Source organism: Nicotiana tabacum, chromosome 5 (assembly GCF_000715075.1).
Source record: "Nicotiana tabacum cultivar K326 chromosome 5, ASM71507v2, whole genome shotgun sequence".
Classification (NCBI taxonomy): Eukaryota; Viridiplantae; Streptophyta; class Magnoliopsida; order Solanales; family Solanaceae; genus Nicotiana; species Nicotiana tabacum.
The window spans coordinates 51,860,914-51,933,002 of NC_134084.1; the positions used below are offsets into that span (position 1 = coordinate 51,860,914).

At 40.5% G+C, this 72,089-nt stretch overlaps 1 long non-coding RNA gene across 1 annotated transcript; it reads left to right on the forward strand.

Moving 5' to 3' along the window:
* Window positions 1-20,855: 20,855 nt before the first annotated feature.
* LOC107777424 (uncharacterized) lies at window positions 20,856-29,332 on the forward strand. Its single transcript, XR_012709519.1, has 4 exons — window positions 20,856-21,298; window positions 23,036-23,120; window positions 28,434-28,492; window positions 29,133-29,332. It is a non-coding gene; the product is annotated as an uncharacterized LOC107777424 (long non-coding RNA).
* The last annotated feature ends 42,757 nt before the right edge of the window (window positions 29,333-72,089 follow it).

Sequence of the window (72,089 nt, forward strand, 5' to 3'; positions counted from 1 at the left end):
AATCAAGGAGTTTTTATCTAAACCGCCCGTGTTAGTCCCACCAGAACTAGGATGACCTCTGCTGCTTTATTTGTTTGTGTTAGATGGGGATTTTGGTTACGTTCTGGGACAACATGATGAAACTGGAAGAAAGAAGAAGGCAATATATTATTTGAGCAAGAAATTCACGCCTTATGAAACCCGGTACTCTTTGCTGGAATGCACTTGCTGTGCTTTGACATGGATAGCTCAGAAGTTGAGGCATTATTTCTGTGCATACACTACATATCTCATATCAAGGATGTATCCGCTAAAATACATCTTTCAGAAACCCATGCCTACGGGTAAAGTTAGCAAAGTGGCAAATATTGTTGAGTGGGTTCGACATCGTCTATGTAACTCAGAAGGCAGTCAAAGGGCAAGCATTAGTGGATCAATTGGTCGAAAATCCCGTAGGCGGAGAATATGAACCATTGAAAACATATTTTCCCAATAAAGAGGTATAATTTGTAGGAGAAGATATCACCGGGGCGTATGATGGTTAGAGGATGTTCTTCGATAGAGCAGGAAATTTCAAAGGAGTAGGCATCAGAGCTGTCTTAGTATCAGAAACCCATCAACACTATTCGGTATCCGAAAAATTTAGGTTTCCATGCACCAAAAATATGGCGGAATATGAGGCCTGCATCCTGGGACTCAGATTGGTTATTGACATGAACATTCAGGAACTGTTGGTAATCGGAGATTCAGATCTTTTGGTGTACCATGTTCTAGGAGAATGGGCTACAAAGAACACCATAATATTTCCATATTTGACTGTGTACAAGAGTTGATCAAGAGGTTCACAAAGATATAATTCAAACATGTTCCGAGGATTCAGAATGAGTTTGCAGATGCATTAGCCACTTTAACTTCCATGATACAATACCTAGACAAGAATTTCATCGATCCTATCCCAACAGGAATTCATAAACATCCAGCTTATTGTGCTTATGTTGAAGAAGAGATTGACAGAAACACGTGGTTCCACGACATTAAGAAGTACTTGGAAAAAGGAGAACACCCAAGAGCGCTACCCACACACAGAAGCGCACACTCCGAAGATTGGCCAACCATTTCTTTCAAAGTGGAGGAATTCTGTATAGAAGGACTCCTGACTTAGGGTTACTGCGGTGTGTTGATGCCAAGGAGGCATCCAGATTGCTCGAGGAAATGCATGCCGGAACCTGCAGACCGCACATGAATGGTTTCATTTTAGCCAAGAAAATACTAAGAGTAGGATATTTCTAGATGACTATGGAAACAGACTGCATCAAGTATGTTCAGAAGTGTCACCAATGCTAGATACATGCTAACATGATGCGAGTACCACCCAATGAACTTAACGCAACAAGTTCACCCTAGCTTTTCTCCGCTTGACGTATGGATGTCATTGGACCAATCAAATCTGCTGCTTCAAATGGGCATAGGTTCATTCTGGTGGCCATAGACTACTTCACAATATGGGTTGAAGCTGCATCTTATAAAGCTATAACTAAGACGGTTGTAGCAGATTTTGTTCGGGACTGCATTGTTTATCGATTTGGAATACCAGAGTTAATCATTACTAACAATGCCACTAATCTCAACAACGATTTGATGAAATCCATGTGTGAAAAATTCAATATCAAGCATAGGAACTCCACATCATACATGCCGCAAATGAACGGAGCCGTAGAAGCCGCCAGCAAGAATATGAAGAAGATATTGAGAAAAATGGTGGACAATCACAAACAATGTCACGAGAAGCTAACATTTGCTTTACTTAGGTATCGTACCACAGTTCGAACATCAATTGGGGCAACTCCCTACCTACTAGTTTATGGTACTAAATCCGTTATCCCTACCGAAGTAGAAATTCCTTCTTTAAAAAATCATACAAGAAGCTGAGCTCAGCGATGCGGAATGGGTATGAAGCCAGTATGAACAATTAGCTCTCATTGATGGAAAAGGAATGAATGCGGTATGTCACGGTCAACTCTACCAGAATAGAATGGCAAGAGGTTTCTGTCACGACCCGAAATTCCCACCGCCAGGACCATAATGACACCTAACATTTCACTTACTAGGTAAGCCAACATTAGAGAATCATTAAGCCAATTCTTATAAATTTTAGTAATTAACAGCAAATAAGCCATAACGAGTTAAAATGAATGCGGAAATTTATAAAAACCTCAATATATGTACTACTACCCGGATTTAGAGTCACAATTCACGATCATTCTAGGATTTACTACAAGTAAAAGTCTGAAAGAAATACAACTGTTTGAATGAAAGAAAACAGTAAAACAGAAGAGATAGACGGGGACTTAAAGGTCTATGAACGCCGACAAATCTACCTTGAGTCTCTGGTGACCCGGTACGAGCTGTTATGCCTCTCAATCAACTGGGACCAATAGCAAAATCTGCACAGAAGTGTAGTGCAGTATCAGTACAACCGACCCCATGTACTGGTAAGTGTCGAGCTTAACCTTGGCAAAATAGTGACGAGGCTAAGACAAGACACCCATAAATAAACCTGTGTAATTTAATAGTATATGTACACAGATAACGGCAAGTAAAAGCTAGGCAAGAAATATCGGGAGGGGGACATGCTGAGGGATCTCAAGATAAAGGATCACAGAAGTAATAAGAACTTAATCAACCAATATGCCTTGAACAGATAGGATCAAGTAAACGCAATAAAGGAAAATGCATGGCATTACCCTTCGTTCTTTTACTCTCAACCTCACCATATGATTCAATAGAAACGGCACGACATCACCCTTCGTGCATTAACTCTCTCATAACATGGCACGACATCACCCTTCGTGCATTAACACTCACAATATGGCACGAAATCATCTTTCATGCATTAACACTCACAAAACATGGCACGACATCACCCTTCGTGCATTAACACTCCCCTTCACCAAATCAATGAACAATAACAACGGGGAGATGGAAATAGCAAGAACAAGTCTTACTTCAACCTCTGCTTCCACAATACCAACCTCAATTTTGAATAAATACTCAATCAATACCAAAGCCTGTAAACATGAAAAGAACAATCAACATAATGATTAACTAATCTAAGCATGGATAATATGATCACAGAAAGCAATAATTACAAGAATAAGACCCCCTTGCATGCTATGACCCGACAACAATGCATAGGTACTCGTGACCTCACCTATACATTGTACCCAACATTTAAACATGTAGCAAGGCAAATAAGACTTATTCCCTCAAGCAAGGTTAACCACGGCACTTACCTTGCTCCAACGACCAAAGCTCAACCACGACTTTTCCTCTCAAACGAGCCTCCGAATCAGTAGAATCTAGCATATTACCAACCAAATGATTCAAATTAAGTCTTAGGAACTACCCACGATCGCAAAGAATTTAATTTAGGCCATTATTGAAAAAGTCAACAAAAGCCAACACCCAGGACCGCTTGGTCCGAACTCAAAATTCAGACCAAAACCCGATCCATTCACCCCCGAGCCCGGATATATAATTGGTTTTGGAATCTGACCTCAATTTGAGGTCTAAATCCCCAATTTTCCAAATCCCTAATTTCTACCCAAAAACCCACAATTCCACCATGAAAACTTTAGATTTTAGGTTGAATCTTAGGAAAAAGTAGTGGAAGATTGAAATAAATTAGTTTAAAACCACTTGCCAATGATTTGGGGAAGAGAGGTCCTTTGAAAAATCGCTCCTTGTGCTTCTAGGTTTGAAAATTTGAAGAATGAATAAAAAATCTTGTATAAGTCATATTTACCCAGCTACAGATGTCGCATTTGCGACCTGGGTTTCACAAAATGCGAAGCCCGCAAATGTGAGAAAACTTTCGCAAATGCGAACTCCCAACACTTCTACAGCCTTCGCAAATGCGAACTTTAATGGGACCGCAAACGCGACACAATCGTCGTAAATGCAAAGAATGCCTCCCCCAGATCCATATCGCAAATGCGAACTTGTGTGGGCCAACTTCTTTTCGCATTTGCGATGAGAAGTTTGCTTACAGACAAGTCATAAATATGTATTAGACCTATACCGGGTTCCGGAACCAAAATACGGACTCCAAAAAGTCAAATTTTGGATATTTCCATTTCATTAAACCTTTAATTTTCAAATTTTGACAAAGTCCAATATCTCAGGCTATAGATTTCCGATTTTGATTTCGGGCATACACCTAAGTCCCAAATCACGATATCAACCCACCAGGACCGTCAAACCATGAATTCGGGTCCGTTTACCAAAAATGTTGACCAAAGTCAACTCAAATGACGTTTTAGGCAAAATTTCTTATTTTTATCAACTTTTAACATAAAAGCTTCTCGGAAACACGCCCGGACTGTGCACACAAATCGAGAATGGTAAAAAATGAGAGTTTTAAGGCTTAAAAGCACAAAATTAAGTTCTCAAACATAAGATGACCTTTCGGCTCATCACACTTTCAATAAAAAGGTCAGGTCAAGGCAACTCACACCGGGGAAATTGGTGCTAAAGAGAATCTTCCTACATCAGTATGAAGCAAAACGAAAATTCTCACCCAACTGGCAGGGTAATTACATGGTTCACAAGGTATTGATAGGAGGAGAACTTATACTCACAGAGATGGATGGAGAAATTTGGCCAAAACCTATCAACTCAGACACAGTCAAGAGATACTACGTTTAAGATTATGTTTGCACCTTTCTATTTGATGTAACTGAACTACGCTTGACCTGATTTCCGTTTAAAAGGGGATACGTAGGCAACCCTATAGGTTCGGTCACATCATAATAAAATCTACATTTCATCACGTTTAGAACCGCCAAGGAATGTGTTGCCAGAAGTATGCATTTAAATTGGGGCAGAATTTTGAGGAGGACCCTCAAAATTCTAAAGCAAGGAGGTTGCAACATCTCAAGATGCATCACAGTCACCAGTTCATCTAAATTATTTGATTTCGTGCATTATCAAATATTTCAAACAACTATATTTCTGAAAATAATTTGTCAAATACATGCATGTTTTTTCGAAAAATTTGTTTCTATGGAAGCCATACGTCACCCAAGGTAACTCAAGCAGGGTCTCAAGGCAAAAGGCAAAGCAAGGAAATCGAGAGCACGAACCAATCGTCCCCCGCAAAACTCGTGATTTTTCTTTGGATGCAGGCACAATGAACATAACAGGAACATTCACAAATATATACATACATAAAAATCACTATCTTCATAACGACAAAGTTGCAAATGTAAACACATCAAGCTAAGAAATACTTTACTCTCTCACAACTATTATTGCTTTTCTTTCATAGGGCTAAGCACTACCCTCATCATTGCATAAGGTTAAACACTGCCTTCTTTGCATGAGACTAAGCATTCTCTCCATACCTTGCATGAGGCTAAGCATTGCCTCCATCTTCACATAAGGCTAAATACTACCTTCTTTGCATGAGACTAAGCACTGTCTCCATTCTTTGCATGAGGCTAAGCATTGCCTCCATGATCTCATAAGGCTAAACACTACATTTCTTTGCATGAGTCTAAGCACTATCTCCTTTCCTTGCATGAGGCTAAGCATTGCCTCCATTATCGCATAAGGCATAACACTGCATTTCTTTGCATAAGACTAAGCATTGTCTCCATTCCTTACATGAGACTAAGCATTGCCTCCATTATCGCATAAGGTTAAACACTGTCTTTCTTTGCACGAGACTAAGCACTGTCTCCATTCCTTGGATGAGGCTAAGCATTGCATCCATTATCGCATAAGGCTAAACACTTCCTTCTTTACATGGAACTAAGCACTGTCTTCATTCCTTACATGAGGCTAAGCATCGCCTCCATTATCGTATAAGGCTAAACATTGCCTTTCTTTTCATGAGACTAAACACTATCTCCACTACACTGCATAAGGCTAAGAACTATCTCCTTTCTTCGTATAGGGCTAAGCACTGCCCTCATCTCATACAAGACTAAGCCTTGTCTTGTCTCGTTCCCGCATATGACTAAGAATCACCTATTTCCTCTATCAAACGATCGATATCACCATATCTTTGCATTTTCATGGGCTAAAGCATCGCTACATTGTCTGAAGGCATCATCATCCAAAGGCACCATCCTCATAGCTTGAAGACACCATTCCATGGCCTGAGGATCTCTCAAAACTGCACATTATTATTCAAAGGCATCGTAGTCTAGAGGCATCATCCTCATAGCCTAAGGACACCATTTCATGGCCTGCAAATCTCTTATCATACACTTCATGGCCTATGGCATTATAGTCTAAGGACATCATCCTCATTATCCGAATACAACCCTCATAGTCCAAAAGGAATTTGAATCATATTTAAATTATTGCAATAATCCATATATATTCGCATGCACCGTGTTTTAAGTTTTGCAGGTAACTTGGGAGGTAACTGTTCTATAAATTGGAGCAATCCTCGCTCCGGTTTCCATTCACAATGAACACATCCTTTTAAAACCTCAAACATAACTGAAAATAGTAATTACTACCCTTACTCTATAACCGTTCAAATATCCGCCTTGTGACGCACCCGTAACATCTGAATTCACATTCATGACCCCACCTAAATATTCGTTACCAACGACACTATCCTGCACAAAAAGAACCTTTTCGAAACATACAACCACTCTTGTAATAACTCAATCGGTTTCATTCGCCGTTGGATCCAGAACTACGCATAGTCTGATCCCGTAAAATCAGGGATATGTAGGCAACTCAAGAACCAGGGTTCGGCCCCCATTTTTTCAAAATATATCATTCCTCACTCAGTTCGGACAAAATTGGTCATCATTTTCTTTACCGATAACTCTTTCATCATTCCCGGGTAAAGATGAGCAGTTACTGATACTCAATTTTGTCCTAATAGTTTTTTAAATTGTATATATATTTTGAAAATGTCATTTTTCATAATTACTTAATTTACAAGAGTTATACAAGTATTTTCAATAATTTTTCATAATTTTTAAAGCTTTAAAACTGATTTTCTTGCATTTAATTACTTGAATATATATTAATTACCCCTTGAATTATTTTGTGATGGTTTAATCATCCAACTATATTATTTTCATCCAAATATATATTTTATAATATTTTACTTTGTTTTATATAATTACATTTGTACTTTTTATGCCAAATACGTAATTTTGCAATAATAGCCTATATGTTTACAATTAATTGCATTTGCCTTTTTATTTAAGGTCAAAATAATTTTTTGCATTTTTATAATCTTCAACTATTTTTTTAAAGTATTAATTTGCATAAATAGCATTTTTAATATGTTTATTTAACTACGTTATTAAATTATTTCTCCTTTTCTTTATGTATTTGTTATTTACACTTAGTCACTTAACCTAGATCGGTGATCATTAAGATTTGTACTAATTCTCGTATGTTTTAATAAGAATCTTCAACTTCTAATCTCTCTTTATTTATTTGATCATTTAGCCTAATTAGATAATCCATATAGCTTAAAGTTCAGTCGGGACCCATAGTTGTGGACCTCAAAGAGTGCCTAACATCTTCTCTTTGAGGTAATTTGAGCCCTTACCCGATATTTGGTGACACAGACTAGTCAAACAGAGTTATTTACAAATAGGTACCCTAATGCACCTTAATAATCGTTAGGTGGTGACTCTTTTCTTTTAAAACCTTACTTAAAAGAGTTGTCACGTCGAAGCCCGCTTTTGCGAGAAAAAGGGGCGCGACACATATCTTCTCTATATGCTAGATCTGGAATGTATAAATGCCTCGTTGTGCATATCTTCTCTATATGTTGTTTGTTCAATTAGCAAAAACACGGTACATATCTTCTCAATATGTCTACCTGTGCACCGAGACTTGATCATATCTGCATATCTTCTCTATATGCTAGGTGTACACATGTGATTTTTGACCCTCCACAAGATTTTTTATATTTTAGTATGTAAATATTTAATTTAAGCCTAATATAGCTATTTCAATTATTTTTGACTTCTTTACTTTATTTTCGTCATAAAAATGGAAAATTACAAAAAAAAATATTTTTAGCTTACGTATCTTTCATAAATTTAAATAAAAAATATACAAAAATAGTACCTTTATTTTATCTTTACATAATCTTGAAAATACAAAAATACATAATAGTTTCATGTTAGCTTTTGCATTGTGTAGTATTTTTATCTTATTTTAAAAGAAGTCAATTAAGGTGTTGGATCACAATTTTAAGAGTTTTAAAGCTCAATTCTTGGCCCAATTCGGATTAGTCCATTAAGCCTAGGGACCCTTCTAGACTCTTCTATGGAACCAAAAACAAATAAAAAAAGAACCTAAGGACTTAACACAAAAAGACCTAGGGACTAATTGGAAGGACACAAAAATACACCTAAACCTAGACTCTACATATAGGTAATGCCTAAAAATCTGAGGGAGGAGCGCAACTTTACATCAGGAATGACCCTCCCCTCTGGATCTTGTCTCCTTCATACATCCCCCACCGACGGAGCTCCTTTTTCAAAGAAGAAGAGCCATTTCAATGGCTTCTCCTTGACCAAACCAACGACTCCTGCTCTCTTCTTCCATCCTCACACCTTCCTGCTCTCATTCCTTCACTCACGTTTTTAGCACACACACGCGCCTGAAACAATACAAGCACTCAAAATTGCTAGATTTCGAAAATCTGGAAAAATAAAATCCAGAGAGCTTCAAACGAAAGTTGAAAACTAAAATTAAAAGGATTGCTTTCAATTTCTTCCAGTTTGGAGTCGATTTCTGGGTCTGTTGAAGGAACTTTGTTGGTGTTTGTTCGCTGCCGGGAGCTCGAAATTCATCTTCTATTTTAGACCCTTGCTTGTTGTAATTAGTTTATTTTCGTCTATTTAGGTATGTATACATCTACCCGAAATCCTCTTTTGAATGTGAATGAGTATTGGGATTTTTGACTCTATGAATATGTTCGATTTTTCTGTGTCCTTTCTGTTCGACTACCAGATCTGTCTTGCTTCTATCTGTCGACAATTGATTAATATTGATGAACTAATATTAGTAATGATATGCTTCCCCTTAGATGCCACGCCTTTTACTTCTAGAAAAATGAAACATTTTCTGCTAAGATGGATTTGAGGAGATTCCAGTACTTTAATAGTGTGTCATACGTGTGAGTTCTAGACCATAGGATTACATATTTGGTCTTACAAACATTTGTTTTATCTGAAGAGTCATCATGGAGCCTTGAACACAGTATGGATATACCAAAGTGTATAGATCATAGATGTGTGAATATATGCAATTTGTTTGTAAATGTTTTCTTAGAAACTTAATCATATATTGGCGTCTTTAGAATTCTGTGTTGACTCTCTAAAATATGAAACATTGGACTATACAAATTAGGAGTCTGTTAATCTTGATACAGTTAGTTGTCCAACAACACCACAGAAGTCACTACATTTCTCTTTCTAACACTAATGTCTAAATGTACGGTGATTTAAAATTTGTTTATTTTACAAATCGTTAAAGATGATCCAAGATATTGGAAAGTCAGTGAACTTATTAATTTAGTGTTATGCATACCTAACATTCAATGCTCTTGAGGAACCTTATAATTGCAGATGCCTCTAGGTAAGCTTTTAATCAAATTATCGTGATTAAGCACACGTTCGCGTGACATAATTATAATCCTAAAAACAAATTCGGAGTATGCGTTCGCGCAACTTCGATCAAGCTTTCTTAGCAATAAAATTGTTTCTAATTGGCCGCTAATTAAATTTAGTTCATATAGTCTGAGGTGTGCCATCTACATTTTAATCGTATTAATTTCATAACCTAGTTATAAAAAATGAATTTCGTAGCTTGCTTTAGGCGCATAATTTAAAATTACCTTCCTAAACTCGGGTGTGCATTTCATGTGACCCAAATCCAAAATTTAACAACGTTAAATAAAATGTGTCTCAGACTACGGGTGCATTTAATGTGGCATGGTTCAAAGACGTATTTTAGATGACATTGAAATCTTTCTTAAAATATTTAAAAGCAGTTTAAAGCTGAGATGCACATAGGTTCAAAATATTTATAAATCAGATAACAGGCCAATTGTAACATTTGAGCGACCGTGCTAGAACCACGGAACCCGGGAATGCGTAACACCTTCTCCCAGGTTAACAGAATTCCTTACCCAGATTTTCTGTGTTCGCGGATTGTAATATAGAGTCAATCTTTTCCTCGACTAGGGATTTGAACCGGTGACTTGGGACACCATAAATTATCCCAAGTGGCGACTCTGATTTTAAATAAAATAATCCCATTTCGATTGTCCTTTAATTGGAAAAAACTCTCTTATACCCTTTCCGGGAGGTGTAGGTAAAAAAGAGGTGTGACAGCTCTGGCGACTCTGCTGGGGACCGAACCCAGAATCTCTTGTTCAGGGTTCAGAATTCGAGCTTAGATGAATTGTTATAGTTGGCTTTATTAATTATCTGATTTTGTTACATGTTTGGGCCTAATGTGCTAAGTGTTGCTTTTACCGCTTTGATATTCTGTGAACTATATATAAACTGCTACGAAACCCTTCTTCTCTCTGAGTCTTCTAAATCATGGAGGAGTGTGAACTTCGTGTGACTTCTCTTCTGTTAGAGTCATATCCCAATTTTAGAACGAGGTTCGGACAAGTTGCAAAGCCGGCGAAGCTTCTATATTCCCGGTACGCTGCACCCCGACTCGAGTTGTCCGCTCGGGTAAGCCAGGTCTAGAACAATAAACCCAGGTTTTAAACCTAGTATAACAAAGCCTCATGCCGGATCCCTAGTAGGAACGCTTATCTGCATCATGTGCATCTAACTTTGGAGACTCAACACAGGGGTTGGGTCTGTCTAGGATAGGTGTACCAAAATAAAAAGACCATCCTGATGTATCTTACTTGCTACTTGTGCATTTATTTGATTTGGATTTGCATGCTAACCGGCTTTTGAATAATGGGAGAAAGTGGGAAAAAAGAAAATAGCAATGTGAGGGTTAAGTGAGTTAAATCACCTGTTTTAGGAAAATCAATGTCTAAATGGTACTGAAACTCTGCCGAATTTTTCGAGAAAAATGAAATGAAAAAGAAAAAGTTTTGTTTTGAAAATAGTTGGTTTTATTTTATTTGCCCGAACTACGCTAGTTTGATTCTCACGGGGTGTGAGATACGTAGGCAACCCCCACCGGGTCCAACTTTCTTTTTGCAAAAATAGCCCAAAAGAACAAAAATTTTAATTTTATTGCAAATAAGTAAGGTGATGCCATTCTTGTCTAAAATAGCTGAATGTCCCTAAAAGGGCGCCGGAAGGCCGTTTTTGCAAGAATAGCCACCTTTGGTCATTTTTCAAGGTTTTTGCCGGTTAGCGAACACATCCTTAAAATCTTCGTTTTCGAAGTGCTGAAAGGCCATATTGGTAAAGCCAGATATTTTTCTGAAAATTTTGAAAAACAATGGTCATGTTTCTTGAGTCAAAATGAGTCATAGTTTTCTTTTAATTAAAAGCATCTTAATAAATGTGCAGGATGAGCACAATTCAAAATGAACCTTTCTTAGTCCGTGAGGAGATCCCGTTGGAGTTACATATGTGGTGGCATGATTTGGGGGACAATAGCAGAAAAGTTGTGACAAAAGCGTTGGATGGTCTTGTCAGGCTTTTGAAGGTTAAGCTGAGAAAGGACATAATTGAGGCCTTGATACCATTTTGGGATCCATCACATAATGTATTTCACTTTGCTGATTTCGAGTTAACTCCTACATTGGAAGAGATAGCAGGCTACGCCAGTTTCGAGGGGAATCTTAGAAATCAATACCCGGTAGCACCGAGAACAGTAACCCCTCACAAATTTTTGGACTTGTTAAGCATCAGTCGAGACATCCGAGATGGAAATTTGGCCAAAGGATTCTGTACCTTCTACTTTTTGTACCGATGTTACGGGAATCCTCGTGGCTTCGAGACACCAAATACCGGTCTTACTCATGCGGGAAACCAAGACAAGTGGGAAGCTCGGAGAGGATTAGCTTTTATAATGGCGTTCCTGGGTACTTTGATTTGCCCCAGAAAAGATGAGAACATAGAGTTGGGACTCATGGGGATAGTTGACTTTATGATGAAAAAGGCAAATGGGGCCATAGTGCCGATGATTTTGGCAGATATTTTCCGAGCTCTGACCCTTTGTCGAGAAGGGGAAAGTTCTTTGAAAGGTGCAATATGCTGTTACAATTATGGATGGAGGAACACCTTTGCTACCGTCCTGGATACTTGAATTATGGTATGACTGGCCTCGAGTGCATTGAAAAACATGAAAAACGGGTAGAGGGTTATGAGTTCCCGGATGGTACGGAAGTATGGAATGCTCATTTGAGACCTTTGACTGCAAATAAGATCGAATGGACATTCGGGTGGCTCTCGGTCAGTGAGGTAATTTATATGTCGGCTGAGGTATGCTTTCTGCTGTTAATGGGTCTTTGGAGTATCCAGCCTTATGCTAAGCACCGAGTTCTATATCAGTTAGGCCGATACCAGACCATACCACACGATGAGGATTTGAGTCGGCAGGTTATTGAGTTGGAACCAAAAACCGCTTTTCCATAAGAAAGAGTGCGTCAGATTTGGCATCAGTGCAGATTCTTAGAGCCTAGAACTCAATACGAGATCTATCCAGAGGCGTGGTGGAGCCTAGTTACACTGCTTGGTATGGTAAAAGATCCCGAGCTCATCATGAGCCCGAAAGGCCCGCAAAGAAACCCCATGTCCAACAATTTATCGACGGAGCACAGGTGCAATGGGACTGGTTGACCAAAGAAAACGAGTACAGGGCTACCATAACCAAGTTGGAAAGGCAAGTCATGGACCTTTAGTTTGAAAATGGTTTGCAAGCCGCCGCAGATGAGGGAGAGAATAAAACACTAACCCAAGAAAATGAAACCCTCAAAGCTCAAATCTGGAAGATGAAAATAGCTGCTAGAAACCCGGAAAGAAGCCGAGTGGATGAAAGGCTTATAAGCAGTCTGAAAAAGAAAGCCCTTGAGTGTCGAGATGACCTAGAAAAGTCTGAGGCCAGTTTGGCGAAAGTCCTGGCTCAATTGGCGGAGAATGCAAAAGGGCGGGCACAGTTTGTGAGGCAAATTAAAAGAAAGTATGAAGGAACAATCACCGGCCTGAAAAGAAAAGTAACTACTCTTGAGAATGAGGCAGCCAAGCAGGCCAAGGACTTTAAAGCTGATAGGGAACACTGTTATGATTTGATGGCTCAGATGGAGGAAGAAATACAACAGTTTCCAAATCAGCATCTCCATGACACTCAGGTGTTAGAAGTCCGGAATCAACAGGTCGGACGTTTGCTTCAAGAAAAGGGTAGAATCCGAGAGAGGATCAGAACCATTGCCGACTACATTGTTGTGAAAATGCCAAGCATGTGAGGATATGACTCGCACCACCTTCTTCACGGCAGTGATGACATTTGTCCGGAAGATAATGAGTGACTTGGAGAGGCTTCAAAGGGATCTTGCATATAGGCCTGTGGCGAGACCGAATGATGTACCACGGGCCCCAGGAGCATTTGAGGCATTAATATATTCATGATTTTCATTGGAGTCTGTTAGTCTGTTTGCAAGTCTGTATTTTCTTTTATTGGAATCTGTTAGTTGGTTTTGAGTCTGTTGTTTTCACCTTTCAATCAGAGTCTGTTGGTCTTGTTTTGAGTCAGAGTTTGTTAATTTCCCTTTTTCGAGTCTGTTAATTTTATAATTTGGTAGAATGAGTGGTTGTAATCAAAACTGTTTTATTTTATGGAAAAAATTTGAAAATCCCAAAATATTTTGTTATTTATTTTATGCACTTATCTCTAAGAACTACGCAAAGGTCTGATTCATGCGAGGTCATGATACGTAGGCAGTCTTCATAGGATTCGACCATAACCAAAAAAAAGAAAAAAAAAGAGAGAGGAAAAACAAGAAAGGAAAAGAGAAAAAAATAAGAAACCATGGGGAGGAAACAACGGTAAAACAAGAGATAGAAATGAGAGGATAAAAACAAAAAGAAATCAAGCATAGAAAGACACGAGTGAAAAGAAAGGAGAAGAATTTGCAAATGGAAATAAGGAAAAGCCGGGATGACGCAAACAACCGATCAAATACATAATAGAAACGATTAACTGCTTAGGTGCATTCATTCCCCAAATGTGCAGTTGCCTAATCTGTTAAGCTCGAATCACTAACAAGTTTGTTGTTGACAATTCAGCACAGAAGGTTGGTTGGTTTGTGGTTCTTGAAGTAGTAACTCCTCTCTATAACATAAAGTTAAAAGGCAATGGCAGACAATAACAGAATTGGGTTGGTTGATACCGGTGCCCGAAAGCAGTCGGTTGAACATGACAATGGGTTGGTTGAAGAGGTAAAGATATTAAGACAACACATGACAGACATGTATCAGGCTTGGATGACTGGTAAGGCACCACCCCCGCCACCACCTAGCTTCCTAAATGCTACCCTTACCCAAACACCAGTCACAGTGCCAGATGATCCCCCATACTCTCCAGATCCACCCGCTTATCATGGATTTCCCAACCACCCTAGTAGCTCCATCACTCATCTTTCAATTACCTTTCCCAAAAATTGCCCTCCTATCTTATCCACCATCCCCAACAATGAAAATCCACTCAAAGCTCACGATGCCCAATATTACCCCTAAGAGGTTGTCCACAAGGTTCCCAACTTATACAAGTAGGGCCCGCGGGATGAGCCTCATGTTGAAAATGAAAAGTTCATAGGAAGAAAAGGGCGAGATGGGATACCTAGGAGGCTGAAAGGCATAGAACAGTCCTTAAAGAATAAGCAAGGAATGGGAGATCAGGGTAGCATGGCTTACAAAGAACTGTCTGTGTCCCCTGACGTTAGTCTGCCTACGGGGTTTAAAGTGCCAAAGTTTAACTTGTATGGTAGGTGTGGAGATCCGGTAGCCCATTTGAGAGATTATTGCAGTGAAATGAGAAGTGTTGGCGAGAAAGATGATTTGTTGATGGCGTATTTCAGTGAGAGCCTAACTGGGGCAACTTTGGAATAGCATAATCGTCAAGATGTTGGTAAGTGTCCTACATTGGGTGACATGGCTCAAGATTTTGTTCGATGCTTACAATACAGATCAGGTGTTACCCCAGACCGCTCCTCCCTATCTAAAATGTAAAAGAATCAGGAGGAAAGCTTTAGGGAGTTTGGGCTCAGATGGAGGGAGCAAGCTACTCGAGTCAGCCCCCCGATTGGTGAAGAAAAAATGGTTGAGCTTTTCCTACAAGCCCAGGGGCCCACCTACTTTAGTCATTTGATTCCGACCTTGGGTAAACCTTTCAATGATATGGTAAAAATGGGGGAGATGGTAGAATATGGAATCAAGTCCGGCAAAATCATGAGTTGTTAGGCATTGAAAAATACTACGAAAGACATTCAGAACATCCCAGTAAGTTTGGGTGGAAGAAAGAGAAATAGAAAAGATGATCCGCTGGGCATTCTTGCTAAACACTTTCAGCCTCAATGTCGACCCCGTGGATATCCATGACCCTCCCCAATGCTACTTCTCTCCACAGAACCCCCAAAGTCGTACATCACTTTCCCAGTACCCAGCTCCACAAAATGCCTATCCACCCCCACGAGCCTACCGAAACCCCCTGGATCAGGTTTCCGGCCTAATCAAGCATTTAAGAATGAGAGGTTGCGGAAGAAGAAAACCTTCACTCCATTGAGAGAGTCATATGCCAGTCTGTTCCAGAGGCTAAGGAAATTGGACATGTTGAAGCCGATCCAGATAAAAATGCCAAACCCTCTTCCAAAGAAGTTTGATTTTTCTCAAAGGTGCGCATATTGCTCAGATGCCCCGGGGTATGATATAGAGAAGTGTTGGAATCTGAAGAACGCGATTCAAAAGCTTATTGATGCAGGTGACATGGTCGTGCAAAATCCAGATGCAGCAGACAATAGCCAAAGTCCGTCACCTGTACATAATGAGACACATATGGTGGGTATGATTTATTTTGAAAAGGAATGTGAGAATTCTTCTAGGATCCTAGGAGGTACACGTGCTATGAAGCTTTCAGCGCTATCAGAGGTTGATCCTAAGAACGAGCAGGCAAAAGGCACCCAAAGGCAATCTGTTAAGAACAATGTGATGGAGACTTGTGAAGGTCCTAGTATTGTTGATGCAGAAGTCAGTGGCTAAGATGTTGAGTTTGATGATTGGAAAGACGCTCTTTTCTTGGCTAGCCGGGGAGGAGTTTTGGTAGTTTATTTTGTTGTTATTTCTGCTGTCCGGGTTATTTCAGGGTTGTAATCTGGATATTGTCTTGTGACTCAAACCCTTCTATCCTTTTATTTTGCCTAGTTTGTTTAGTCATAGTAGCCTGTTTAGTGTTGTCTAGGTTTGTTCTAGGTTTGTAACCCCAGTTTAGTTTGTTTGTTTCGTTGTCCAAACCCTTTCACCATCTGTCTAATACAATTTTCTATTTTCTGTGATTTCTAGTCATTTTTGTTTAGTTCTCTTTTCTTTTATAGTTCTTTTCCTGTTGACTCTAATAACATGACATGCATGCATAATTCTCAGCCTGGTCTTAAAAAGTCAGTTTAGTCATGAAGCAATGAATGAAACAATTTTGAAGATGATAGGGATATTTGAGGGAAATAAGTAAAGGCATTTTGAGATCACTTCAAGCCCGAATTGTGTGAAACTGGGGCAGATAGAACATAAAGAAAATCTATTGAAATGCATCATGCTGCATCGGTTTGAAGCTAAAGGCAAGTGTGCCTAAATTGACAGGGGTCATTCATGGTAATGAGAGTGAGAGTGTTGTCCAATGGTGCTTTGTATTTAACAGATGTAGAAGGCGAATGTGTGGATATGGTTATCAAGTCTGGTACAATCAAAAGATGTTACGAATGTTTTCCTTGGTTTGTTTAATTGTGTTGTTTGTACTTGGCATGTTTTGAATATTGGAATGACGAAGGCATTTTGTTCTGCTATCTAAACACTTTATCCTTTGTTACCCCTTTGAGCCTCATTTATTTTCTTTCATACCCCTTTTTTTATAATCAGTAGCAAAGTTCAGAAACGCAAGCGCAAAAGATAAGTAAAGTAAGAAAAAAAAAGAGAAAGAAAAAGAAGAAAAAGAGAAGAAAAAGAAAAAGAAAGAAAAAAACAACAACAAAACAACAAAACAACAAAAAGAGAAAAAAAAGAAAATGAAAGAAAAAGAGAGAAAGAAAAGAAAGAGATAACAGAAAATCACAACAACAAAGCAATTTCTATAACATGAACTATGTTCGACCTGATTCCTTTTAAGGATGCGTAGGCAGCCTCACGGTTCGGTCCCATCAAAAATAAAAATCCAAAAGTCCCCAAGCAAGAAACTGGGGTAGAAATTGTGGTTCTTGTAAGAAATCTGATTCCGAAAGTTGTAATCTTGAACCCAAATGAGTTGTTTTGAGCCTTTTGATACCCTTTCTTTCTAACCCCATCCAAAAACCTACATTACGGTCCAAAGAAAAATCTTCCGATCAGTCTTTGAGAGATGCCAAGGCGAACAAGTAAAGGTGAATCATATCAGGGCCAACACTCTGATCCAAACAAGGGAAATGAAAAACGAGAGAGTCTTTTTGATGAAAACCCTCACGGGTACCGCAAGGCGATGAAAGCTGAAAAAAATCAAAATGAGAGAGTCTTATGGGTGAAAACCTTCACGGGCACCTTGAGGCGACTGTAAGTTGAGAGAAAGAACAAAATGAGAGAGGCTTGATGGTGAAAACCCTTCGGGCACTACAAGTCGAATAAGGATTGTGAGTCAGATTAGATAATCGAAGAATTGAAGCCCAGTTTCACGGTTTAAGTGTACAACAAGAGTTGAACATCAGACTTGCTTAACAGAATAGGCCTCAGGTGCATGTCATGGTCATTAGAGTTGGTGTCCATATCTGATAGGTTTCTATTTTGTAGATTTCTTGTTAGGAATCATCTCTTTCCATTGTCCTTTACTCTGTCCCTTTTGTCTTGTTTACTTCCTCTTCATGAGTTTGTTTGGTCGGAACAAGTAAGAAATGACTTCAAAATCGGCCACTAGCTTTCCAATTGCACAAAACGAGATCTAGCTAGCACGTCACAGTGTTATAAGTCAGGAAAGAACAACATGCGCGCTGAGTTGGTAACAATCAACATGCTTTGGGGTCCATGAGAAATACGAAGGTTTGTTACATATCAATTCATGAACAATGCAACAAGATGGAGGGTCTTTGGTGAACGGATAAAAGGTATTTTCTGTGGTAAGATTGACAAAAGTTGTTTAATCAGTGACAAACGAGGTCTTCCGAGCAGAAATCAAAGTTATCGTGGTAAGTGAAGGAGCAACAGACCTCAAGGCCAGGGCCAGTGGTTTAAGTCAAGAAAGAACAACATGCACGATGAGTGGGTGGCAATTATCGTGCTTTGAGATTCATGTGAAACATAAGGGTTTGGTAAATGTCGGTTTATGAGCAATGCAACAGATAAAGGGTATTGGGTCTGAACAAAGAAGAGATATTTTCTGTGATAAGGATGATAGAGAAAGTGGTTAGTCAATAAACAAACAAGGTATTCGAGTGGAAATCAAAGTGATCACGGGAAGTGAAGGAGCAATCGCCCTCAAAGTCAAGGCCACAAACCAACCACCACATTTTTAAACTGACAAGATTTTTCTTTGATTTGAAATAGGGGTAGAAAATTTTGTTTGTCTCGGATAAACCCTTCGTAAGGGAAAGCAAGCACCAAACAGGTTTGACCGTAAGTTTTCGGGACCCTCCTGGAAAATGGGACCTAGTTTAAAATTCAAAACAATCATGAGTAGCAAGATCTAGCATAAGTGCGCCCCAAAAGAACATAAGTAGGCTTCAAAGTTTGTATGTTTGAGATAGGATTCAATTAGGAGTTGTCAGGACCCTCATGAATAATGGGACCTAGCTTTAAAATTTCCATTGGATAACAAAATTTAGCGTAAGTTCTGGTGTAGGGTAATATAATTTAGCCGTAAAATAGTCACTCTTAAGATAAAACTTGACTTTTGATTTTCAGGACCCTCCTGGATAATGAGATGTAGCTTTAATACTTTCTTAGATAACAAGATGTAGAGAAAGTAATACCTTTAGGAGATATAATTTAGATTTAAAACTGTCGTTTAATTAGGAGCTGTCAGGACCCGCCTGGATAACGGGACCTAGCTTTCAAATTCTTAGTAGTATTTGGTAACATGATTCAGTTTAACACTCACATATGTGCCCAGCTACCAAACTGGGGTATAAAATGTTCTTTGTTTTGTCTATTTTTGTTGAAATCAGGTACCCACTTGGAGAACAGGGAGAATACAATTCAAGTTTAGCAGTCTGGCGCCCACCTGGAGAGCTCGAGAATACAATTCAAGTTTAGCAGTCAGGCACCCACCTGGAGAGCACGGAATATAGTTCAAGTTCAGCAGTCAGGTGTCCACCTGGAGAGCACGGGAATACAGTTCAAGTTCAGCAGTTAGGCGCCCACCTGGAGAGCATGGGAATACAGTTCACGTTTAGTAGTCAGGCACCCACCTGGAGAGCACGGAATACAGTTCAAGTTTTGGCAATCAGACGTCCACCTGGAGAAAAGGAAAGCATCTCAGATTGTAATTCACGTTCAGCAATCAGGCGTCCACCTGAAGAAAAGGGAAAGTGTCTCAGATCACAATTCAAGTTGGCAACAAAGGGACTTCATCTAGAAAATACAAGTCAACAAGAATTACAAGATCAAGTTTGAAGATATAGATATGATTCTTGTAATGCATAGATCATAGTTTAGTCTAGCTTCTTTTATTTTGTCATGGTATAATAAGGAAATCAGTAAGCAGTACCACCTGCAGCTAGCAAGCATCAAGGTTCAAATCCAAAGTCTGCATGAAAAAACATTCAAGAATCAAGATCAAGCTTCAGAAAACTTATAGATAGGAATCTTGTAACTCGTAGTTAACAGGCTTAACTAGTCTTTTTCATCTTTTGATTTTGATGTAATAACAGGCCCGCGGACCGGAACCTCGGCGGAACGACACCTCGACTGGCTCTTCACCTCGGCATACTCCATCATCTCACTCACCTCTGAACTACACGTGGCCTAATTCCTTTATAGCCAAGGATATGTAGGCAGCTCAGATACCAGGGCTCGATCACATTCCCCTTTTCTCTTAGTTTTGGTCTCTTTAAATAAGGGTCGGGTCAAAATACCTGTCTAGTCGTTCTTTGTCCGAAAACGCTTCGCATTTCCAGTCAAAGAGGGGCAGTTGTAGACATGTGATTTTTGACCCTCCCCAAGATTTTTTATATTTTAGCATATAAATATTTAATTTAGGCCTAATATAGCTATTTCAACTATTGTTGACTTCTTTACTTTATTTTCGTCATAAAATAACAAAAATTACAAGAAAAATATTTTTAGCTTATGCATCTTTCATAAATTTAAATAAAAAATATACAAAAATAGTAACTTTATTTTATCTTTACATAATCTTAAAAATACAAAAATACATAATAGTTTCATGTTAGCTTTTGCATTGTATAGTATTTTTATCTTATTTTAAAAGAAGTCAATTAAGGTGTTGGATCATAATTTTAAGAGTTGTAGAGCCCAATTCGGATTAGTCCATTAAGCCTAGGGACCCTTCTAGACTCTTCTTTAGAACCAAAAACAAATAAAAAAAGACCCTAAGGACTTAACACAAAAAGACCTAGGGACTAATTGGAAAATACACAAAAATACACCTAAACCTAGACTCTACATATAGGTAATGCCTAAAAATCCGAGGGAGGAGTGCGGCTTTACATCAGGAATGACCCCCCCCCCCTCTGGATCTCGTCTCCTTCACACATCCCCCACCGACGGAGCTCCTTCTTCAGAGAAGAAGAGCCATTTCAATGGCTTCTCCTTAACCAAACCAACGACCCCTGCTCTCTTCTTCTATCCTCACACCTTTCTGCTCTCACTCCTTCACTCACGTTTTTAGCACACACATGCGCCTGAAACAATACAAGCACTCAAAATTGCTAGATTTTGAAAATGTGGAAAAATAAAATCCAAAGAGCTTCAAACGAAAGTTGAAAACTAAAATTAAAAGGCCTGCTTTCAATTTCTTCCGGTTTTGGAGTCAATTTCCGGGTCTGTTGAAGGAACTTTGTTGGTGTTTGTTCGCTGTTGGGAGCTCAAAATTCATCTTCTATTTTAGACCCTTGCTTGTTGTAATCAGTTTATTTTCGGCTATTTAGGTATGTATACATCTACCTGAAATCCTCTTTTGAATGTGAATGAGTATTGGGATTTTTGACTCTATGAATATGTTCGATTTTTCTGTGTCCTTTCTGTTCGACTAGCAGATCTGTCTTGCTTCTATCTGTCGACAATTGATTAAGATTGATGAACTAATATTAGTAATGATATGCTTCCCCTTAGATGCCACGCCTTTTACTTCTAGCAAAATGAAACATTTTCAGCTAAGATGGATTTGAGGAGATTCCAGTAATTTAATAGTGTGTCATACGTGTGAGTTCTAGACCATGGGATTACATATTTGGTCTTACAAACATTTGTTTGATCTGAAAAGTCATCATGGAGCCTTGAACACAATATGGATATACCAAAGTGTATAGATCATAGATGTGTGAATATATGCAATTTGTTTGTAAATGTTTTCTTTAGAAACTTAATCAGATATTGATCTCTTTAGAATTCTGTGTTGACTCTCTAAAATATGAAACAATGGACTATACAAATTAGGAGTCTGTTAATCTTGATGCAGTTAGTTGTCCAACAACACCACAGAAGTCACTACATTTCTCTTTCTAACACTAATGTCTAAGTGTACGGTGATTTAAAATTTGTTTATTTTACAAATCGTTAAGGATGATCCAAGATATTGGAAAGTCAGTGAACTTATTAATTTAGTGTTATGCATACCTAGCATTCAGTGCTCTTGGGGAACCTTATAATTGCAGATGCCTCTAGGTTAGTTTTTAATCAAATTATCGTGATTACGTACACGTTCGCGTGACATAATTATAATCCTAAAAACAAATTCGGATTATGCGTTCGCGCAACTTCGATCAAGCTTTCTTAGCAATAAAATTGTTTCTAATTGGTCGCTAATTAAATTTAGTTCATATAGTCTGAGGTGTGCCATCCACATTTTAATCATACATGACCCTCGTATTAATTTCATAACCTAGTTATAAAAAATGAATTTCGTAGTTTGCTTTAGGCACATAATTTAAAATTACCTTCCTAAACTCGGGTGTGCATTTCATGTAACCCAAATCCAAATCTTAACAACGTTAAATAAACTGTGTCTCGGACTACGGGTGCATTTCATGTGGCATGGTTCAAAGATGTGTTTTAGATGACGTTGAAATCTTCCTTAAAATAGCGGTTTAAAGCTAAGATGCACATAAGTTCAAAATGTTTTTAAATCAGATAACATGCCAAATGTAATAGTTGGGCGACCATGCTAGAACCACGGAACCCGGGAATGCCTAACACCTTCTCCCGGGTTAACAGAATTCCTTACCCAGATTTTCTGTGTTCGCGGACTGTAATACAGAATTAATATTTTCCTCGATTCGGGATTTGTAACTTGGGACACGATAAATTATCCCAAGTGGCGACTCTGATTTTAAATAAAATAATCCCGTTTCGATTGTCCTTTAATTGGAAAAAACTCCCTTATACCTTTCCCGGGGGGTGTAGGTAAAAAGGAGGTGTGACACTAGGTTGTTAACTGATACAATATTTGGCTCATTATCTCTTCATGCGCCGATGTGATTTTATCAGTACTTCTATGATTAGATGGTACCATTGCTGTGTACTTGTGAAATTCATGAATTGAGTATGTTATTAGCGAGTATCATTGATAATTCTTGCCACTATTATCTCGTAATGGTTAGTTACGATACTTGATGATTACATAGGGTTGATTATACTCATACTACGCTCTGCACTTAATTGTCCAGATCCAGGTGTTGGACCCACTTGTCAACTGTTGTGATTTTGCTGTGAGTTGCTGAGAGACGAGGTAGAGCTGCATTTCGACCACAGGTTTTGACGCCTCTTTCCATTTCAGTTGTTGTTATTATTATTTAGACAATATTTTTATTTCGTATTTCAAGACTTGTACTAGTTCTGGGGGATTTTATGTATTGACGCAGTTTGTTTGTCATTCGGCTTTAGATTTGTACTATTTTCATTAATTCTATTATCTTGCTTCACTTTTGTTATGCTTGACTTTCCTAGCACGTAAATTAGGCATCACGATCGGATGGTGGTTTTTGGGTCATGACAAGTTGGCATCAAAGCCATAGGTTCATAGATTCTACGGGTCATGAGAAAGTTTAGTAGAGTCTTGCGGATCGGTATGGAGACGTTTGTACTAATCTTTGAGAAGCTACCGAACTGTTAGGAAAACTTCACTTTATTTCATTCCTATCATGCGACTTTGTTATTTTTGAAGTTTGAACCTTTACTCTTCTATTCTCTCACAAATGGTGAGGAAACGTTTAGCCAGATCAGCCGAGCATCACTAGTGCCTCCAGTTAGGGTTGCAAGACGCCGGGGCCTAGATAGAGGCCGAGGTAGGGCTCGTGCTACAACTAGAGCAGCATCTGTGGAGCTACTAGTTGCTCCAATGGAAAAGCAGGTTCTAGATATTTTTGAGCCAGTGGGACCAACTCAAACTCCGGCAGTACCTATTTCTATGCTTGGTCTTCAGGAGACTTTGAAGCCTATATTAAATAAATTGATTCATCATGGTAGAGAAGAAAAATGGTGCACACACTATAATCGATCTTTGGATCACTGTCCCTAAAAGCAAGGAGTATGCCCACGTGTTTCAACGAGAACACCGTATGAAATAAATTAAGAGCTTCCTGCCATACAGAGACAAGTTTTGAATTTGGTTCAAGGTGCTTATTCAGACGACCTCAAACTGGATAGAGCAGGATTAATAGAACTTGTGGTCGTCTCAAAATAGAAAGAGGTGCAGACATCCCAACATGATGTGTTCCAAAAGGAACTTAAAAGAAAAGAATAGGACTGGAAAAAAGGTCCGCTCTAATAGAAGAGCTACAGAGGCTGATGTAGATTCAGTCTGAGCTACGTTCATAGGTATTGCCTAAAAATATCAATTTTATTGAAAAATAGAGCACTGACCTAAACAATACCTCTTCTAAGGCAGAAACAAGGTTAACCTCACCTTAGGTAATCACATCTTTATTTCTCAATGATCAAAGGACTATAAGAGCGATTCCGTAGTACCGGAAGGGTAAAGATTGAATCTTGAAAGACTGAGCCCCCAGCTAGCAAGATCGGGAGGGTTAGTGTCCTCTTAAGAAGGAATACCCAACATCTGGGGTCAGCTTCGATCACGAGGAGAGAAGAGCGGACCATTGAAAGTTTCAATTCCTATCCACAAGGTAGAGAGTTCTACTTCAAATCCAACGATTTATTGACCTATGAATCCGCTACAACTAAACTGTTTATCAACAAATATCTAAGAATGAGGTTAGTTTTATACTTCCTTTACATCAAAAGACTGTAAACTCCATACAATGCTTCTATAAAAAGACTTAAGATAATGGTAGAGAGTAAATCTCCTAGAAACTACTATAGCAGTATTTAAAAAAGCAAGGTATTGAGTCTCAAATGACATGCCCATACACCCCATAACAAAATGGGGTTGCAGAATGGAAAAACGACATTTATTGGAAGTCATTAGGATCCACACGCGGGCGGCAAGAGTAGCAGGCAAGTGCTTGGTAAGCCAACAACCCAGTAAACTGGGCAGCGCACTCGAAGAAAGGGGGAACGCTGAGCAAGTATGAGAAATTGGCCCCGCTCTGCTCTCTTAAAAGCAAGGACCACTATGGGAGGTCAAACCAAGGATCTTGTTTAGAGTATCAGTCTAGTCACTCAACTAATCCACTTGTGGAGTGCGTTTGGTATAGTAGTAGTCTGGTAGTTAAGACTTCACCCCTTCTTCTTCAATAAAGATGAGCCCAACTATTATATTGATTACACCAAACATAGCTTTAGAGGATCTTACTAGATAGGGCGGTAGAATAGAAATCTCACTACTAGCTTTAGTCTTAAGAAGGAAACAGTGGTCAGGAATGAATGTTATACTAAACTATCTGCCATTTCATTAGGACAACACTTGCTTCATAGATCTTGAGTATGTATACAAACTTAGCTCAAACAGGTATGATACTAGTTACACTAGCCACCTCATAGGCCGGGGGAGGAGCCCAGACTCCCACCGCCCGTACACTGGAGCAGCTAGCTCAGGGTTATCAAACACTGGGGTTTTTCCAGTGCTACTAGTTATTGCGCTACAGGCTGGGGTTGGACCACCTTTGATTGATGAGGAGTAGAAGATGTTAGAGCGATTCTAGAGAGTTCGTTCTCCTAGTTCAGTGGAGGAGAGTCAGAGGTTGCTCAGGTTTTCTTGATCAGTGCCATCAAATTCTTTGCGTAGCTGGTCTTGTGGACTCCAATGGAGTTGACTTCAATACTTTTCAACTGAAAGGGCCAACCTACAGGTGGTGGTAGACCTAGGAGTCGGGCAGGCTAGCTGGCACAGCACCACCCACATGGCATCAGTTTTTGGTTCTCTTCTTAGAGAAGTTCGTTCCATAGACTTGCAGAGAGGAGTTGCGTAGAGATTTTGAGCATCTACACCAATCGGTATTGATTATGAGTCAGTATGAGATGAGATCCATAGAGTTAGCGCGTCATGTAGTATTGTAATGATCCGACTGGTTATTTTGTTCATTAGCATTCTGTTCGATGGTTGGAGGTCTTGAGTTGCTTCATACGATGTATTATGACTTGTGTGTAAGGTCAGTTTTTGTTTTCGAGAGTTTATTTGGAATAATGGTTCTCAATTTAGAAGCTTTAATTTGGAAGTATTGACCAAGTTTAACCCTTGTATATTTGATCTCGAATCGATGTTTTGATGGTTCCGTTAGGTTCAGATGATGATTTTAGACTTGGAAATATTCCTAAATTTGAGTTTTGATGTCCTAGATGATTTTGAGGCTAATCGTCGAAAGTTGAAAGTTTAAAGGTTTAGAGAGTTGACAGGTTTGACCTATAGTTGACTTTTGTGGTTATTGATGTTCGTTTATGATTCTGAGCCCTAGAATAGGTTCGTATGGTGATTTATGACTTGTGCTCAAAATTAGGGTCATTCCGAGTTGTTTAGACAAGTTTGGCGTAAGTTGGAGTTTTGAAATTTGAAATAGTTCATTAAGCTAGAATTGAGGTGAGATTTATGGCTTTGATATTATTTTGTGTGATTTGAGGCCTCAATTAGGTCTGTGTTATGTAATCAGACTTGTTGGCAAGACTGGATGAGGTCCCGTGGGGCTCAGGTGTGATTTGGGGTTGTTTCGAGCCATTTTTTGTTGTGTTGCATTGCTAGTTTTGGCAGGGATCTTCTGTGGTCATACCTGCAGAACTTTGGGCGCACGTTTGGAGCCGCAGATATGGCATATGAGGCACATAAATGCAATTGGGGCAAAGGCAGGTCTGTCTGCAAATGCGGATTTCCTAGCGTAGGTGCGGGGGCATATATGCGCATGGGGAGTGCACTTGTGGTACTGCAGATGCGTATTTTGGCACACAAAAGCAAGGAGGTAGGAGTTGCGTGAGTTTCACATCTGTGATGTATTCTGTGAAGATGTGATGTTGCATATACAACTGTTGGCCTGCAGAAGCGGAATTCCCTGGGTAGAAGATTATATTTCGAAGGGTTTGCTAATTTTACCATATTTTAAGAATGGGAGTCTCGGATTGAGGCAATTGGTTACACCCTAAAGTTTCGTATGTGAGAATACATCGTAAGTCAATTGATGTAAGATTTGAAATGGGATCATCTTTGAAAGTACATAAAGTAAGTTAATCATATTACCTTGGAGGTTACAAATACTTAAGATCATGGACGGCAAGTACCAAGAGGGTTGGAAGGCTTAGAAGCTAAACCAATTGAAGAAAATAAGTTTCATCGAAAGTCGACAAGTTGGGAATGTTATAACATGTACTTTTGGGGTGGGACTAGGGTGATGAAAATAATAAGGAGGTTATGTTATGAGTTATTTTTGTCTTATGATAGTTGTGTGTTATGTTTTGAGGTCAAGTGAGTTGTGAAACAAAAGTTGGCAAAGATCATCACAAGTTACATTCAAAAATATGCTGAAATTTAGGTCAAATGTAGCTGAGCTTTTCTCCCAATATACTTGGAACTAGGATATGATCTACCTACCAAATTGAATATCTACGAGTCTATTTTCTAAGGCTTTAAATTGTTCATCAATACGACATAGGAGTAGAGAGATATGTACAGTTTTGTGAGACTGCACAGATATATGACAAGTAAGTGTGTCACTAAAGCTTTTTGAGCAATACATTTCATGTGTTATATGAGGTATTTTTGGGACATATTATATACCAAATTGAAAGTCTTGAAATTTAATTTCTAACGCTCTTAATCATTCATTCATACAACATCCAGATAAAAAGATATAAGCGTCTGAAGAAGATCCAACAATAGGGTGCAAAGCTAGCACCTCTTTGACTTTTCAAAAATGGATATATATAGGCCTTATGTCATCTCTTTCTTCAATTTTACACATACCACGATCATAATAAGACCCCTAAACTCATCCTCAAGCTTTCCACAAGGTTTTCCTAGAATATTAACATCTCGGGTGCGAAATCAAGAAGCGATAACACTAGAACGATCTCTACGATGTAAGTATCGCTATATCGCCTCTCTTTTTCTTTGTAGTTTGAGTTTTTGAAGGTAATTAATAGTTAAGAAAAAGTCTACTTTCTGTAGTTAAGCTTTAAATATCAAATAATATTGATAAATTCATTTCCTAATAGTTAGAACTCACGGGACGGTGATCGGAAACCGTGAGTTCGAGTTATTCGACTTGTAGTGGAATGTTTTGTTGGCTGTTTCGTGTTACTTTTGGATAGTCTATTTTGCTGATGTTTTATGGAGTTTTGGAGGATAAAAGGTGAGTACAAACACCACATAATGATGGAATAGTGGGCTGGTCATTCGTTGTTACATTTTTAGGTTGTTTGACACTACTTTTTTTTCGTTTTATGTATGAAGTGATTAGGGTGTGTGGGTTATTTCATGATATATTTTGATGGAGATAAGGTTGGAAAATGATGCATACATGTTTTTATTGTTTTTTTCTTGGTGTTTTTGGTATATGGTATTGGAGGAGGTCCTTGTTACAGGGGAGGTGCTGCCCAAATTTACGTAAAAGAGCTACTAGTTTAAGTTGCAAATTTAACCTTTACTCAACACTGATTTTGAATCTTCTTATGCTGTGGTAGATTGAATTGAGTTGTTTGAAGAATTTCTTGGAAGGTATTAAGGACTTAACAGAGTTAAGGTATGTTAAGGCTAAACCTTTCTTTCATTTTGGCATGATACAGTAACTACATGTATTTGATAACGAGATATAAAGAAAAGTTCATATTCCTGAATTTATATAAATTTTCCTAGTCTCATAAGTTTCTCTCTCTCTCTCTCTCTCTCTCTCTCTCTCTCTCTCTCTCTCTCTCTCTCTCTCTCTCTCTCTCTCTCTCTCTCTCTCTCTCTCTCTCTCTCTCTCTCTCTATATATATATATATATATATATATATATATATATATATATATATAATCGGTGGGCAAACCCCTATTGGGCAACCTCTGATCAGATGGTAAGTTATATACCGAGCCTATTGTGGCCAGAGCCTATGAGCAAGCCCAGAATATCAGAGCGCCTATGAGCGAGCCTACTACGGCAGAGCAGTTACATATACCGAGCCTTATAAGGCCGAATAACTATTTTACTTACTATATTGAGAGAGTCGAGTCAATATCAATAGGTAAGCATATCTTTAAATTATCTTTTACTCCCAGTTACTTTCAATTATTATATTATCAGTTTAGTTCCAACTTTCAGTTATTCTATTGCCTTACATACTCGGTACTTTATTTCGTACGGATGTCTCTTTTACCGGGGACGTTGCATTTCATGCCTGCAGGTCCTCATTGACATTCAGACAGACTCTCCCAACAGACCGAGTCAAACATCAGCTTGGTTGATAAGCTCCACTTTCTCGGAGTTACCAGGTCTAGACCTTGGAGTCCATTTTATATATACATGTTTGATGGGTAGGTCGAGGCCTTGTCTCGACCATGGTACAATTCAGTTATCTCTAGAGGCTTGTAGATGAGTCTTGTATATTTTGTATATCAGTAGATGTTTATGGCGGCTTTGTCGGCCTGCATAGTTATATATATATATATATATATATATATATATATATATATATATATATATATATATATATATATATCAGCTTTTGGGTATGTTTACCCCATAGATGAGAGAGGCATTATTTTCAGACGATTCAGAATATGGCCTCATCGGCCTAAGTTAAGGGTTACCCCTCTAGAGTTCACAGTTACAGAGTGGTACGCTCGGGCCGAGTATGGCACCAGGTGCTGGCCACGCCTCTTCAGGTTTGGGACATGACAAACTTGCTATCAAAGCAGTTCTGTCCTAGGGAGTCTAAAAGCCGTGTCTAGTAGAGCCTTATTTATAGATGTGTTGTGCACCACATTATATAAACAGGAAGCTACAAGACATTTAGGAGTGTGTTACCCTTCTTTCAAATCCACATCGTGCTATAGAGCTGAGTCATAAGAGTTCAACCTAAGACTTATGTTTGCTAATTATAGAGATGCTTGCAATTTGAAAAATTACAGCTAGCCAGAGGGCTAATATAGCAGCAGGTAAGGGCATTAGTAGATTGAGAATTATTGACGACGTGGCCCTGTTTGAGGCCCTATTAGATCGTGCATACCGGATGGTGCACTCTAGAATAGTACAGTTAGATATGAATACTAGAACGTTCAAAAATATTAGAAGACATGTAGTGGCATCCTAGAAGCGATAAATATTTACTTTAGTATGACTCCCACCCCTAGTAAAAAGAGAAATGTTAGGCATTCCGAAGAGCCAGTGAGATGAAGCAAGGGGAGATAAAAGTGAAAGAACATTTTGTTGAAGTTTTTAGAATAAGGTAATAAACAGAGATATTAGCAGGAGAATAAGAAGAGAGTAAATGAAGCATTATGAGTAAGATGTGATAAAAGGGTGGTAATAGTACATCATAATATGACAGGATGACATAGTCTATAGTCAAGACAAGGAAAAGACAAGAGGCGACATGCCTTGAGACTATAAAAGAGTATAAGCCATAAAGTCTTATCCTTATTTTGAGAAAATGAGTTGTCGACTCCAACGTAATTACCAGAAGGCTAAGTTAGACCCCCCAGAGTAATAGAAATCAACATAGTCTAGTAAACAAGAAAAAATATCGAACATGATTTAGGGACCAAAGGATTCGATAATAGTCGGCATCATAAGAATTTCAAAAATCTTATTCCGGAATTGATAGAATGGACAACGGAAGAATAACCTTTAAAGGTCATTTAGGAAGACGCTTTCCTAAAGCAAGCAATGTGAGTAGAGTTATTCTTAAGGGACTAAGTGTGCCAGTTACACTAGGTGTCACCCTCGCGCGTAAGAAATTCAGTTATCACTGGTATAGAAGGGTTACCGCAAGGCAAGTAATAGTCAGTGAATATGTGAAAATCTGCAAAGATGAAGAGGTAACTATGGACTAGTAAAGGAAGAATGCGGTAAAAAGGTGAAAGGGGTGAGATTGCATTTATTCTGATCCTACATATATGTTATGACTCCAGAACATTATACAAGCACGATGGCGGGGAGATGCAGTAAGGGTTCCTTACCATGATGTTATTGATAAATAAGTGCGAATGAACACTTGATACATGAGGAATCAGTGCGAGAGATACATTATGACAAATGAAAAAACCCAAAAGAGATTACACAGAATATAGATATGAGAATGGACTAACGAGTAGTTAGTAGTTGATTCAGGAAGAGCCTTATTATAGCTAGACAAGAGGATACAGATAAATTAACAGATTGTGAAGATAGACCTAGTGAACCCCAGCATAGGGAATTCAGTCTCACAGATACGACATCGTAATCCTTGAGAAATATTTAGATAGGAGTTGAGGTAGTTATAGTTGCCGTAAAGGTGTTACGGAAATAAAAAAGAGTGCCATAAGGGAGATAGTCAAAAGTTCAATTCTGAAGTAACCCTATGAGCACAAGGGCACGGAGATAAGTAACTAAGGATAATTATAGGCAAGTAAGAACATCAAAAATTCCTTCGGGTATACGATGTAATAAGCTCGCAACATTATAAGAGTTAGAGGGTCTTCCCTAAGTACTGCAACGAAAGACTAGCTGAGAAAATAAGGAAGAAGGCTTCAAGCTAATCATAGTGACTTAAAGAGGAAATGATCTTATAACAACAGTCTCACTAAAACATTGTATACACTCCATAAGAAAGTGGCACCTATCGTGGCTAATGAACGGGAAAAAAAGAAGTAACATTCAAGATCATATGAGTTGTACAAAATTCCAATATATGTGGGCACTAAGATAAGCCAAGTGTTCATGCAACAAGAGGTTGAACGACCAAGAAAAGTAATTGCTTACCTTTAATGAAAGCTTAGAAGGCATGGAAGGAAGGAACTATTCGATCAATGACCTAGAGTTAGTTACGTTATGAACACACTTAAGATTTCGGAGTGTTATCCATGCAACATATATGTTTACAATGATACAGCTATAAGAGACTCCAGTATAAGTTAAAAGAAAGAATTGAGTCCACGTCACAGACAAAAGCTTGAATTGCTAGAAGGTTATATCATGGATGTTCCATAGCGTCCACGAGGGGCTAAAGTAATAACTAATACCCTGAGCTGCAGATTAGAAGATAAAGTAAGCCTACTTAAATGCTTAAATAAAAGAGGAAACTAAAGAGTTACATCAACTAAATGAATTAGGAGTCTGATTATTAGACCCCGATGAGTATAGAAATCGTGATTTAAAATATTGTAGAATCACTCTAAATATCAGAGGTGCAAAATATATAGTACAACGACCATATTCTATAATGACTCTATGATAAATCTAGTTAGAATAGTACCAACATCACAAGAAGTCAGTATGAAGCTTTCGCTGGATTGTGTATGCACATGATGTGCAAGTATTATAGTAGAAATTTAAGGTGTGGATATGAATTCCACCTATGTGGAAGGGAGGTTATGAAAGAGATAGAAGATACAATGCAAGATTTAAGGGTAACTAAGGTACATGTTAAGAAACTACGAGATGCCCAAGTACAAAAGGTTACGAATAATCCAGATATCAGATAGAGGGTTGGAAGCATCATAATTCTATATCAAGAAATGATTGTGGTGTCGTCAGTGGCATATTTTCCAGCCTGTGGTTTCCAGATACAGAGAGGTCCAGTTAAGAGAGTACAAAAGAGTTAGAGACGATATAATGTCTCACTTGAGGTTCAAGAATAACATAAGGAAATCTATGGTGTTAGCAAGTTAAAGGAAGGTTGCGAATAGTATAAATAGATATATGTAGGTCGCAAGCTAAAGTATGGTAGAGCGACAAGGTCTTAGCTAGACAGGAGTACGGATAAGAAAAGGTGAGTAAGAAGGTGACGAGAATATGTAAGCCTTCGGGATTAAACCCATCACAACAAGATTACTGATGGTTTCCATAAGTTATAAAAAGCTCAGTATAGCATAAGTGAACTCAGAGGAGTTTAAGGAATGCTGCCCTGGTAGTAGAATAAGGGTGTAATTGTGATAAATGATAAGTGGATGACATTTAGGCCTTCAATTGAGTAATGATCTAGAGAAAAATGGATTTCATGAATTGTATAGGATTAAAATGTCCCTATAAGGTGAATCACGTTAGGATGCTATGAAATACGGTTAATGAAGTATTGTATCGTCCCTAGGTGGATAAAGCAAATAACTTCAGATGTTCCCCGATGCGACGTGATGTATTATGTAATAGGTTTCAAGTTATCAATGGTAGATTATAGATCAACATAAGGTGAATCAACAATAGACGGATAAAAATTCCAAAGTATTAGATGAGATTAGGCCATTGATAACTATGATTTCTACATGTTTTATACCCATTCTTACCTAAGCTTTATGCATTAACTGCCATAAATTAGTCCCAAAATGCATACAAGTTGCGCTTGATTGCAGGTAAGAGCGACAAGATGACAAATACCAAAGATCGGCTAAAAAAGGAGTGAAATCTGCCAAGTGTCAAAAGACAACTGAAGTGGGGAACAAAATGACCCGTGCGGTTCGCACTGATTTGTCACGAAGCCGCACAGGAGAGTTCAGAGGCTGGGCAATGTCCAGGTCAACCTGCATGGTCTGCACTGCTTTGCCATGCGGCCGCGCAGGATAGTTCAGAGACCATGCAATTTTCAAGTCAAGATGCGCGGTTCGCTCTCCTTTCCACGCGGTCTGCGCCCAAGAGTGTCAGAGACTCGGTCATTCAAGGCAAAAGCCCATGCGGCCGCACACCTAATCAGTGCGGTCCGCGTGGAAACGCCATATGCTGCCGCTCGTCGCATTTGCGCGGTCCGCTTCTCTAAGTGTCAGAAGAAAGATATGAAGACCCAAACCCCTACGCGGCCGTGCGTCATTTGTGCGCGGTCCGCGCCAGACCCTCAGGGGTATTTTTGTCCGATTTTTCCTGTGTAGTATAAATAGAACATTTTACTTTTTAGGTGGAGTTTTTTCAATTTTGGTTTTTTATCAGATAGCAGCCGAACTCGAGACTTCATAGTTTTAGTCCATTTTGGGCAATTTCTTCTAGTATTAACGTGGATTTGAGTAGATTAACATTGTAGTTAATTATTATGTCAATTTAATCTACTATTTCTTCAATTTCTGTTTCTATTATGGCTAGCTAAACCCATTAGCTAGGGTTGTGGCTCAACCCTAGTGTGGGTAATTAATGGGTGTGATTGTTTAGTGCATGAATGATGTTGGGTATTTGTTATTTGGATTAATCTTATGTTTTCATTAAGATTTGGTGGTTGCAAACACTAAGTCTAGCTTAGTGAGTTTTGACTCTTCTTGAGAAAGAGAGTCTATGACCCCAAGATTAATTCCAACAAGGAATTGGGATGGATCCATGAGAATGGTAGTCCCAATTAACGGGTTAAACCTCGAGAGAGTAATTACCCAACTTGAACTATAAGTTGCTTGGGCAAATTGGCCTACCCAATTGGTCTCGAGAGAGGCAATTGGGCAAAATCACTCTCTCTACCGAGAGGTGTGAGAGTGGGTATAAAAGTGCAACGGTTATAGCATAAGTCCCATATTCATCATTCTTGCATTAGGAATCTCTACCCGTTAGTTGACCACCTAGGTACATGCCACGACCCTAGTGCCTTTCTCTATATTGCATACAACTTAGAATCTATATCTTAGCCTAACTTAGCTTTAAACTTGTAGTTGATAAATTGTAGTTGATAATCAAAAGAAAAAAGATCAATTAGGAGCTAAAACATAGTCCTAGACCATACAAACACTCAACTCTAAATTGAAGCTCCCTGTGGAAAATTGACCCCGATACCGCTATTGGGTAAAAGTATTAGCGCCCACTCTTTCTTAGGTTGAGTCCGCTATGATCACTTTTTGGCGCCGTTGCCGGGGAGCTTTACGGTGTTGACTATTTTTTGTAGCTAGTATTGTGTTTTGCTTCTCTTTCCTTCTTATTTACTGACTTTTTTTATGTCGATCAATCAGGTACAATGGCTCTTAATGCAAATGACCCTCTCGGCAATGTGATAGCGGGGGAGGAGGTAGAGGATCTAGAACAAGATGAGGTCTTACATCAACTTCCACGGAGAGGCCGACATGTCAATATAAATTCAAATGAGAACAACAACATTCCAGACCCTCCTCCGGTACCGCCGAGAGTGGCTCCCAGAGTTCTACCAAATCAAGGATACGCCAGTGCTATTGTTCCTCCCCAAATCCGGGCGGGGAACTTTCAAATCACAAATGTTATGCTGACCTTGCTCAAGCAAAGAGGTTATTTCACGGGTGCCTCCGATCAAAATGCCTACAAGCACTTGAAGGGGTTCGTGGATACATGTTGGGGTAGCAAGCAGACAAACGTGTCCGAGGATGCGTTGAGATTGGGGCTTTTCCTGTTTTCTCTTTGGGGTAAAGCATTTGATTGGTTAGAAAGGCTCCCCAATCATTCTATTACAACATGGGATGAAGTGGCGGACAAATTTATTGCCAAGTTCTTCTCTCCAAGTCATATGGCAGCTCTTCGAGATGAAATCCTAGCTTTCAAGCAAGAGCCAACGGAACCTTTGCATGAGATATGGGAAAGATATAGAACAATGGTGAAAGAGTGCCCTAATAACAACATGACAGAGGCTATGATTCAACAAACCTTTTATCGGGGCATCAACACCACAAATCAATGCATTGTGAACCAATTGGCCGGAGGGAACTTTATGAAACTTTCTTACCAAGAGGCATGTGATGTACTTGATGAAATGGCCGACACCTCTTCGGCATGGCAAAACCGAGCAAACGTGCCCCAAGGTGACCCCACGGTCATCCATTTGCACAAGGAATTACACGATCATGGCCAAGCTATAGCCGAGCTTACAACAACTATGAATCAATTGGCAAAGGTGCAATTGCAACAAGTCCAAAACCCGCGTCAAGTCAACGCAATGGAAGGTGTTTCTATGTTGAAAAGGAGGCAAAGAGGGAAACAACCTCAAGGTAATTGTGAACAATATGACAACAACAATGATGGTGGTGGTTATTCAAATGAGTGCTATGAGGATCAAAGCGAAGAGGTCCAATATGTCAACAACTATCAAAGGAATAGAGGTAACTCCTCAAACCAACAATGGCGTCCTCAAGGTAATTGGGGAAATCAACAACAAGGCGGAGGTAATTAGAATAACAACAACCAAAACAATAATTGGGGTAATCAAGGCAACCAAGGAAATTGGCATGGTAATAACAATAATTGGGGCAACAACAACAATCAAGGAGGGTGGAACAATGGCGGGAACTAAGGCAACCGGGGGCAAGGTTTTCAAAGGGGCCCATGTACCAACAACCGAACAATCCACCCCCCTTTCCTTCTCAAGGTCCGAGTTCGTCCGGAAGCAAGATGGGGAGAATTGAAAGCATGTTCGAGTAGATGATGAAAAAGAACCAAGATTCCGAGGCCCAATTAGCTTCGCATAACACATATATCCGGAACTTGGAAGTGCAATTAGGCCAAATCTCTCAGTCTTTAAATACTCGCCCAAAGGGTGCTCTACCAAGTGATACGGTAGTAAACCCCAAGGGTGGGCACAATAATCATGTGATGGCAGTGACAACGCGAAGTGGAAGAGGCGGTGATGTGCATGCCTCACGAGGAAACCAAGTTACGGTAGATGAAGATGAGTTACGAAATGATGAGATCCCGTTGGTAGTTGAGGATGTTGTTGAACAAAGTGCAAGTGATGATGTGAGAATTGAAATTGATGAGGGTGAGGAGGAGACTCAAGAGGCCGTGAACCCATCTAGGGAACACGTCATTGATATGCCCGAACCGGTGGTGCCAAAAGCCAAGGCACCCTTGCCTAGACCTCCTCCGACATATCATCAAAGGTTGGCCAAGCAAAAGGGTGACAACAAATTTAAGAAATTCATTGAAATAATGAAGAGTTTGACTATCAACGTGCCTTTGGTGGAGGCACTCGAGCAAATGCGGGGATACGCAAAGTTCGTGAAAGATTTGGTTACCAAAAAGAGATCAATGGAGTGTGAGACAATCAAGATGACCCATCAAGTGAGCACAATTGTGCATTCTATGGCTCCAAAACTTGAGGATCCTGGAGCATTCACAATACCATGTACCATTGGAAGTGCCGATTTCGCAAAAGCCCTATGTGACTTGGGGGCAAGTATCAATCTCATGCCATATTCGGTCTTCAAGACCTTGGGTATCAGACAACTTCGTCCAACTTCTATGAGGCTTCAAATGGCGGACCGGTCAATGAAGTGGCCTTTGGGGATTATTGATGATGTCCTTGTTCGTGTTGATAAGTTCATATTGCCGGCCGATTTCGTGATCTTGGATTGCGAAGTGGATTTCGAGCTGCCTATCATTCTTGGAAGGCCCTTCCTAGCTACGGGGAAGGCCTTGGTTGATGTGGAAGCGGGAGAATTGACCTTCCGTGTTGGAGATGAAAAGGTGGTGTTCCACGTGTGCAAATCAATGAGGCAACCGGATAGCACCGAGGTATGTTCGTTTGTTGACATTGTCACGGCAGTGATAGTGGATGACACAAGCGCAATGGCAAATGTTGAGGACCCACTTGAGGCCGTGCTATTGAACATGGATGTTGATGATGATGCTAGAAGGGTGGAGTGTGTGAACGCATTACATGGCATGGGCTCATATTCTTATGAACCGAGGAAGTTATCTCTTGATCTTGAAAATCTCAAAACTCCACCCACCAAGCCATCTATTGAGGAGCCACCGGTGTTGGAGTTGAAACCACTTCCTCCTCACCTCAGGTATGAATTTCTTGGTCCTAATTTCACTTTACCGGTTATTCTTTCTTCTTGCTTGACTAACGTGCAGGTTGACACCACTTTGGCGGTTCTTCAAAAGCGCAAACGGGTGATTGGATGGACCTTGGCGGATATTCAGGGTATTAGCCCGCGTTTTGCATGCATAAGATAATATTGGAGGAGGATTCTAGGCCGTCTCTTGAACATCAAAGGAGACTCAATGAGGCCATGTAAGAGGTGGTCAAAAAGGAAGTCATCAAGTGGCTTGACGCCGGTGTGGTGTATCCAATTTCTGACAGTTCGTGGACTTCTCTAGTACAATATGTGCCAAAGAAGGGAGGAATGACGGTGGTGACCAATGACAATAATGAACTTATTCCGACTCGTACTGTGACGGGTTGGAGGGTATGCATGGACTACCGGAAGTTGAACAAGGTGACTAGAAAGGATCATTTCCCATTGCCGTTCTTGGACCAAATGCTTGATCGTCTTGCGGGCCGGGCTTTCTATTGTTTTCTGGATGGATATTCAGGCTATAACCAAATTCTCATTTCCCCGGAAGACCAAGAAAAGACAACCTTTACATGTCCTTATGGCACATTCGCCTTCTCTCGAATGCCATTTGGATTATGTAATGCACCGGCGACCTTCCAACGATGTATGATGGCAATCTTCACCGACATGGTGGAGGACATATTGGAGGTCTTCATGGATGATTTTAGTGTGGTTGGGGACTCATTTAGTGAATGCTTGCAAAACTTGGATCGTGTGTTGGCCCGATGCGAAGACACAAACTTGGTTCTCAATTGGGAGAAATGCCATTTTATGGTAGAAGAATGAATTGTGTTGGGTCACAAAATTTCAAAAAGAGGGATTGAGGTTGATAAGGCAAAAATTGAGGTGATCTCAAGGCTCCCTCCCCCTACTTCTGTCAAAGGGGGGAGGAATTTTCTTGGACACGCGGGTTTCTACCGAAGATTCATCAAAGACTTTTCTAAGGTAGTTAACCCATTGTGTAAATTGCTAGAGAAAGATGCCAAATATGTGTTCGATGAGAGATGTATGGAGGCTTTCGAGCTTCTAAAGCAAAAGTTGAGGACTACCCCCATCATTACCGCACCAAATTGGAGCTTGCCCTTTGAGCTCATATGCGATGCTAGTGATGTTGCGGTGGGGGCAGTCTTGGGCCAAAGAATCAACAAAATGTTCCATCCGGTGTACTACTCAAGTAAGACAATAAATGAAGCTCAAAGGAACTACACGGTCATCGAGAAGGAATTGCTTGCCATTGTTTTTGCCATGGAGAAGTTTCGCCCATACCTTATGGGGGCCAAAGTGATTATTCATACCGATCACGCCGCCCTTAGGTACTTGATGACGAAGAAAGATTCAAAAGTGAGGTTAATGAGATGGGTGCTTCTTCTTCAACAATTTGATTTGGATATTGTTGATAGAAAGGGTAGTGAAAATCAAGTGGCGGACCACTTGTCTCGATTGGAGGAGGAAGGGAGGCCTTTGGATGGCCTTGAGATAAATGATGCTTTTCTGGATGAACAACTCCTCTCGGTTTCAATGCTAGACATGCCATGGTTTGCCGACATTGCCAATTATCTTGTTACCGGTGTGGTTCCGTATGAGCTCTCTTCTAACCAAAGGAAGAAGCTCAAGCGGGATTGTTTGGACTACTATTGGGATGAGCCGTATCTTTTCAAAATTTGCACCGATGGTGTAATTCGCCGGTGTGTTCCCGAAGAAGAGCAATTGAGTATTGTGGAAGCTTTCCACTCTTCGCCCTATAGTGGCCATCATGGCAGGGCGAGGACGGCGTCTCTGAATGAATTCCTAGGGTTCGAAGAAGAGGATGAATCGCAATATTTAGAAAAGTTAGCAATGAAAGAGGAGGTTCGTCCTTGGTTAGCCGAGCACTTGGCAGCCCCGGGTACAGTCCCAGTCTGGTTGAAAGCACAAGAAAAGATCTTTAGGAACACCCTGAACTTTGAAGCCAAAGGGTGGTTGACTTTCGTGTGTAGTCGACTTGACCCGTCTACACATGATCACTCCATTCCCCTTCCTCGTGCTATCTTGGTAGCATCTATCATGGCGGGTTTCCCTCTGAATGTGGGTAATATTATGTTGAGAGTGATTTCTACAGTTGGTAACGAGATCCAAACAAACTACCCCTTCCCAAACACACTCTCTTTGTACTTCAGAGAATTGAAAGTGAATAAAAAGAAATATGATGTCAAGGTACCTACGGTGGCCCCGTACTCATGGTATAGTCAGTTGGGTCCAGACAACCCGAAGAGGGGCAAGAAGAATGTGGCATCCACTTCTACTGCACCTGGCTAGTCTGAGGAGCCAGCGGTCATTGAGCAGCCCAGTGAGCCTTCCACCATTCCTGCTACTGATGAGGCATTGGCTCCAGGTCCATCGTCAGCAGTTGGTCCTTCTATTGCAGCTGACCCGGTAGTCCCTTCATCAAAGACTCACTGGTTCACCGCAAACCAGCTCACCCACTCCCTTGCCAGTTTGAACAACTGGATGTCAGCTGCGACATCCAAGTTGTCTATTTTGACCACTGTTGTACAGGCACAGGGAGCACCAGTTATTGTTGAGATTCCTTCCTCTATTGAGGATGCACTGAAGAAGATCTTGGCCAACCAGGAAAAGATAATGGCGACGCAGGATGCCTTGACTAAGGCGGTTGGAGCACATGGAAAAGTGTTGGAGAAATTGGCTCGGGAGCACAAGAAGCTGAGGAAGCAGAAGGCTTCCAAGGAGTCAGTAACACAGTTGAGAGTGGAGGTGGACAAGCTCATGGTGGATCAGTTGCCACTTGACCTACTATTTGGGGATCCGGTTGTAGAGCCAGCAGTAGCATAGGTACATGAGGAGGAGCAGAGGCCGAGGAAGAAGAGGAAACTCCCTATCACTAAGAGAGTTGTGATTGAGGTAGCACCGGTTCAGGAGAGTCCCTCCACTGCCCCACCAGTTGATAAGCCAGTTCTTGAGCAGGCACCTGGCCCAGCAACAGGCCAGGGACCAGTCTGAGGTCCCCGCCAGTACAGAGGACTTAGGAGCCACTGACCAGCACAGGGTGACGGATGAGGTTTGAGGGGCCTTTCTATAGCCTTTCTTTCATTTTGGTGCTTATTTTGATAGTTAGCATTGGGGACAATGCTAGCTTTTATTCGTGGGGGTGTGGCCCTACTATTTTGATTGACTATTGGATTACTGTATATATTCTTTTACTTTCAGCACATTCGCAGTTCTAGATGGCTTGTATATAACTGCTCATTCTAGATGCTCTTAAACACTATGTATATATTCATTCCCCCTGGTTGTATATTCTACTCCCCTTTTGTACATATTCATTCGGTTTTCATTTTGGTTTTCTATTTTTCGTTAAAATTTTTCGTTTTAGTTGCAAAGTCAGGCTCGTAGCCTTTTTGTTTTGTTTTGGCGTTTGCAATAAGACCTTGGTTTTCTTAATGCCACGATTCTTTCCAAGGGTAGAGTGTTGTGCGAACCGGGTGGCTCTTCCCAATGATAGATGGTGTGACAACCTTCTTAAGGGTTTGAGTCCGTTTTTTATTTTTCTTTTTGATTTTCAAGTTTTTGTAGTTAAGGGTACCTCAGGCAAAGCTTCACTTGGGCCTAGCACATTTGCCTTTGATCCTATGGTCAAAGACATTATGTTGTGTTTAGGATGGTGAAAGTTGTGTCCTTGAGACTCTTGTGTTGACCAAACAATCATCATGTGGTCATTTTGGGCCATTGTGCGCTTGAATCATATCTAAGGTCGTTGTGGGCCTTCGACTCCGTCTTTGGCAATCCTTGAGTGTGTGTAGTGAGAATTCGAATCGTGAGCCCAAGTACCGAGCCGATGGTCTAGAACTTACCCTGAATGTTTGTTGAGGCGAAATCATAGGTGGAACTTGACTTGAGACGTGATTATAGGCTCTCCTTGATCCAAAATGCAAAATTTGAACAATTCCCATGACCTACCAATGAAATAATCCCTAGTTCACCCCTTTTGAGCCTTAAACCTTTTTCTTTCATGAACCAAGCTACAAGCCTATACCCGTTCTTAATGAGACCCTCTCTTGGCACCCAAATCTTCCCTTGAGTAAATGGCAAATGTCTAAGTTTGGGGGGAGAGACAAGAAAGGCATCAATGTGGTAAAAAGGCGCAAAAGCAAAAGAAAAGGAAGGCAATGAAAAAGAGAAAAATACAAAAAGAAAGACAAAAATGAATAAGAACCAAAAAGGGAATCCAAGGACAACAAAAAAGTGAAAAAGGTGTGGAAAAGTGGTAAAAAGGAGAAAGGGTTTAAATTGCAAAAGAAAGAGTGACAATGTGTCTCTCTAACCCCTTGAAAGAAGTGAATTACTCAATTGAGTCAAGAAAGTGTGCCAAAATAAATCAAAAGAAGTGTTTAAGGGAAGATTAAACCCATTTGAACAAAAACATGTCCTACCTTTACCGAAAGCCTTCACAATGACTCCTCAAAAGCCCTATATGATCTTGAGTTGAGGGAAGCCTACATTAGTGGATACTTACATAAGGGGCAAGCATATGGTACTTAGAGCCGAACTTAGGGCCTTTTCTTTGTGAGAGATGAGAGAGAAGTCCATTCACCTCGATTTGTGTGCAAATACTCTAAAAAGGTGAGGTTCACTTAGTGAAAGTCGAGGATGTGTGAGTTTGGGTTCCACAATGACCAAAGAAATTGAGAAAGGTTCCTTGATAAAATGTGTCAACTCTTGATGCTCTTGTGTCACACTTGATCCACAAGTTTTAAAAGTTTAAATGTGTTAATGATGCATTCACATTGAGGGCAATTGTTAGTCCCAATTGATGCTTGTTGAGGTTACTTTAGGATAAACAGGAATTCCTTGGGTGTTTTCCGTTGAGGGGTAGGTCTCATTTTATTTGCTTGAGGACAAGCAAAGGTTTAAGTTTGGGGGAGTTGATAACTGTGATTTCTACATGTTTTATACCCATTCTTACCTAAGCTTTGTGCATTAACTGCCATAAATTAGTCCCAAAATGCTTACAAGTTGCGCTTGATTGCAGGTTTGAGCGACAAGATGACAAATACCAAAGATCGGCTAAAAAAGGAGTAAAATCTGCCAAGTGTCAAAAGACAACTAAAGTGGGGAACAAAATGACCCGTGCGGTCCGCACCGATTTGTCACGCGGCCACACAGGAGAGTTCAGAGGCTGGGTAATTTCCAGGTCAACCTGTGCGGTCCGCACTACTTTGCCACGTGGCGCGCATGATAGTTCAGAGACCATGCAATTTTCAAGTCAAGATGCACGGTCCGCGCTCCTTTCCACACGGTCTGCGCCCAAGAGTGTTAGAGACTCGGTCATTCAAGGCAAAAGCCCACGCGGCCGCACACCTAATCGGTACGATCCACGTGGAAATGCCCTACGCGGTCGCACATCGCATTTGCGCGGTCCGCGTCCCCAAGTGTCAGAAGCAAGATATGAAGACCCAAACCCCTACGTGGCCGCACGTCATTTGTGCGCGGTCCGCACTAGGCCCTCAGGGGTATTTTTGTCCGGTTTTTCCTGTGTAGTATAAATAGAACATTTTACTTTTTAGGTGGAGTTTTTTCAGTTTTGGTTTTTTATCAGATAGCAGCTGAACTCGAGACTTCATAGTTTTAGTCCATTTTGGGAAATTTCTTCTAGTATTAACATGGATTTGAGTAGATTAACATTGTAGTTAGTTATTATGTCAATTTCATCTACTATTTCTTCAATTTCTGTTTCTATTATGGCTAGCTAAACCCATTAGCTAGGGTTGTGGCTCAACCCTAGTGTGGGTAATTAATGGGTGTGATTGTTTAGTGCATGAATGATGTTGGGTATTTTTTATTTGGATTAATCTTATGTTTTCATTAAGATTTGGTGGTTGCAAACACTAAGTCTAGCTTAGTGAGTTTTGACTCTTCTTGAGAAAGAGAGTCTATGACCCCAAGATTAATTCCAACAAGGAATTGGGATGGATCCATGAGAATGGTAGTCCCAATTAACGGGTTAAACCACGAGAGAGTAATTACCCAACATGAACCATAAGTTGCTTGGGAAAATTAGCCTACCCAATTGGTCTTGAGAGAGGCAATTTGGCAAAATCACTCTCTCTACCGAGAGGTGTGAGAGTGGGTATAAAAGTGCAATGGTTATAGCAGAAGTCTCATACTCATCATTCTTGCATTAGGAATCTCTACCCGTTAGTTGACCACCTAGGTACATGCCACGACCCTAGTACCTTTCTCTATATTGCATACAACTTAGAATTATATCTTAGCCTAACTTAGCTTTAAACTTGTATTTGATAAATTGTAGTTGATAATCAAAAGAAAACCAAAAATGTTAGAAGATCAATTAGGAGCTAAAACATAGTTCTAGACCATACGAACACTCAACTCTAAATTGAAGCTCCCTGTGGAAAATTGACCCCGATACCGCTATTAGGTAAAAGTATTAGCGCCCACTCTTCCTTAGTTTGAGTTCTCTACGATCAGCCGTCATTCTTAAGATGAACAAAATGAGGAAGAACTAAAGGACTTAGATATATACATATAAGATAAGCAGGGAGAGAGTAACATGGAGTTGGGAAGCAAACCTCGGTAATAATAAACCGAAGTAAGTATTACGGTATAGTATAACCTACCTAGATGTAGTAAAACCATAAGGACAAATATACAAGGCTACGAAACAAGATTTAGCAACAGTCGTAAGTTTGATAAAGTACCGAGCGAAGAACTTCAGTATACCTATATATACCGGGAGGAACAACTTGTCATAGTTCTGTATAGGTTCCCAAAGTGAGGCCTAGAGATTGGCTAAAAGCTGGAGGAAAAAGGACAGAAGAGTCACATAGGCGCACATACAAGGACAAATTCATACAGGTTGCATGATAAAAGGTCACAACTGTTACAAGATTAGAATAATTCTGACAACAAGTCATGGTGTGAGAAAGAGGCCTAAAAGGGGGGGGATGCCCTGTCCTTCAGATGTATTCACATAACAATTGCCTATATGTCAAGGACAATATTAAATTATTCGTAAGAGCTATAGGTTATGAAACTGATAAGCACATCAGTCAACATTCGAGGACGAATGTTCCAAAAGGGGGGAATGATGTTACACCCCATAGTTTCGCATGTGAGAGTACGTCGTAAGTCAATTGATGTAAGCTCTGAAATGAGATAATATTTGAAAGTACATAAAGTAAGTTAATCATGTTAACTTGGAGGTTAAAAATTACTTAAGATCATGTACTACAAGTACCAAGAGGGTTGGATGGCTTAGAAGCAAAACCAATTGAAGAAAATAAGTTCCGTCGAAAGTCGACAAGTTGGAAATGTTATAACATGTACTTTTGGGGTGAGACTAGGGTTCTAAAAATGATAAGGAGGTTATGTTATAAGTTATTTTTGTCTTATTCTAGTCGTGTGTTATGTTTTGAAGTCAAGTGAGTTGTGGAACAAAAGTTGGCAAAGATCATCACAAGTTACATTCATAAATTTGTAGAAATTTAGGTCAAATGTAGCCGAGCTTTTCTCCCAATATACTTGAAATTAGGGGATGATCTACTTACCAAATTGAATATATATGAGTCTAGTTTCTAACACATTAAACCGTTCATCAATACGACATAGGAGTAGAGAGATGTTTGTAGTTTACCGAGACTGCATAGACTGCATAGGTGACAAGTAGGTGTGTCACTAAAGCTTTTGAGCAATACATTTCTTGTGTTATATGAGGTATTTTTGGGACATATTATATACTAAATTGAAGGTCTTGGAATGTATTTTCTAACACTCCAACACTCTTAACCGTTCATTCAGATAAAAAGTTATGAGCGTCTGAAGAAGGGCCAATGCTAGGGCGCCAAGCTAGCACCTCTTTGACTTTTCAAAAGTTGATATATATAGGTTTTAAGTCATTTTTCTCTTCATTTTTCATATAACACGAATAGAGAACCCCCATAAACCGTCTCTTTCTTCACTTTTCCACATACCAAGACCAGAATAAGACCCCTAAACTTATCCTCAAGCTCTCCACTAGCAAGAGGATATATTTTGATGGAGATAAGGTTGGAAAATAATGCATACATATTGTTATTGTTTTGTTCTTGGTATTTTTGGTGTATGGTATTGGAGGAAGGATATTGTTACAGGGGAGGTACTACCCAAATTTACATAAATGAGCTACTAGTTTAAGTTGCAAACTTAACCTTTACTCAACACTGATTTTGAATCTCCTTATGCTGTGGTATATTGAGTTGAGTTATTTGAAGAATTGCTTGGAAGGTATTAAGGACTCAATAAAGTTGAGGTATGTTAAGGCTAAACCTTTCTTTCATTTTGTCATGATCTAGTAACTACATGTATTTGATAACGAGATATAAAGAGAAGTTCATATTCCTGAATTTATATACATTTTCCTAGTCTCATAAGTTATAGCATTCTCCCTTATCGGGACTTCCTATTTAGTTTAGTTTTGTCTTCTGTCAGCCAAGAGAGCAGAGATTCTATATATATATATATAGTATTACAGTATTTTCACCACTATCGAGCTATAATCAATGGGCAGGCCCCCATTGGGCAACCTCCGATCAGATGGTGAGTTATATACCGAGCCTACTATGACCGAGCACCTATGAGCGAGCCCAGAATAGCCTATTAGTATGGCAGAGCGCCTATGAGCGAGCCTACTACGGTAGAGTAGTTACACATACCGAGCCTTATAAGGACAGACAACTATTTTACTTACTATATTGAGAGAGTCAAGTCAGTATCAGCAGGTAAGCATATCTTCAGATTATCTTTCACTCCTTGTTACTTTCAATTATTATATTATCAGTTCAGTTTCAGCTTTTAGTTATTCTGTTGTCTTACATACTCGATACATTATTTTGTACTAACGTCCCTTTTTCTGGGGATGCTGCATTTCTTGCCTGCAGGTCCTCATTGACAGTCTGACAGACCCTCCCAACAGATAGACTCAAACATCAACTTGGTTGGTAAGCTCCACTTCCTTGGAGTTACTAGGTCTAGACCTTGGAGTCCATTTTATATATACAAGTTTGATGGGCAGGTCAAGGCCTTATCCCGACCATGGTATAGTTCAGTTATCTCTAGAGGCTTGTAGACGAGTCCTGTATATTTTGTATATTAGTAGATGTTCATGGCGGCCTCATCAGCCTGCATAGTTATATATATCAGCTTTTGGGTATGTTTACCCCATAGATGAGACATGCGTTATTTTCAGATAATTCAGAATATGGCCTCATCGGCCTAAGTTGAGGCTCTAGGGTTCACAGTTACAGAGTGGTACACTCGGGCCGAGTATGGCACCGGGTGCCAGCCACGCCTCTTCAGGTTTGGGGCGTGACACAATTTTAAGGTGATTTTCACCACTTGGATTGGGGTAAGTGTTCTTGACTTGATTTTGATTATTATTCACGATTCCATCCTTGATTTTAGCATTTGATTGGTGAATCTAAAAGAAAAATTGGGTTTTTTTGGCAAAACTTTTCTAAAGTGAATAATTGGGTTTTGAACATCAATTCAAAGTCAAATTTGGATAAACTTGTATGGTTGGACTTGTATTCAAATGGGTTGCTGGAATTTGTGAGTTTTGTCTAGTTATAGGGTGCATGTCCGGGTTGACCTTTTGGTTGACTTTGAGTATTTGATTAAAGATTAAACCTTTATCGTTTGGGTTTGATTCATATGGAATTATTTGATGTTATTGAGTTGTTATTGGCTAGATTCGAGCCATTCAGAGATCGATTTACGTCGGAAGGCATTTTTAGAGTATTGCTTTGGCTTGTTTGAGGTAAGTATGTTATTTAAACTTGGTTGAGACAATAGTTACCTAAGTTATTACTGATGGCTACATGCTATGGATGGTGCACATGTGAGGGGTTAAGCCCATTGTTTACCGCGAAAATGGTAATAACAATTAAATTTAATTATGGGACCCTAAAATACGTGATCTATTTTTATGCTAGTTGTTAAGCAGTTGATGCTTTGTGTGAGGTTTAGAAACGAGATAAGAGTAAGGAGTAAGGTGATAACCAAATCAATGGGTTAACAGTCGGGGCCTCGAGCGTGTCGATTCGGGGGTCTCGAGGTTGATTTTGGAGCTCGACTGTGAGTTATCGAAGGTGATCGGAGTATGACAAACAGTTATAATAAAATCAACGAAGGCTCTTTATGGTCAATGATAAGTAATAAATGATGAACAATAATGAAGATAATAAATGGAAGCAATAATATCAAGGGAATGTGTTTGAGAGCAGAGAGAATGTTCTTGTATATTTCGTGTGGAGCAACTGAAGCAACAAAGATTTACAAAGTGGCAAGGACCCCCTTTATATATGAGGGGAATCCCAACATAGTACAAAATATATTAATTGCAAAGATATGGAAATGGGACAGCTAGTTGACGCTCTGGTTCGAGTCTAGGCCTAGTATGACAGACTTGGTCAGTTCTAGCCGTACACCTTGGGAACTCCCCACTTTTACCATGACCGTGGTCAACATTGCCCCAAGGTCGAGGTTGACCATATCCTTGTAGCCTCGAGCCTTTGAGATGATCTTCTGAGGTGACTCAATGATTAGGAATTGGACCCTCCGATTTCACCGCATACACCCAGGTACATACACCAGAGTATTATTCATGCTCGTGGTAGTGCTTAGGCTATAATATGCCTTGAATTGATTGCTAAGCTTTATGCTATTATGTTTCTTATATTTGTACGTCTTTGTGAGCTAATTGAATCAGGTTAGAGGTTACATATAGGTTTATCTCCTAGTTGAACATGATAATTGCTATTCTGTGATGTAATCGTCTAATTCGAGCAAGGTAGTGCACTTCGCACATGCATATACCTTGGCATGTCACTTATATCATCCATCAATATTATAATGATCTGACCGACTGTTTTGAGTATTTTAGCCCTATTCCCCTATTTAGTGCTTATTCTATGTGCATTTATGGTTATGTGACTTGCCGGGGTGGTTGGTTTAGTTTCAGGGAGGTTGCAGATTGAATTAGGACATTTAGTCCCAAGGTTGAAAGCTTAAATTGAAAAAGTTGACCGGAATTTGACATTTGTGTAGAAGACTCCAGAATAGAGTTTTAATGGTTTCAGTAGCTTCGTATGGTGATTTTGGACTTAGGCGAATGTCCGGACTTGGATTTGGAGATCCGTAGGTTTGTTTGGTGCTTTTTGGCAAAAAGTTGGAAAGTTGAAGATTTGGAAGGTTGAGAGGTTTGACTGGGAGTTCATTTGAGGATATCGGGTTAGAATTTTAGTTTCAGGAGATGGAATAGGTCCGTTGTTTCATTTGGTACTTTCATGCAAAATTTCAGGTCATTCGGAGTTGATTTGATATGGTTTGGATTAGTTTTGAAAGTTGAAATGTAACGACCCAAGCGGTCGTTCTGAGCAACTGCACTTTGTTCGGTAGTTTTCGGGCATTAGTAGCTCCTTATGATGTATTATGACTTAGGTAAATCATCGGTTTTGGTTTTCAGGTTATTCGGAATTGATTTGGAAGAATGATTCTCAACTAGAAATTTTAAATTTGAAAGTTTTGACCAAGTTTGACTTTTTAGTGTTTGACCTCGGTTTGGATTTCTGATGGTTGTGTTAGGTCCGTTAGGTAATTTTTGACTTAGGAGCGCGTCCGGATTGTGATTTGGAGGTCCGTAGTAGAATTTGGATTGAAATGACGAAAGTTGGAATTTTGGAAAGTTTGACCGGGAGTGGACTTTTTGATATTAGGGTCGGATTCTGATTCCGGAAGTTGGAGCAGGTTCGTAATTGTCAAATGTAACGTGTGTGCAAAATTTGAGGTCAATCGAACGTGATTTGGTAGGTTTCGACATCGGTTGTGGAAGTTTGAAGTTTCAAGTTCATTGATTTCGAATTGAGGTGTGATTCATCGTTTCGATGTTGTTATGTGTTTTTTGAGGCCTCGATTAGGTCCATATTATGATATGGGACTTAGTGATATGTTTGAATGGGGTCCCGAGGGGCTCGGGTGAGTTTCAGATAGGTTTGGGTTGTGTTGCACTCGTTTTTGATGTTTCGATGTTGTTTCTTCAAGCGTAAATGGTATTACATTAAGAAAATAAGTTCCAATTTATGTTTTTATTGAAGCATTAGATCCGTATTGTAATTACGGAGTCATAGCAAAAAGAATCGTCAAATTTGGACATCGTATGAGGGAGTTATGCTCATTTTAGTGTCAGAGAAGAGAGATGGTGCTAGTGTCTTCGCAGATGCAAAATGGTTCGCAAAAGCGGAAATGACAGCTGGAAATGCGCTGGTGCGGAGTTTTTATTGTAAACGTGAAAATCCCCGTGTATAAAAAAAATCAAATTGCGTTCTTTTGGTATTTTGAGCATATCTTGAGTTCTAAAGCTCCGATTAATGTGATTTTTGCGGCGTTCTTCTCGTCTTTTCATTGGGGTCATTATCTAACTAAACTTTTTGTATTTTAATATGATCACAGAAGTTCATTTTTGAATTAATCCATATTTTGATTCGAGAATTGGGGATTTTTATCAAAAAATTTCTAAAGTAAGTAATTAAGTTTTGAACATCGATTCAGAGTGAGAATTGGATGAAATTAGTATGGTTGAACTCATAATTGAATGAGTTATCGATTTTATGAGTTTTGTCAGGTTCCGAGGTGCGGGCCCGAGTTGGGATTGTTTGCCGATTTTGGGCTTTTGATTAAAGATTTGACCTTTTTCATTGGGGATTGGTTCCTTTAGCATTATTTGATGTATTTGGGTTGTTTTTGGTTAGTTTCGAGCCGTTCGGAGGTCGGAACGCACGAGATGGTATTTTTGGAGAATCGTTTGGCTTGCTCGGTATTGGAATTGGCTTTATCGAGGTAAGTAACTCTTCTAAACTTAGTGCTAAGGGTATGAAGCCCCAAATTTCATGTTATGTCATTGGTGTTGAGGTGACGCACATGCTAGGTGACGGGCGTGTAGGCGTGCACCATGTGAATTGTGACTCCGTTGTTTCCATGACACTGCATAGTGGCCCTAGTTGGTTTGTTCGATGGGAGCTTGATTTAAAGGTGTACCTGCGTCGCTGTTGTAGTTGCGTTTTGTTCATGGTAGCCTTAGATTATAAACCTTTGTTTATGTACTTTTCAAACAGAAGTTATATTTACTTCACATCAGCTTTGTAACTCTATTCTTAGAAGCTCATGATTTGTATTACCAGTCTTGGGAAATGTATAAGATTCAGATAATCCCTTTGTTTAATTGTCTTATTAATATTAGGGAAATTGGATAGTTATTAGTTGGCTTACCCAATGGGTTGGGTTAGGTGCCATCACGACTAGTGGATTTTGGGTCGTGATATGAAAGTTCATTAGTTTCATAAGACTTGGATTGGGGTGCGATTCATGATTTTGGTGTTGTTTGATGTGATTTGAGACTTCGAGTAGGTTTGTGTTGTGTTTTAGGACTTGTTGGTATGTTTGGTTGGGTTCTTGGGGGCCTCGGGTGTGTTTCAAATTGTTGGCAGATCATTTTTGGATTTTGAAATACTGCTGAAGTTTTGGAGTTCTAGTGCAATCACACCTGTGAGGGATTGGCCAGAGGTACGTGGCCGCAAAAACGGCTCGGTGATCACAGAAGCAGCCTGGTGATAGCAGAAGTAGGCTAGGCTGGACTTGGGGAGGAGCGCAAATGCGAGGTAATTGCCGCATTTGTGAGCCCACATATGCAAAAGACATGGCATAGAAATGAATGTGGGCAGAGGCTTGGGAGTCCGCAAATGGATAGGTTGGATCGCAAAAGTGGTCCCGCAGGTGCAGAGAAGGGACCACAGGTACGCATGGTTGGGATTTAAGTGGTTTCCGCAATTGCAGGATTTTGACCGCAAATGCAGCGTCGCAGGTGTGACTAAGTGAGCCGCAGATGAAGGATCACTAGGCAGAAGGTTTAAAATGTGGGTTTCGTCATTTTCTCATAATTGGAATTTTGGAGCTCGGTTGGAATCAATTTTTGGGAGGCGTGTTACTACAATTGGAGAGGTAAGTGAACTTTAACCACTTTTGATGTTAGATATTGATTACCCATTGATTATTACACCTAGTCTATGTGAATTTAAGGTAAAATTTGGGCATTTTAGACTATGTTGTTGGAGATTGAGATTCAATGATTTGAAGGTCGATTTATGGTTGGAATTAGATGAAATTAGTATGATTAGCCTCGTAATTGAATGGGTGTTCAAAATTTATGAGTTTTGTCGGGTTCTAGGGTGCAGGCCCGGGGTTGACTTTTCGATTTTGATTAAAGACCTTAGATTTATTGTGTGGGATTGTTTCCTATGGATCTTATTGATGATATTAAGGTGTTTTCGCTAGATTCGAGTTGCTCGGAGGCTGATTCGCGTGGCAAGGGCTTTTTGGAGTATTCATTTGCACATTTTAAGGTAAGTAACATATCTAAACTTGGATTTGATGGTAATTATCCCCAAGGAACTATGTTATTTCTGATGTGTTGGGGCGACGCACATGCTTGGTGGCGGGCGTGTGTGTGCACACCAGAGTAATCATAATCCAAGTGGACTTTAGACTATTAACTGACTTGTTTTGCTATCATGCCTTGTTATATCGGTGTTTTCTCTATTTGTATGATTTTCTGAGCTATGGTTTATATTAGAAATTCCCATAATGTGAACAAGCTAAACATTATATCATTGAGTTATTTACTTATACTGTTTCCTTTATATCGTGAAATATTACTAGTTATTGATAATGATTTCTGATTGTACTTCTGAGCTCGTCACTACTTTCAGCCCAATGTTAGGTTTGTTACTTATTAAGTGCATGGGGTCAGTTGTACTCATACTACACTATGCACTTCGTATACAGATCTAGGTACTTCTAGACGTGGTGACTGGTAGATTCGAGTTGGTGTCAGCTTGGGAGACTATGAGGTAGCTGCTATGTCATCCACAGACCTTGAAGTTGTCTTTTCACCTATTCCTGTTCTAATGTTCAGACAATTGTATTATTAATTTGGCCTTGTATTATAATATTTAGTCGTGCTCATGAACTCGTTGACACCAGATCTTTGGGATGGTATAGCAGTAATGTTGTTGATTTAATCAGTTATTCCATTATAACTTTGCTGTTGAGTTTATTGAATCATGTTTATACAAATTTGTTGTTATTATGTGACTGTTGGCTTGCCTAGCAAGTAGTGTTAGGGACCGTCGCAGCTCCAGTAAGGGTTGGTTCATGGCAAGTTGGTATTATAGCACTAGGTTACTTAGGTCTCACGAGTCATTAGCAAGTTTAGTAGAGTCTTGCGGATCGGTACAGATACGTCTGTACTTATCTTTGAAAGGCTACCGAACTATTAGGAAACTTCACTTTCTTGCATTCTTGTCTTGCAAATTTGTCAATTTTGAAGTCTAAACCTCTATTCTTCTATTCTCTCATAGATAGTGAGGATACGGTTAGTTGATCAGGCACCGATACCAGTAGTCAGGGCCACAAGAGTTCGGGTTCGAGGTAGAGGCTAAGTTGGGGATCGCACGGTAGTGAGGGTAGCACCTGTAGAGCCACCAGCTGCTCTATTGGAGAAGTAGATACCAGATACTATTGATCTGGGGGGGGCAGCTCAGACACCGGTGGTACCTATTGTGCTACCTGGTCTTTAGGAGGCTTTGGCTCAGATTTTGTCTGTGTGCACAAGCTTGTCTCATGCGGTTTTGATGCCAGCTGCACCAACTACCTTACAGGTAGAGGGAGGAGCTCAGACTCCCACTACCCATACTCTAGAGTAGCTAGATCAGGGCAATCAGACACCATGGTTGTTACCAGTTCATCCGGTTGTTGTTGCTTGGGCCAAGGTTGATCCACCTATGACTGATTGAGCAGAAGAGGTTGGAGCAGTTTGGGAGGCTTAAACCACTAGAGTTCAAAGAGGGGTTACATTTACTACTTTTCAGCTGATAGGGGCAGCCTATAGATGGTGGAAAGCTTATGAGTTGAACAAGCTAGCTGGTGCATCACCGCTTACGTGGAATGAGTTCTTAGTTCTCTTCTTAGAGAAGTTTGTTCCCTAGACTCTTAGGGAGGAGCTGTATAGAGATTTTGTGCAGCTATACCAAGGAGATATGATTGTGACTCAATATGAGATGTGATTCATGGATTTGGCGCATCATGCAGTATAGTTGGTTCCCATTGAGAGAGGGTGAGGATCAGGAGGTTTATTGATGGCCTCAACTATAGTCTACATTACAGTTTGGCTTGAGAGGCTGACGGATGCTAGGTTTGACCAGGTGCTCGAGGTTGCTAGGCACTTGGAATTGGTTCGCAGGCTTGAGCGAGATGAGCGGAAAGGTAAAGGTTCCGTGGTTTTGGTGGTTTTAGTGGTACTGGAGGCCAGTCATATCATAACATAGGTCGTTCTTTTAGGCCTGCATAGATGGCTCGTTAGGTTCCTAGTGGTTTATCAGCTAGCTATGGTGTGTACAACACCTCGTCTAGTTCAATCATCTTTTAGTGCACTCCCAGCCCAGAGCTCGTACCATGCTCCATCCGTTCAAGGTTTGTCAGTACCAGGTTGTTTTAGTAGTTATTCTAGTTCTTGAGGTTCGGTTCAGGCCCCGCAGTCATCCCTAGGTCGAGGTTGCTATGAGCGTGGGAATTTGGGGCATGTGAGGAGGTTTTGCCGCCATTTTATTAGAGGTCCCCTGCAGCAAAGAGGTCAGGCTATGACTCCCGCACCAATTACTACACCACTCGCTCAGCCAACTCGGGGTGGAGGTCGTACAGGTCAAGGTCGCCCTATAGGGGGAAGTTAGTCAGGTGGTGGTCATGCTCATTTATATTCATTTCCCGCCAGAACAAAGGCAGTTACTTTCGATGCTATGATCACATGTATTGTCTCAGTGTGCCACATGGATGCTTCTGTATTATTTCATCCTGGTTTCACTTATTCATATGTGTTATCATACTTTGCTTATTATTTGTATGCCTCCTGATTCATTAGTTATTCTTGTTCATATATCTACACTGATGGGTGATTCTATTGTTGTGGACCACATATATTGGTCGTGTGTGATGACTATCGTGGTTTATGAGACCAGATTTAATCTTTTACAACTTAGCATGGCTGCTTTTGATGTGATTTTGGGCATGGATTGGTTGTTTCCATATCACGCCATCTTTGATTATCATGCTAAGACCATAACATTGGCGATGCCGGGGGAGCCAAAGTTAGAGTGGAGACACTCCCTGGATCACATTCCTAGTACACTGATTTCGCATTTGAAAGCTCAACGGATGGTTGAGAAGGGATGTTTAGTGTACTTGGCCTTCATGAGGGATGTTAGTGCGGATACTCCTACCATTGATTCAGTTCTGGTTGTGAGAGACTTCCTAGATGTGTTTCCACCAGACTTGCCGCACATGCCACCCAACAAGCACATTGATTTTGGTATTGACTTGGTGTTGGGAACTCAACCCATCTCTATTTGACCGTATCGCATGGCACCTATTGAGTTTAAGGAGTTGAAGGAACAGTTGTCGAAAATGCTTGATAAGGGCTTCATCAGGCCTCGTGTGTCACCTTGGTCTGCACATGTTATATTTGTGAAGAAGATTGATGGTATTATAAGGATGTGTATGGACTACATGCAGCTGAACAAGGTTACTATTAAGAACAAGTAGCCACAACCGTGCATTGATGACTTATTTGATTAACTTCAGGGTGCTAGAGTGTTCTCGTCGATTGATTTGAGGTCGGGGTATCATCAGTTGAAGATCCGGGATTCAGACATTCTGAAGATGGCTTCCATAATCCGCTATGGTCACTATGAGTTTCTTGTAATGTCTTTTGGACTAACTAATGCACCAACAACTTTCATGCACTTGATGAACATCGTGTTCCAAACATAGCTTGATTCCTTTGTAATAATTTTCATTGATGATATATTGGTGTATTCGTGCAGTTAGGAGGATCATGAGCATCACTTGGGGATCGTGCTCTAGACTTTGAGGGTGAAGAAGTTGTATGCTAAATTCTCCAAATGTGAGTTTTGGCTTAGTTCAGTGGAATTTTTGGAGCACGTGGTGTCCAGTAAGGGGATTAAGGTAGATCCGAAGAAGATTGAAGTAGTTCAGAGTTGGCCCAGACTGTCATCTACCACTGAGATTTGGAGGTTTCTTGGTTTGGCTGGTTATTATTGCCATTTTATGGAGGGTTTTTCATCTATTACTGCACCTTCGACTAGATTGACTCAGAAGGGTGCCACATTCAGGTGGTCTAGGGAGTCTGAGTAGAGCTTCCAGAAGCTCAAGACTACCTTGACTACATCTCTAGATCTAGTTCTACCTTTAAGATCGAGTTCTTACATTGTCTACTATGATGCTTTAAGGATTGACATTGGTTATGTGTTGATGTAGGAGGGTAGAGTGATTGTTTATGCTTCAGTTGAGTTGAAGCCCCATGAGAAGAAATACTCTGTACATGATTTGGAGTTGGCATCCATTGTTCAAGCATTGAAAATTTGGAGGCACTATATTTACGGCGTGTCTTGTGAGATGTTTACAAATCACAGGAGTCTACAACACTTGTTCAAACAAAAGAATCTGAACTTGAGGAAACAGGGGTGGTTGGAGCTACTAAAGGACTACAATATCACAATTCTTTATCACTTGAGGAAGGCCAATGTTGTGGCCCCTACTTTGAGTAGGAAGGCTGAGAGCATGGGGAGTATTCCTTATATATCAGTTGGGGAGAGACCATTAGCATTGGATGTTCAGGCTTTGGCCAATCGATTTGTTAGTTTGGATATTTCGGAGCCTAGTCGGGTTCTTGCTTGCGTGGTTTCTCGGTCTTCTTTGTTTGGGCGCATCAAGGCACGCCAGTATGATGATCCCCACTTGCTTGTCCTGAAGGACACTGTGCAATGCGGTGATGCTAAAGAGGTTACTATTGAAGATGATGGGATATTGAGGATACAGGTTCAGATCTGTGTTCCAAATATGGATGGCTTGTGATAGTTGATACTTGAGGAGGCCCATAGTATGCAATATTACATTCATCCGGGTGCCGTGAAGATATATAAGGATTTGAGGCAGCACTATTGGTGGTGGAGGATAAAGAAAGATATTGTTGAATATGTTGCTCGGTGTTTGAACTGTCAGCAGGTGAAGTACCAGCACCAAAAACCCGATGGTTTGCTTTAGAGCCTTAATAATCCGGAGTATAAGTGCGAACATAACACGATGGATTTGTAGTTAGACTTCCATGGACCTTGAGGAAATTTGATGCGGTAGTGTGGACAGATTGACCAAGTCTGCACATTTCATTCCAGTGTGACTACCTACTTTTCAGAGCAACTGGCTTAGATTTACATTTGTGAGATTGTTCGCCTTCATGGTGCGCACGTGTCTATTATCTCGGATTGAGGCACTCAGTTCACATTTGCTATTTTAGAGAGCAGTGCAGTAATAGTTGGGCACACGGGTAGAGTTAAGTACAACATTTCATCCCCAGACAGACGGGCAGTTCTAGCGTACTATTCAGATCTTGGAGGACATGTTACATGCTTGTGTTATTGATTTTGGAGGTTCATGGGATCAGTTTCTTCCATTAGCAGAGTTCGCCTACAATAACAACTATCAGTCGAGTATCCAGATGGCTCCTTATGTGGCTTTATATGGGAGGCGATGTTGTTCTCCGGTTGGTTGGTTTGAGTCTAGGAGGCTAGGTTGTTGGGTACTGATTTGGTCTGTGATGCCTTGGAAAAGGTGAAGGTGATTCGGGAGCAACTTCATATAACACAGTCTAGGCAGAAGAGTTATGCTGACAGAAAGGTTTGTGATGTTGCATATATAGTGGGTGCGAAGGTTCTACTCGGTGTTTCACCTATGAAGGGTGTGATGAGGTTCGGAAAGACGGGCAAGTTGAGCCCTACGGTATACTGGTCCTTTTGAGGTGCTTGAGAGTGGTGGAGAGGTGGCCTATAGACTTGTCTTGCCACGTAGTCTATCTGGAGTTCACCTAATGTTTCATGTGTATATGCTCCGAAAGTATTATGGTGATCCGTCACATGTTTTAGACTTCACCATGGTACAGTTAGATGGGGATTTGACTTATGATGTGGAGCCGGTGGCCATTTTGGACTGGCAGGTTTGGAAGTTGAGGTCAAAGAATATAGCGTCAGTGAAGGTGCATTGGAGAGGTCAGCCAGTTGAGGAGGCTACTTGGGAGATCGAGTGAGAGATGCAGAGCAGATATCCTCACCTATTTGACACTCCAGGTATGATTCAAGACCCGTTCGAGAACAAACATTTTTTTAGAGGGGGAGAATGTAACGACCCGGTCGGTTGATTTGAGTATTTTAGCCTCTTCCCCTATTTATTGCTTCTTCTTTGTGCATTTGTGGTTATGTGACTTGTTGGGGTGGTTGCTTTGGTTACGGGGAGATTTTAGAGTGAATTGGGACACTTAGTCCCAAAGTTGGAAGCTTAAGTTGAATTTGACCTTTTTGTAGGCTACTCCGAAATGGATTTCTAATGGTTTCAATAGCTTCATATGGTGATTTTGGACTTAGGCATATATCCGGACTTGGATTTGGAGGTCCGTAGATTGGTTTGGTGTTTTTTTACGAAAGTTGGAAAGTTGAAGGTTTGGAAGATTGAGAGGTTTGATTGGGAGTTGACTTTGTGGATATTAGGTTCGAATTTTGGTTTCGGGAGTTGGAATAGGTCCGTTGTGTAATTTGGGATTTGCATGCAAAATTTGAGGTCATTCGGAGTTGATTTGATATGGTTCGACATGAGTTTTGCAAGTTGAAAGTTCATTAGTTTCATTAGGCTTAGATTGGGGGGGGAGGGCGATTCATGATTTTAGTGATATTTGATGTGATTTGAGACTTCGAGTAGGTTACATTGTGTTGTAAGACTTGTAGGTATGTTTGGTTGGGGTTCCGAGGGCCTCAGGTGTGTTTTGGATTGTTGGCGGGTCTTTTTTAATTTTGAAAGACAACTGAAATTTTGGAGTTCTGGTGCAATTGCACCTGCGAAGGATTGGCCGTAAGTACGTGGCCGTAGAAGTGGCTTGGTGATTGCAGAAATGGGCTAGTCTAGACTTGGGTAGGAGCACAGATATGAGGTGATTGCCACATCTGCTAGTCCAAAAATGCGGAAGAGAGGGCGCAGAAGTGAACGTGGGCGAAGTCCTGGGAGTCTGCATATGCAGAGGTTGGATCGCAAAAGCACTCCCGCAGGTTTGGAGAAGGGACCAGAATTATGTTTGCCATGTGATACATGTTGTGAGGGCTATATACATGTGAGGTGACAAGTGTCCGTGCGTATGCTAGAACCCATGATTAGGTCCAGGTAGACGTAGACTCACGCCATGCCTTAATTGTAATATTTGGGTTATCCTCTCCTACTTAATTGTTTAAGAATATATTGTTGCCTGAGACTAGACTTGCGTAGAGTATCATACTTTATAGTTTGGATGTATGGCGAACTACTTGATTATAAGTAGAGATTATACGTTCTTTTTACGGATATCTCCTGTATTGTACGAATTTATCCGAAAGTTTCTTGAAATTTCATAAATCACACATATATTCGTGAGTGGGGCCAGTGACCCGTCAAGTTTCACCATTCTATGAGATCGGGATGAGCGTCTCAGCAGTACTATTACAGATCGGGCCATACAACCTCAGCAGTATTATGAGATGCATCTATGGTTCGCATCGGTCGATCCTCGGCAGTATACACTATTATGGGATCAGGATGAATGACCTTAGTAGGATCGGGACATACAACACGGCAGGAACTCGTGCCTTTACTCTTATGGGACCGAGCCACTCCCCTCAGCAGATTCGTGCATAATACCTTATATGAAGTTAGTGTACCTGTGGGTTTTTCTGAATTGAGATGTGAGCATTTATTTGGTGTTGGCCATTATTTACTCTATTTGAGGAAGTATTCGGTTATTGAGGACCTCGAGTTTATTCTCCTGTTGAGGACAATATTATGCACTTATATCTGTTTCATTGTTTTTACTTGCTATGTTTCATCCATGCCTACTTTCAGTATACATGATTTATTGGACCACTAGTATGTGTCGATGTCGATCCTTCGTTATTACTTCTTCGGGGTTAGGCTAGATACTTACTGAGTATGCGTTGATTTACGTACTCACGCTACACTTCTGCTTTAATTGTGCGGGTATTGAGACAAGTTTATTTGGTTGTCATCTTGGCATATAGGCGCAGCTGCTGCAGGGACTTTATGGTGAGCTGCACTCTATGTTACGATCCGCAGCATATGGAGTCTCCATCATATTTATTATTTATTTATTTTATTCTGTCTATTTGTATCCCAGACATGTATTGTATTAGTATTGTACTCACTAGTAGATGTTCATGCACTTGTGACATGGGGTTTTGGAGGTTTCTAATGAATGTTCATAGTTGTATTTCATGTTATTATTATCACTTTACTTTATGATTTATTTATACTTAGATGTTTAGTAAATAAAAGAGCATGTTTCTATGAGTGCTAGATTTTATTCTATTTATTTAATGAAATTATTGGTTTTTAAGAATTAAAATAGATAACTAAGTGATGCTTCGCTCGTGGGTTTGCCTAGCAGTATCATTAGGCACCATCACGACCTATTATGGGATTTGGACCGTGATAGATTCAGATTATGATATATCTAATGACGATACATCTTCCTAAGTGTGTTCCACGTTTTTTATTATATAGGGTGTTACATATAATTTTCATTGTTACTTTTACCTATAGAAGCATGTATATTGTATTAAGAATAATTGTGTATTGGTTATTATCACTATAAGATTGGCCTAAATTAAAGTGATCAACTAAGGTTTAAAGTTAAATGGGCCAAAAGGATACCTTATAAAGTATGGGGGTCCTATGTATAGATACCCGAATGTTATTTATAGTTTAGTGATGGGCTAAATTAGAAATACATAAAATTGTGCACCTATTAAATGGGTTATGGTCCACAAATCAGACGTCACTAGAAAGAGTAGAATGGCTTACGTCTTGGTTTGAAAGATTGTAGACCGAAAGATTCAATCAGCGGCACTCATGTATTTAGGTATGCTTTCGCATCTAGTATTTGTTCTTGATGATTTAACATGATAAGGCTTGGGTAAAATATGAGATTCTTCATCTTTAAAGTTTTGGTTCTAACAATTGGTATCAGGAGCGTATATCATGTTAATCATTGAGATATACTCAGTTTTGTTTAAAAATATAATTACTAAAAAGAGTTACTGCTAATTGTTGTACCAGAATAGACTCTTTTTGGTTTCCTTAGGTCAAATTATCGTCATGATTAGCTGATTAATCGACCTCTTCTTGATACGTGTCGAGATTTGCGTCGTGATCCTTGCTCGATTGCTGATATTTCGTCTTTCCGTTATTCAACCCAGTAAACTTTCCTCAATCTCCATCTTATTCAGTCTCGATCTTGGCTGATCTCAATCTTGGTCGGTCTTGGTTTTGGTCAGTCTCGATTTTAATCGGTCTCTGGGTCTCGAGCTCGGCAACCTAACTTCATGTCACGACCTAGTCTGACATGGGGTCCAACCCTAGCCTGCCACGCCCTAGACTCGGTTAATCATAACAAAAAGGTCAAACCCGATTTTGACCGTATACAAATAGTCCCCTCGTTTTTTGGAGAGTAATGACAAGAAACAATTTGAGCCCCCAATCTTCACCTTGATACATCATGACGTAAGCATCATGACATAAGCAGCAGAGGTAACCAAAACATCTCGTCGGTACAATTTCCCAGGCATTTAATGTGCGTAAGTCGACGGTCGGCCACTGCCGGATTTGAACCTTTACCTTAAAACTATAAATGCACCTTTCTTCTTTTGCCCAAACTTTATTTTCAAATCTTCTTCATTGTTATCTTCTAATCCTTCGCTTCCCTTAGAGCTTTGCTCTTTTAGATCTTGGTGTTTCTTCACTTTCCTATCTCAAAATACCAAGTATTCCTTTCCAATCTCTATTCTTCTCCATCCATAAAAATATTAAATGGCTAAGACTTCAAAAATCGTTCCACAAAAGGAGACTGCTTCATTGTCGCGACCATCCTGTGATGAAGTGTCGGCGGAGCCATGCCCTGAAGAGTTTTTTTTCTGGAAGGTGTGTTATCGATTTTGATTTCATAGTCGAAAAGACTTCCTTGGTGCCGGACCGATGCGAGCCAGTATCGAGGTATATTTTCTCGATAACCGATAAACTCCTCTCCCAAGTTAAAAAAGATTGCAACTGGGGTAAGAAACATGTGGTGGTTCCTGCTCTAGAAGAATAAATCACCACCCACGTGGAAGGGTTCTTAAGTGTTTACACTCACCCCTTCACGTTGGGTCCCTTTGATCCGATTATCATAGATTTCTGCAAGAAATACAAGGTGACCCTAAGTTAGATTCATCCCTCTTTCTAGAGGATAGTGATACTACTTCGTTTCTTTGTAAGCAAAGTCGATGGGATTCCCTTCACCCTCGATGTCACAACCCAAAAATTGACCCAGTCGTGATGGTGCCTATCATGATACTAGGCCAGCCAATTATTACCCATTCACTCCATTTTCCAATTAAAGACTTATGAAAAATCATAGTTTTAAAATAGAAATCCAATAAGATAAAAATAGAACACAAATCCAGCGGAAAGAAATACATGCCCGACCACGGGTGTCACTAAGACATGAGCAAAATACTACAATTGTTGAAATATATAAGACTACATAGTCTAAGAATGTCTAAATAAAAGTACTATAAGGAAGATAAGGAAGGAGAAGGCGGAACTGTAGTCGTCAAGCAGCTACCTTGCAATCTCCACAGAAGGCCTCCAACTAGCAAGATCAGCAACTGCTACCGTGCCCCGAGATACCTGGATCTGTACACAGGGGTGCAGGGGGTACGTGAGTACACCAATTAGTAAGTAACAAGTCCAAACTATAGACTGACTGTAGTGACGAACCAAACCTTAATCAGGTAGCAACATTTAATTATACAGAAAAGTAGACATGCTTACAGTTCAAGTAAATCCTCAGCAATGACTAGACACATTATAACAATACAGAGTATAAAGCTTAGAAACCTCTAAGAACAAATGCACAGATAATATGATCAATATTACGTATAATACTTCCACTTACAGTGCCCAACCCCTCGGTACTGTATATGGCCCATTCGGCCCAGGAAAGATCCATCCCGGAATATCTATACATCACGGACTATAAGTCACCTAGTACCGAGGAAACAAGCCAATCCAGCCTTATGGAGAAGTTTCATCTCCATCCAGTACTTAGGACAAGATCCATGTCCAGGGAAGATCCATCCCTCAATATCATCAACTGCGCTCACTGGGGGTGTAAAGACTCCGGAGGGGCTTCTCTGAGCCCAAGTGCTATATCAACGCTAGCGAAGGCATGATCAATATCTTGCTGCGGTGTGCAGCCCGATCCCATACTTGTCAATCAATATCAGGCTCTCAGCCTCACTTAGTCAATACTCTCCAGTCTCACACACATGGGCTAAGATGTCATGATACAAGCCCGAACAATGATATGATATGTCAAATAGCAATAATCGAGACTGAGGCATGACATAATATGCATGAACAGGACTAAGCATAGAATATAAATGAAACTGATGACATGACAGTAAGAAACAACCTCTCGGGTCTCAACAGTATTGGCGTGAAGCCTTAACATTGTAATTAGCATGATTTGTAGCTCATTGAATTAATCACATAGATACATCACAGATATCAGCAAGAAAGAGTCACTAAGCAGTGCTCTGGAATGACCAAGTCGTATTTCTCACGGTACACGCCCACATGCCCGTCACTTGGCATTTGCGTCACCTCAATAGTAATCATAGAACACATAGTTCGGGGTTTTGAACCCTCAGAACCAAGTTTGGAAGCATTACTTACCTCAAGCCAAGCCAAACTCTAGCCCGTGATGCCTTTTCCTCTCGATTCGGCCTCCAAATGCCCCAAAACTAGCCAAAATCAGTATATAACCATCAAAATATGCTAAGGGAACAAAACCCACTTGAAAATAATAAAATTACATCAAAATCCCAAAATTAGTCAAAATCTGACCTCTGGGCCCGCACCTCAGATTCCGATAAAAATTGTAAAACTAGAATCCTTACACTCTCACGAGTTTATACATACCAAGAATACCAAAATCCAACCACAAATGACCCCTCAAATCCCTAGATTAAGGTCTCCAATTTCCAAGCCCTAACTCCCCAATTTTAGGCTTCAAATCCCCCAAATTTCATGTTTAATTAGGTAAAAAAAACTCACAATAGGATCGAGTATTAAGTCCATAAATCTTATCTCCAAGAAGTTCTCTTGAATTCCCTCTTCAATCTCCCTCAAGAAGCTCCAAAACCGACTAAAACATAGTGAACTATGGCCAAAAATTGTGAAAATGGCCTTTTAAACATTCTGCCCAACGATTTTAATTCCTTCTTCGCAAACGCAGTCAAAGCCTCGCATTCGCAAAGCACAAAAATTCCGTTGACCAAAATCTTCTTACGCGAACGCGGAAGATCCCTTGTGAATGCGATGCTTCGGCTGACCAAACCTTCGCGAACGCGATGCTTCACTTACACAAACGCGAAGCACAAAGCTCCTGGAATCCCAACTACTCTAAATACTCTACACAAATGCGGGAAACTCATCGCATTCGCGATGAACGCTCAAACCAACCCTTTGCAAACACCGGACCCACATCGCGAACGCAAAGGCCAAACTTACTGCCTCACATCACATCCCTTCGCGAACGCGAGGGCCCACTCGCGAATGTGAAGGCCAATTGTCTGCAATACCAACAACAGAAATCTGCAACTTCTCTAACATGAATTTGATTCGTTCAACCACCCGAAACTCACCCGAGGCCCTCGGGACCTCAACCAAACATGCCAACATATCCCATAACATTATTCAAACTTGTTCCTACCCTCGGAATGCTCAAAACAACATCAAAACACCAAATCATCATCGGATTCAAGCCTAATAATTCCAAAAAGTTCCAAATTTCACTTTCGATCAAAAAGTCTATCAAACCTCGTCCGAATGACCTAAAATTTTGCACACACGTCAAAAATGACACAATGGACCTACTCCAACTTCCAGAATTCCATTCCGACCCCTATATAAAAATCTCATCTATCAATCCAAAAACATCAGAATTCCAATTTCGCCAATTCAAGCCTAAATCTACTCCGGACCTCCAAAACCCATTCCAATCATGATCCTAAGCCCAAATCACCCCCCAAAGCTATCTGAACCATAGAAATTCACATCTGAGCCCTTTTTTACATAAGTCAACATACGGTTGACTTTTCCAACCTAAGCTTACTCAAAAGAGACTAAGTGTCTCATTCCTTTCCAAAACCTCTCCGAACCCGAACCAACCAACACAACACATTATATAGTTGAACAAGAAAATAAGAAGCAGAAATGGGGGAAATAGAGTGGTAACTCATGAAACAACCAGCCAGGCCGTTACACTCGACTACCTCATACGCCTGTATAGCCCCCGACTCTGTCAAGGAGGACTAATAAAGCTTCAACGTCGGGCCACCAGTGCACCTTTCACAAGCATAGATAAGGACAAATACTGGGGCTAGATGGGCCTATTTGTTTGAGTGAAGACCTCAGACTTGATCCCAGCTGAGAGTATACCATTCCCTAAGAAATGGAATATGAATCATAAGTATAGTTTTGTCCTTAATTTCTGTTTATTGCCTTCATTTTCACCCTTTCTTGTCGGTGTTTTACTTGATGCAGCCATTGTTTGGATGTTGGGTGCGGTTCCCCAACTCAAGAATTGGGTAAGGAGCCTAGTATCACAGTCGACGCATGTTGATCCCGCATGGCGCGATTTGTCAAAAGGTCGATGGGAGGCCCGTAGCCATGGTAAAATTTCCTCTCTGACTCAATGAGTTGACCATTGTTTGAATTTCTTCCTGAGCTTACTCATATTTATTTTTTCTTTTTGTAGGTCTTGGGAAAGAAGTGGAAATAAGGCCCCATCTGGTGATGAAAAAATTCTTCCCCCACCATCTGTCTCGAAGTCGGAGAAGAAGAGGAAAAGGGCTTCGAATTCCACGAATTCAGAGGGGAGAAATCCCAAAAAGAAAATAGCCTGTAAACCCAAGAGGAACATCATCCCTTTAACTTTAAACTCAGCCCAACGGCTAAGGGAAGAGCCTGGAGAAGAAGAAAAAGAAGAAGACTTCGGGCTGGTGGCCCGTGTGCGAGCTATCATCGAGATTCGAGGGACTACTAAGCCGGTGAGATCTAAGAATGCTCTAGCTCGACTTGATGAGGTTGATGGGAAGGCCTCGACCAAAGTCCCCGATCCAGAAGCAGCTGAAGACACTTCGCCTCGAGGTGAGAAGGCCACCGAGTAAGCGGTTGCTGCTGGTATAGAAACCAAGCTCGAGGCTCCCCGAGATGAAGGTGGAACCCCAAAGATTTACTTGGGGCGATAGATATTGGAGATTCCCCCTTGTTTCCTTCATTCACTGAGTCGATGGTACATGACGCTTAGGCGGTGCAGACTTGCCATAGGGAAGGGTTCTATTGAGTAGAAGACCCTTTCCGTGGTTATTTTGTTTGAGTGGAAGATGTCACTAGTCTGGGTGTCTTGGAGGTACCGAGGAAGAGCTTGTAGCTTCCTTGAGCTTTAAACTGACCAATCAATATCTGGCCCCCAATGTCAACTCCGGGCATAAGCGATCAATTATCATCTCGGTCACGGAGGATGCTCAGGTTATTATTCCCCCTAGGGGTGGCTAGCTATCTTCGATGCTTGGTCACCGAAGAAGACCAAGCTAAGATGGATGAGGTGGAGGCACTCTGCCTTTTCAACAAAACCCCACAGGCTCTAAACCGGGTAATCCCAGGTTTCCTTGTTAATTTTTGCACTTAGATTTTCTCCCTTTATATAACTCCTTTTTCTATGTTTGTAGGCTTCGATGCTTCATCATGAGGCTTTCCTCCGATCCTGAGGGGAGCTGAGTCGGTATAAGGCCGAGATCCAAGGGCTAACTAAGGAAAAGGATGCCTTCAAGCTTAGTGAGAAAATAGTAGGGAAACTAAAGGCCTCCATGTTGAGCTAGAAACAGCTCAGAAATAACACGTTGAACTGTCCGAGCAAGTAAAAAGTTTCTTTGAACTTAGTGACAGTGACTCAGGCCTGGTGGCTAATGGTTCAAACCCATAGGTCCAACAAAAGCTCGACGTGATTGGGCAACTCCGTGAGGAAGTAGTCGCGGTGAAGACTAAGGCCGAAGAATGGAAGAAGAATATGGATCGCCTTGCCTCAGAAAAGGAGACTGCCTGGGCCCAACTGGTCTCGGCTGAAATCCAACTTCGAAGTGTGAAAGAGAAAACCTTGGTACAAGCCAAGAAAATCGAGAAGCTCCAATCTCAGTTGGGTTCAGCAATGTCCGATCAGGAGAAGCTGGTCACAAAGCTCGAAGAGGCCAAATCGGAAGTCGAAGCGACCAAGGCCAATGTTGATGCAGTGGTGGCTATTTACCGGGCAGATGATAAAGATGCTTAGGTCCAAGCAAAGGAGGTCACTGAGGCTGCTCAGGTTCGAGCAAATTAGGTCACCGAGCACGCCAAATGCCAGTCTTGGAGGGAGACTCTTGAAGAGATCTATGCTAGGGGATTTGATCTTTCAAGCGAGATCGAGAACGCTAAGAAGCTTGAAGCTGAGGCTGAGAAATTAGCTTATCTTGATGATGATGACGAATCTAAAATCTTGAGTGAATCCGAAAGTGTGAAAGACCTCGAGGGCAGAGATGCCACTCCCGGAATGGGGATGACCATGCCACTTAGGCATTTAAATAGTTTTTGTATTTCTGTCGAGGCCGCTTTAGCCTTTTGTAAAGAACTTATATCGGGCCATGTTGCCCTTATAAAAATATTTTGATGAATATATAAAAAAAATTCCCTTCCATGGCTTCTGAATTTGTTGTCTTTTTGTTAATTTATGTAAAGGGTCAAAATGCCTTAACATAAAATTATGAAGTTGTATTCGAGGGTACAAGGCTTGGGATGGTGAGGACCGATAATAAGCACTACCCTTGACCATTCTAATCGATAGACCCCTAATGATTATTCGAACTTAAGCTGATGCAGCTTGTATGCGGCTAAAATTGGGAAGACCAATTTTACGGTCAACGAGGCACTACGTAATTTCACCTCGAAGGGCCCGAAGAATAGCTCGGGGTTCGGAGTCTTCGAGGACTCTTCGTGCCCAGTGTTGGGAAAGAAAGAATCGGTTCTTATTGCAAGTAAGCGGGAAGTTCCCTAGGAGCGGTATTTTCTGACAACACCTGCACAAACAGTGACAGCCTGCACCATGCTGATTGGGTGTTTGTACCAGCTACTTTATGTAATAATTACGCATGTGTCATATTGGGATTTTCCCCTCATATATAAAGGGGACCCTTGTCATTTTTGTAGGGGGATACACAATATCATTACACACTACATCCAATACAAGAACATTCTCTGCTCTCTAACTTAAACATATTCTCTGTTTGATCCTATTGCTTACATTTATTGTCTTTCTCACATTTTTTTTACATTTTATTAATTGTTCTTCTTTTATTGCTCATCATTGGGCATAAAGAACCGCCATCAAATTTATTATAACTATTAATCCTCCATCGACTGCCCTTTGTCGGGCATCTGACTCGACCTCGAGGCCCCATATACGCAAGCTTGAGGCCCCGATTTCCAGCGATTTGGTTTGATTATTACATCATCTACAAACTATTATCTTATTTATCTAATCTTTCACTTAGAATCTATTTCCTAACAATTAGCATAAAAATAGATCACATATTTTTAGAACCACAAAATCAAATCTAATTGTTATTACCATTTTCAAGGTAAACAGTTTGGTGCCCACTGTGGGGCTAAAAAAAATAGTGATTAATTCTTGATGGTTTACTACATAACGCAAGTTATCTTTCACACCCTTTCTTGTCCAAGAATCTTTGATTTTAGGTCAAAATGTCTAACTCGAAAAATTCATATGACAACAACGGTCTCGAAGACCATAGAGAGTATGGTGCAGTTGTTCCAGGTAATGGTGTGCCATCACGAAACCCTAAGGTTACACCAGAACCAATTCCCATCGATATGGTCTCACACAACACTCAACAGATTGGCGTAAGTTCCCATACCAACAGGCGTATACGCCGAAAAAATCAACTAGACACTCGGAAAAACCTCACCCAGGAATAAAGAGATCCAAATAGGGGAAGCCAAGCGGGAAAACCTCAGCACATCGTTCATATGATTATTGGGGGGACCGACGTTCCCTAGGGGACCGGGATCAAGTGGACAAAGGTTTCTACGACAACGCAAGGGCAAACCCGGGGCCGGGCATCTGAGGACATCCTCGCGTTCAGCGAAGAAGACTTTGAGACTCTCTCTCATCCACACAACGATGCACTGCTAATCTCGTTTCTCTTAAATAATATCCAATTTAAATGTGTACTCATGGATCCAGGTAGCTCGGCCAACGTAATTATATCAACGATGGTAGAACAACTTGGATTACTCGATCAGGTCATACCTACCTCCCAAATCCTCAGCGGCTTCAATATGGCTGGCGAAGAAATAGAAGGAGAGATCACCCTCCCAGTTAACATATCCGACGCAATTCAAGATACTAGGTTCCACGTCATTAAAGGTGACACGAGGTATAATGACTTGCTCGGTAGGCCATGGATACATAACATGAAAGCAGTACCATCGACCCTGCATCAGATGATGAAGTTTCCAACAAAGGACGGAATAAAGACAGTGTATGGAGAGCAACATGCGGCAAAGGAAATGTTCGCGGTCTATGAAGAGGTACCAAATTTTGTACACTCCACCTCGGAAGAGTTGGAAAGCCAACAAACCCTCGAGGATGATGAAGAGCATTTCCTCGCTCCCACAATCTTCATTGTCCCCGAAGAATCGGATACAACAAAGTCAACTATTGAAGAACTGGAGCAAGCCGTATTGATCGAGAATCTTCCAGATTGGAAGGTATACCTTGGGACAGGACTAACCCCCGAACTCAAGAAAAAACTCATTCAATTCCTTACTAACAACATCGATTGCTTTGCCTGGTCCCATTTAGACATGACAGGGATCCCACCGGAGATAACTACCCATCGACTAACTATCGACCCTAGGTACAAACTGGTGAAGCAAAAAAGGAGACCCCAGTCCGAGATAAAGCATGCATTCATCAAAGATGAGATAATGAAGCTCCTTAAGATAGGGTCTATTAGGAAAGTAAAATATCCTGAATGGCTGGCCAATATGGTGTTAGTTCCCAAAAAGGGTAATAAACTAAGAATGTGCGTAGATTATAAGGATCTAAATAGGGCATGCCCAAAGGACTCATTCCCACTTCCCAACATCGACCGTTTGATCTATGCCAAGGCCGACCATGAAAGCCTCATTTTTCTCAATGCCTATTTGGGGTATAATCAAATTTAGATGAACTCCGAGGACAGAGAAAAGACTTTGTTCATCACAAAGTACGGTACGTACTGTTACAATGTGATGCCCTCCGGGCTAAAAAACGTATGGCCCACATACCAACGCCTAATTAATAAGATGTTCGAACATCAAATAGGCAAGTCCATGGATGTTTATATTGACGGCATGCTAGTTAAATCCCTATGCGCAGAGGACCATTTGATTCATTTGCAGGAAACATTCGACATCCTCAGAAGTTACAACATGAAACTCAATCCCAAAAAGTGCGCCTTCGGGGTAGGATCGGGAAAATTCTTAGGCTTCATGGTATCGAACAGAGGAATAGAGATCAACACTGACCGAACGGATAGTAGCCCTAGGCTGGTTCATATCAAGGTCGTCGGACAAGAGTCACCATTTCTTTTCCTTGCTCAAAAAGAAAAACAACTTTGAATGGACTCTAGTATGCCAACGCACCTTAGAGGAGTTAAAGCGATACCTGACAAGCCCGCCTTTGCTCCACACCCCAAAAGAGGATGAGACATTATATTTATACCTGGTCGTATCCGAGATAGCGGTAAGTGGTGTACTGGTTCGAGAAGAACAAGGTACGCAATTCCCTATTTATTATGTAAGTCGGACCCTGGGTGATGCTGAAACCAGGTATCCGCACCTGGAAAAACTAGCTCTTGCATTAATAAGTGAGTCTCGAAAATTGAAACCCTACTTCCAATGCCATAATATTTGCGTATTAACAACGTATCCCCTTCGAAGCATATTGCATAAACTCGAATTATTGGGTCGACTGGCCAAATGGGCCATCGAACTCGGGGGATATGATATCAAGTATCAGCCCCGGACGGCTATAAAATCTCAAATTTTGGCAGACTTCATAGACGACTTTACTCTCTCTCTCGTATCTCAGGTCGAGAAAGAACTTTTGCTAAAAATGGGCACATCTTCCAAGATATGGACCCTGTTCACTGACGGCGCCTTGAACGTAAGAGGGTCCGGGCTCGGCATAGTCCTAAGGCCACCTACGGGCGGCGTGATTAGACAATCTATAAAAACCATAAAGTTAACTAACATTGAAGCCAAGTATGAGGCTATGATTGCAGGTCTGGAATTGGCCAAAGGCCTAGGAGTTGAAGTCGTTGAAGCAAAATGTGATTCCCTCCTGGTGGTAAATCAGGTAAATAGGAGCTTCGAGGTTCGGGAAGACATGATGCAAAGATACTTAGACAAAATTCAAATCACATTGCACCGCTTCAAAGAATGGATCCTGGTCTACATACCTCGAGAGGAGAATAGCGAAGTCGATGCACTCAAAAACCCGGGATCGTCTGTCGAGGAAGATGACATACTCTCCGGATTTGTTGTTCAACTGTTCAAATCAGTGATCGAGGAAGGTCACGCCGATATCAACTCCACTAGCCTAACATGGGATTGGAGAAATAAATATATCGATTATTTGGAGAGCGGGAAGCTACCCGCAGACCCAAAAGAGTCGAGGGCCCTGCAAACCAAAGCAGCCCGGTTCTCGCTCAACGAAAGTAGAACTCTTTACATAAGAACTTTTGATGGCCCTCTAGCAGTATGTCTGGGACCGGGAGATACAGACTATGTGCTCCGAGAGATCCACGAGGGCACCTGCGGAAATCACTCCGGTGCCGATTTCTTAATTCAAAAAATAATCAGGGCAGGCTACTATTGGGACAACATAGAGAAAGACACCAAAGAATTTGTTTGCAAATGCGACAAATTCCAAAGATTCGCCCCAATGATTCACCAAACCGATGAACAAATACATTCAGTTTTGTTGCCAT